The following is a 72,089-nucleotide window of genomic DNA, read 5'->3' as shown; positions in this document are numbered from 1 at the left end:
TTTGGTAAATTTTACAAAGAACCTACTTAGCTTGCTTAATGAGGAGATAGATTAGTATGCTTTTCTTTAATCCCAAAAAGTGAATGCTCAAAGTAACTATTACATTCTTCTTCAATGCTTAAGAAGTTTCAAAGCTAGATCATAGGAGTAGACAAAAATCGAAGGTACTTATAATTACACCATTGTAAGAATTGGGCAAACAGTCATGATTAGGCTACCAAATATGATTGAAGAGAATTAAATTAATCCATTAGAATGCTAGAGTTCTAGCACATTGGAGGACACAAGGCCACATGCATCAGTAGGGCATCTATAGGGCTACAAACTATTAGGTGTTCAACCATCCATTGCCCCATCCCATGAGGCAAGGTATTGAATTCTGTGTAGCATGAAGCTATACTATATTATATGGTCAATGAGTTTATGGCTATGCTAGATGAAATTTAGTAGGTGAGGTATAATCCAAAAGGGGCTTAAAATTTGAGATCCACGTTTAAAATTGATGGACATTTTGGTAAACTTTGTTGTTTGCCACCCTTTTGTCTGCAAATTGCCATCTTTTGGCATCTTAATTGTCCATATTTCAATGCAAGTGCCTTGTGCCCAGATGCCCACATTGTCATAGCATGCCTCAAAAATAATGTTATGATTGGCTTACTTTGGTCATGCAATGATACTTCAAGCATGAAGAAGGTGGAGGCTATGATATGAAAGGTCTCTCTCCCTAGTTTAAATATGTATCTTAGATGCACGTTTCTTGTCTAAGGAAAAGCACTGGGTGTGATTTTAGAAGCAAGGTAATGTCTACCTCAAGGTAACACATGCAAATTATGATGATGTCATTGCCTTCATATCACGATATGGAAAGGAATGAAATAAATTGGATATGTATGTAACCCATTGGATGCTGCCTTTGCCTAAGATTGCCTTCTTTTGTTTTGCACAATTGTAAGAATTGGGCCTTACCTTGAACAGTGATATCCCTGTTGCTAGCATTAACCTTTGCCTACTCATCCTCTGATTCCTCATCAGTCAACCCATCTCCTTCCATTGCATCTTCTCTGTTGACATCTTCCTCAAATTCCTTAGACCATATTGCTTCAACCACAACATCATCTTTAGTTCCTTGATTCTCTTCATCAATCTCCCTATCCATTAAAGCCTCAAAAGAGTTTTTGGAAGCAAAAGATGTAGCTACATGCTAATTTGGCTTTTTTGTAATGGCATTGCTGTCAAAGGGAGGGCTCCTATCTTGGTTTCTCAGCATTTGTTGAAACCTCGGGCACACACTTCTCTGTAGGAGTGGGCTGCTTGGGTGTGGGGGAAGTTGCATCCATGGGCTTGCTCCTCTTAAGCAGGAAACTTTTTACCATTGAGGAGATACCACAAAGAAAGTAGGAATTTGGAAGAATATCCCCTTGCCCTTTGGAGGCACATAATTGTATCAGATGCCCACAGGGCAAACTCTTTTAGTAAAAAGTACTTTGCTTTTCTTCAATAGCACATTGTTGAGTTCCTTTTCTATGTTTATGATGCATTTGGCTTTTTCATTTTCAATGTCTATATGTTTTGAAAGAATAAATTATGTAATTTCAAAATGGGACTTTCATTTCTATAAAATCCAAGAGGAATTTCACTTTGCCTACAGAAGGCAAATTTGTCTGAGACATCGCAAGGAGCCGAGAAAACCTAAAACTTGCCATGACTCCAATTTGGAGTTTGGAGGCTACTCGAATGCCCACATTTGTGCCATGGTGGGTTTTGGGATTTTTTTCCCCCTTATCGCATCTCAAACAACTTTGCCTTCTGCAGTGTGGTGAAATTTCTCCTAGATTTAACAAAAATGATGACTACAGTGCCCAAAACTAGCCAAGAGCCATAAAATTGGTTTTAATTTCACTTTAAAAAGTGATGAACAAAGATATGGCCATAGGAGAGAATCTTATAACAAAAAATACTTTATTTTTCTCCAACCATTTTTCGTACATTTTCCACAACTTTCTTTTTTGAATAATACATTCTGAAAGGGTGAATGATGTCATTTCATGATGGAAACATCATTTTTATTAAATCCATGAGGAATTTTATCATGGCACAAAAGGCAAAGTTGTATGGGACATTGCAAGGAGCCCAAAAACCATGAAACCTACCATTTTTTGATGATCGCAATGAGATGAAATTTCAAAAGAAGGAAATCTAGTAGGGTGGAGGACAAAACAAAGCAAGAAGGCGGTTGGCAGGCAAAAGAAGTAAAGGTAGAATAAGCTTGAAGGGATGGAGAAGACAAGAAGACCGATGCCAAGAAGATGATGGGAAGCACCGTTTGATTTAGAGGAAGTTTCTTGAATCAATATAAAATGAAAATGAAAATTTAAACCTAAACCTGACACGTGGCTTCACGAGAGGTTTTATGTCACAATGCTACCTGCCTAAACATATTGAAATCTATTATATTTTACATTTTTGAATATAACAATGCTATCCTAGGAGCTAGGAAGAAAATAGACACTAAAAAATGTAATGAGGAACCGCGAAGATAGCCAAAGAAAGAAGAGCACCAAATATTAGATGAACAAATAAAAACTTGTAAAAATGAAAAAAGAGAGTAGGTATATAGAAAACATCAAGAAGTGAAAAGCCATCACAAATTAAGAAATAATTTCTTTGATCATTAAACAACAAGAAGATCAAGAAGAACCTAGTAGCTTTCAGCAAGTAGAAGGTGGCTAGCATTTGTACTTATAAGAGGAGTTTCCACCTTGTGATTGAATAAATAAAAATCAATTACCAATAATCAAAGAATCAAACCATACCCTTGACTACAAAATGTATCAGTTATTTATGAGTAATCTATAGTCTGTAGTAGGAGGCAAGAATACGTTGCTAAGGTTATAATCCTTTTAAATTAAGAAGAACATGATATCAAATTTTCAAAAATTGTTAATGTTGTACTTGCCAAGAAGCACATGAACTCTTTTCATGTGCTTCTTAGCAAGAGAGTTACCACTATCCCTAAGCCCAATCTATGTTATTATATGCAAATGGTGCAAGGTAAGATAGGTGTCATAGGTGCTTGTTGAACTATCTTCCTTGAATAGAGTATGACACCTTCATGTGCCCTTCTCCATTTACAACAAGAGAGTAGACAAACATAGAATAAATTACCAACAACAAACAAGGGCAAGTATCCCATATCATAAATATCACACATAATTTTTTTTAAGATCATAGGGTTTTAACTATAATTATTACATTGTAATATTTATAATGAAAGTATATGAAACTATTTACGTGTTGGCTCTAAATTGTTCTTCATACAATTATTCCTTTCACAAAATCATACTATATGTTAGAGGACCCAAACATTCTAAGAGTAACAAAAGGGCCCAACATTCTAAGATGAGCAAGAGAATTATTCAAAAGGAGGTATATGTATGTGCTCATGTGTAGCAATCACATAGAAAACAATCAACGTTTAATTGTGTTTTAAACTTCTAGGAGATGAGTTGTATTAGGAGAGAAAACGTACAACAATAGATATCCTATAAGACTGACTTATAGGTATAACCACAGAGAGTAGTTACTTAATGCCTACAAGCTTATCTTCTCACTCATTACCATGCAAGGTAGTACTGCCTTCTTGAATTAATCAAAATTCGAGCCAACCACCACGGTAAAACTTGGACTTTTCTTGATAGTACATCAAACAAAAAAGGAGGAATGTGGTGGCAAAACCTTATGGGCGGGTTAACATGTAAAGGAGGAAAGTGTGGTGCAAGTGTACATGAAAAATGGCATATTTTAAGTGAATGGAGGTTTGTTATTTGGGTGTCCAAACAAGCCTTTCAATTTATAAGAGAGAGAGAGAGAGAGAGAGAGAGTTAATTTGTCTAGCAAAATTTCATCTAGCATCAATGATAGCCCATAGAATATTATTAGTACCCTTCTTCCTTTTTGACCACTCGTGTTTCGCATTGTCATCTCTGGATAATAGCAACCTATGAAAGCCTTTGATGCGTTTGTTTCTCACCATTATCTCTGCATAATAGTGGTCTATGAAATCCTAAGATGCCTTGGTTCAAATCCTTAATACCTCAATAAATTTGGTCTTTGGAGCTTCCTTTTTATCTTTCAAAACTTCTAGCAATCCAACATGATAAACTACTAGGATCATCAACAGCTAACATAGCCATACCATGTTGGGGTAAGTATGATCAAGGGCTTGCTCTATGGTGCATGTGTTCATCTAGGGGAGTCACATGTGTGTTTGTGTGTGTTGTAAAGGCACATCAAGTGCTATGATGTGTCTAGTGTGTGACCTAAGTGATGATGTAAGACAAAGGCAATCCCACTGATGTAGGGATTGATTCCCACTGATGTGGGGGCTGATTGCCACTATGTAGGGAAGGTATTACCTTCTCCCCCTTTCTATAAGAGAGAGTCCTCTCTCTCACAATCATAATAGAGATCTACCATCTTTCTTTCAGTGTGCTCTCACACCTCTTGCAAGATGCATCTATTCTATCCTACGAGATCCTACAATTGGTATTAGAGCTCTAGGTTCTAAATCTAGCCTAGCCTAGCATTAGATGCTTTCTCTAGCCTAAGCCCTAGTTAGGTGCCACATCATCATCTTCTTCCTCACCTCCATCTTCCACCTTCCCTTCCAAAGTCGATTTTGGAAGTGAGAGTTCTCTTCAAGCTCGCATTCTCAGCTTCTCATCTTTCAGGAGAGTCTTCCCAAGGTCCAGGGCGAATCTATAGAACAAGACATATGCACTATCTCCCCATTTTTGGGGTGGCATTCTCTCAGGAAGCTACGTCGACCTTCTTCCTGGTTCTCACTGTGGAGAGCAACATTGTCAAAATCCTTCCAGAGGGAGCTGGGCCACATCACGACCTTGCTGCTCATCAAGTCTGAGCTCATTTAGAGCAAGATTCGGGTCGATTTTATCAAAAAAATAGTCCACAGTTCTTCTACAATGCTGGCCAACGTGCTTATCTTTTGTGCGATTCGTCTCTGAGGGTGAAGCTCTACATGTTTTCCTTCCTCTCCACTACAAAACCCCTCTGAGCTTTGGCCTCTACATGATGAATTGGAGCAGATTTTCGAGCTGCCTCTTTGGCCATGAAAGCTTGACTATGCAAGTCTAGGTTTGACTTTGGCTAGTCTAAGTTTGACTGGTAGTTTGACCAAGATTTATTTTCAGTCTGCTATGCTCATTTTCTAGCATCTTCTTGGTCATCTTTTGCTTAGACATCTTGCATAAATGTTGTTCTGACTAATTGCCTCATGCTTTGACATTCACTTAAGTCACATAGAGAAATCCAAGTCAAAGTATTCAAGTTGTTACTCTTTGAAGGATTATTTTTATTGCTCATATTTCACTTGTAAGGCACTAGACACTGCCCTCGGGTAAGACCTTGCCATGGAAGCTAAGACCTTTGTTGAGAAGTTGGATGGAACTAGTTTCCATACTTGGCAAACAAAAGCCAAGTTTATGCTTATGAAAAAGAAGATATGGAATGTTGTGAATGGAAAGAAGTCTACAAAAGAAAAAGCTAAAGACAAGAAGGACTACTTCAACAACAAAGCAATTATGCCTGAAGGAAGAACTCCATCAGCAAATGAAGAAAATGAAGACTATGCTTTTTAGGCACTTTGTCTTTTTTGTTTATCATCACTTGGTCAAATTTTGAGGTTCTCTGCCTGGAGTAGTACTCCAAAAAGAATATGTTATGTAAATCACCTCTGGTCACCATATGATGTAGACCATGTGATATGTGTTTTGACTATCCCATTTCTGTGAACCTCACACCCTTGGGAACCCTTGCTAGCATGAGATCCTAGCCATAGATTAATCCTTGACCACCATGAGATGGCATGAGAAACTATGAGACTAGATATATCCTTGACACTGCAATAGGCAATCCCTTAAGGGGGGTTTGTTGGGGTAAGTATGATCAAGGCCTTGCTGTATGGTGTATGTGTGCATCTAGGGGAGTCACATATGTGTTTGTGTGTGTTGTAAAGGCACATCAAGTGCTATGATGTGTCTAGTGTGTGACCTAAGTGATGATGTAAGACAAAGGCAATCCCACTGATGTAGGGATTGATTCCCATTGATGTAGGGGCTAATTGCCACTATGTAGGGAAGGTATTACCTTCTCCCCCTTTCTATAAGAGAGAATCCTCTCTCACAATCATAAGAAAGATCTACTGTCTTTCTTTCATTGTGCTCTCACACCTCTTGCAAGATGCATCTATTCAATCCTACGGGATCCTACGTACCATACCAACAATCAAGGCCTCAAGTATCCCAAGATCTCAACTGTCCTACTCCACTTGTTTGTGATCCCCTCCCTTTTCAAAAGGAACTAGTCTAGTAGATGAGGATTTTGGTCACTAAGAGAAGGACAATGAAGATGAGAGAGTCATAAAGTCTTCTATTGGAGAACCCTACTAAGATGAGGATGTGCAATCATTCATTCAATGAAGATGTGCCTATGATTGTGAGATTGCATGAATGCGAATTATGATTCACTATTACTCTAATTTGTGGTATAGTTCTATAAAATTTCCATGAATATTCAAAGTCCTTTTCCGATGTGGAGTGATATGTCTCAAATGTATATGCAGTCGATATCTATGATGCCAACTCAACCTATATGATGTAAGATAGTTCCAAGGCTTCATAAGTCTATCAAGAGGGAGATTCCATGTGTTCCAATTTAAGTTCAAATGATGAGTTTTCTAAGTGTTATAAATCAAAAGGTGACATGAAGGAATTAGAATAAGCTTATAGAAGATGCAAGCTTGTATGAAAGATGACTTGATGGAGGAATCGATAGCTTATCTAAGGGGATACATCAACTAATCTCTTTTGATCATGTATGTTTGTTAGGGAGTTAGTGATAGTAGTCGTGAATTTAATCATGCTAAACAAGGATGGGTGATCTTGGAAGTGATGAATGCATATGGGAAGGCAGTGCTAGTGTATCCAACTTTTTCAACTATGGATAATGTGATATCTGCATGCAATTATGATGGAGAAGACAAATCACATGTTGAGAAAGGGATTATTGATTGAGTTGCCTAATTTGAGGAATTTAATAGAGAGATAAAAGATTAGAGATCATATCCTACCGATGAGTTTAAGAGAATTCACAATGAAAGGAAGGTTTATGAAGAAGCACATAGGAGAGCTAAGCAAACATGGTGGTTGCTTCACTCGTGTCAATGAAGAGGTCTGCCTATCAAATTTCCACCTAGCCTCGGGTCCTCAAAAGCTCCCTGTTTGAGTTCTTCTCCCTTGAACTCTCTATGAGTTCTCTCTTTTCTTTTGTTCTACTCAGTTCGAGCTTTCTCTAGAACCCTCCCCTATGCCCAATGCCTACCAAGTGGCTTAGCCTTATAGTGCCATGTGTCCCCTAGACTTCTCTTTGCACCTCTCACTAACGTCTGAGTCAAAGGATAACCCTAGACCCAAACCCTTTAGGCTCCACCTATACAAAACATTATACAACCCTCTTGGTCTCCCGCCTCACCATAATCAAGGCATGGGCTTCAGCTATGGCTGACATATTATTCCCTTCTCCTTAAGAATGGTTTACATCTTGAGATCAAAATTGGAAAACCTCCTCTGGAGATTGCTTATTGTTTCCCATGTTGAAATGTAGGACTATCTGTTTGTTATGCAAATCGACTTGTGAAAGATGTGTATTGGATATTTGAATATGCAAATCGACTTGTGAAAGATGTGTATTGGATATTTGAATATGCAAGACGTTTTCAAAGATAAATAAGTAGTTTTTGCCTCCATTTAACAATAATAACTACATCATTGCCCGAACCCTAGGGCCAAAAAGGGGCACAAAAAGAATGCCAAGTTTATAAAACTTTGTCTTTCTTGACTCTTAATGCTAGGGGTCTAACTGATCCTGGTAGGGGAGATGAAATAAATAGACTTAAAGTTATAGATAGGAGGAATTGGTATTTTACCTTTTCTTGATAAAGGGAAGGGGGGCATTGCCAGAGGGGTTCTCTCACACTACAATGCAGGTATACTTCAGTCTGTATCTGATGCCCATCATAGGTGGAATATGCTAAAATGTTCAATGAAGTGTCATGATTTTTTAGTCATTTCAATATAGGCCCTAAACTATGCTGCAGACAGAAAGTTAATGTGGGGTTCTCTTAATGTTGCGGAAGGCAAATGTATTGCCCTTGGTGAACCAAGATGAGCACCTTTGGACAAAACCAAAATCACAAAAGAGACATACAAGCTTATGGTCTGACATAGTAAAAGATGAGTGGGCTTGAGTTTTCATAAAGCTCATGTTGCTTAAGAGCCCCTGGGAGACATAGAATCTATCAAGTCTAGCCTCCCTTCTGAATTCGCCAACTTGACTATTGCACCAGGTAAAGTCTCCATCCAAATCAATGTCTACGAGCTGAAGTAATGTTTAAATTCTTCCCAAGACTCTAGTTGAGAACCAACTTGACTATTGCACTAGGTAAAGTCTCCATCCAAGTCAATGTCTACCAGCTGAAGTAATCTTTAAGTTCTTTCCAAGACTCTAGTTTAGAACCTCTGATCACTGTCCCCTTTACAAGCCATCTGTCCCTTTTCCTTTTTCTACCATATTGAAGAGTTATTTTCTTTAAAGATTGTGTTCATTGCAAGGTAAAAACGACTTGGAGTGAGGCCTTCTTTGAAACAAACCTGTCTCATAATCATGGACAAAGGCTATAGCAAATACTAAGAGTATGCTTTAAAAATCCAAGAAAAACAAGGCAAAAATCAAGGCTCAGAGGATGGATAAAGTCCAAGACAATATAAAGGCATTAGAGGTAGACAAGAAGAGTCCCTTGCACAGGCATCAATTATAAAGGCAAAAAAGGACCTTATAAGACAAGAATGAATAGTACTAAATGACACTAAGGTGTTCATAGATTGGTGGGCAGGCAAGCTGGATAGACCAACCAAGGAAACCTTCAAACTCATAAGAAGAAAGAGGGCTAGTGAGGAAGTCCCTCTACTTGAGAGGGCTAGCAACACATTATCTGACAACAAAGAAGAGGACATCAAGCTCATACCGGGTCACTTTCAATCTCTACTTTCATCTACTATTACACCTGATGAGACCTCTCTCCCTTGAAGAGCTTAAACAGGTTGTTTCTATCGTGGCTGATGGGAAAACACTCGTGAGGATGGATTGCCATTTTACAAGACATTCCTGTGAGGTGATTGGGCCTTAACTTCTTCTCCTTTGGCAAGAAAGTATTAGGGAAGGAGCCTTGCCTAGCAATGTTAATGGAGGAATTATCAAGCTCATCCCCAAAGAAGTGCGTAAGGATGAACTTAGGAATTGGAGACCCCTCACTATGCTGAACTGTAGTTACAAAATCTTTGCCAAAGCTATAGCTTTGGAATTCAAAAGAAGATGGATGACTAGATCTTATAGGAGCAGAAAGGATTTGTTAAGGGTAGACACTCCTAGAGGCCATTATCAATATATGGGAGGGTTGTGAACATGCCAAAGAGACTAGACAAGACATATGCTTTCTCAAGGTAGATTTTGATAAGGCATATGATAGGCTTGAATGGGACTTCCTCATTTAAATTTTGGAAGATATGGGGTTGGGGCCTCTCTTTGTCTCTTACGTGAAGCTCCTACTAACTAATGCATCAACTAAAATCTATGTAAATGGTGAAATGAGCCAGCCCTTCCCCTTAAAGAGGTCAATCAAACAAGATTGCCCTTTGGATCCCCTGCTTTTTGCAATTGCAATAGATGCTCTATGGTGGCTGCTTCGATACCAGGTCAACGAAGGTGGACTTAGAGGTATACAATTGGCCTCGGGCAACAAGCAACTAGTATGCCAGTAGTTTGATGATGATACTGCCCTTACAGCTAAAAATACATTACAAGACATCGAATGCACTATATGGAATTTCTTAGCATTTTTTGCAAGGCCTCTGCATCTAGGATTAACCATACAAAGACTGGCTATATTACTCTCAATGGGGGTGAACAAGAAATCCTTAAGGGTCTTGGATGCCACAATAGCAGAAAGGGAACTGTTTTCAGATTATTTGGAATCCCCATGGGCTCTTATATCTCTATGATGCAAAGGTGTGACTCGTTTATGGATAGATTCTAGAAGAAGGTAGATAAATAGAGGGGCTTCCAAGCTAACCTTGCAAGTAGAAGGATGGATCTCAACCATTGCATATATCTTTTATCAATATTCTACCTATCCTATTGGCCAAAAGCCGACACGAAATTAAAGCAAAATTGTGACGGAATCTTTCACTAGTCAACTCACCTTCTCCTTCCCATGGATTGGAATGTGTCCAATCCCCCCTCTAAAATAGAACTAGACAAATTTATTAGGATTTGCAGGTCCTTCCTGTGGGGGAGGGAACACTAGAATTTCCAAGGTGAGATGGTCCTTCTGTTACAAACGTAAGTAAGAAGGGGGGCTAAGAATGCTTGATATATCCCTTGCTGCTAGAAAACTATCTACAACTTGGCTAATCAAGGCCATAATGAACCCTGAATGTGATTGGGCACAACTTCTCCTCAGTAATATGAGGTTGGTTAGACCCTTAAGGGCACCTAAGTGGAAGGCTTATTCCACCCTCTTTGCCCTGTGTAATCCTAAATCTTGTAGGACTAAAGGAAGTCTCCTTTGGCAATCCATATCAAAGGCCTTTGAAGAAATCAAGGCCTATGTTATGTTCTCTAGAAAGGAATATTTCATGGCCATTGGCTGTATTTGGGAGTCTACTATTTTTTGAATTCCTCACCTCAGTGTGCTGAGAATTTCCTTCTAGACAGCACCGTATTTAAGAAAGGAGTTCAAACTTGACAATCATGAAATAGGGAGTAGGGAAGATGGAAAACTTGCCCAGAAATTAGAAGGGAGTTTGCCTTAAACAATCAAAGCCAGGCTCTAGTGCTAAGTAGGTTGGGGCTTTGGCAAGGGGACACTCAATGGAAGGGATGAACTTTCTGATGTATTGCAGGAAATTTAGCTGGGTGGGAAGTTCAGCCTTTTTCCCAATTCCGACTCCTTCTTTTGACATTTAGGATGTCTTTAGGACTCTCAATGTAAGGTGGAAACTATAGGATAGTAGGGATAAATGGAAAGAAAGGTTTAGAAAACTATGGAATATTAAGATACTTGAGAAAATGTCCTATTTCACTTGGCTCATTCAGCACAAAGCCATGTGGACAAATTTAAGAGGATTTAACATAGGGAGAGGAGATGGAAGATGCAGGAAATGTATTGGATGAACTGAAGACATCTTCCACCTCTTCGTTGCTTTCCCTCATGCAAGAAAAGTCTAGAAATGAATTCAGATGGCAACAGGTTAACCAATCAATTGGAAATCTATTCTACTAGGGGTTGCTTTCAAGATTAAACATGAAAATTGGATGCAGATCAGAGCACATGCACTTTGGTCATCTGGATTTCATCGTTCTTGATCATGAAAATGGGATCCGAATGCTATGATACTTTGAATGGGTCTCAATATAGGTGAGTTTGAGTCCCTTTCAAAGTATCATGGACATCGAGTCCCATTTGCATGACTAGAATGCCAACGAGGCATTATTTTGAACTAGAAGAGGGGATGCATGGGCAAAAACATGGAAATGTTTGTTCTTGATCATGCAAATGGGATTCAATGGCCATGATACTTTGCACGGGCCTCAATCTAGGTGATTTTGAGTCCTTTGCAAAGTATCGTGGCCATCAAGTCCCATTTGCATGACTAGAACACCACAGGGGCATTATTTCAAAATAGAAGAGCGGATGCATGCAAGATGTCACGGACGTACACCTGTTGAATGAAGAATATGGGTATCTACTGGTTGTTAGGGATGCTCCCTTCCACCTCTCTGAATCACTGGAGAAGGATGTGGGCAAGGGTTTTATGCCACAGGTTTGACAACTTGGGCTGTGCATATTTGTTTCTAGCATTTCTGGATCGATAATTTTCAATTCAATGTTGTTGTTATGAATATTGATGTTATTTTCATGTCTTAGTGGGACAGGAAAAAGAAGACTTGATTTCTAGATAGATGCTTGCAACAAGGAACAAACCAAGCTCAGTCTCACAGGACCTGGCTAAACACATTAGCAGGTGCAACTTGGATGCCACCTATGACAAGCCACCCAAGTATTACCACAGAGATGCTTTTGCTACTCAAGTTTTTGCCTGGTGTTGCTAGACAATCTGCTCCTAAGACTGATCAAGATGGGGACCCCTCTTCTTCTCACAAGAATCGATAAAGATGTCAACTTGTTTCCCCCTCTTAGAGGGATGTTACTAAAGCGTAGGCTTTATTTGTGGTTTCTTTTTTTGTTGTCAAATTGGTCATAGTACTTTGGATATTCTGTCATCAACACGAGTTATTATGTTCTTTTTTCCTCCTATGAACGGGAGGTTGATGTATAAAGCTTTTATGATAGTAAATGAATCCTTTTTTTTGCTCAAAAAATATTATGTTTCTTTGCATAGAACTATTGTGTCGGTAAGTTTGGATACTTTTATATATAAAAAATTTGGGGCCTTTTAGCTCTATAGCAACAACATTAACTTGCAATCATGACACGTTTTACTTGAACTTGAAGAGATAAAAAAGGTTGAATTTGTTGGAAATACTAGTGAACACATAAAGAGTTGAACTCTATTCCAAAAGTGTGTGTTACACAGAGTAAGACCAAAATGAGGATATATATCATCTACATCAATATTCTAACCTCAATATTAACCTTGATGGGAAAGACCTCATAATTGGAGAGGAAAGGTGCCCCGAGGTTAGTTTCAGACCATATTACTCATAATCTAGCAAATCCCCTTCTAGTGGTAGTGTGAACATGTGCAGAGAAATGGATCAATTATCAAAAGAAGTATGCTTAAAGCTTTGCAAAATGATTTAATTTTTCTTTAGGTAGTAAGATTTACCATGTTCTAGTGTATAGGACAATAGTGCATGCAATCTCTCTCTAACACAATGATCATGTAAGTTGACATATTCTATGCATGAAACACAAAATTCCATGCTACTACAATAGCATTATGACTATAAGTCAGAATAGGAGTCAATCTGCTAAGATTGTGTTGTGGCATTTATTTATTATTGTAGTTTAATCTTTATTTTCATAATTGAAATTTAAGTAATTAAATATTGAATAACGTTGTTGCAAAACGTTAAATGTAATTGAAGCATTTTAAATGAAAGAGGTGTTACAAAGGATTCTTCTAAATTTAGTATCCAATAGAGCTTACGATCCCAAAAACACAACTAAACAAGGCAAAATTTTACACACATAAAATATAAAAATAGATAGAATTTATAAAAGAGTAGAACCATGCTGACCAAGCTACTCTAGGTTCAACATAATATAAGAGACCAATGTTGAGCTAACAAATTTGTGTCTAGCCTAATCTAATGGAGTTGCTATTAAGTCAAGGCCTTTTCGCTACCCTATGAGTCCCTAAACTACCTTTTGAGGGAGCTCAAGCAATTGAGAGACATCCCATATGCTGCAAACTTGATATAGTAGTATACACTTACCCATGCCTTAAACTCTATACAAGTCACATGCTCAACATCCATGATGTGTAGCTCTTGCTACAATGCATGTGTGCTTGGTATAGTATCCCAACTTGCTCTGAGGCCTCTCTTGATAGCTCTTCATTAAAAGTTAAACCAACACCTCATCCTCCAAGTACCATTCCATATCAATTGGCTCCTCGATGCCTTTAAGAAGGTTCACATAACCCTCCTCATGTGTAATCCTTTAAAGATACTCCCACATCACATGAGATACCAATGCTAGATGCCTCTTATCAAGTCCAAGGTATAGAACATCAATACCTAAGACCCGATAATTGTTGGTAGGGTGGACCGTGTAGTTATATAGAGGACACCTCAATCTAGGTCATCAATACCTAATACCCAATAAATGGTAGGGTAGACCATGTCGTTATAAAGAGGAAAACTCAATCTGTGGATCATTTATTGAGTAATGCAATCCAAATGGAAGAGATGACCACACCCAAATACATAATGTCACATTGCAGCAATTGCCAGCATCTTCTTTATCTTGAATCCTCCCAAGCACCGTTGGGGGAGTTCGGTCTGCTATTGGTGGTAGTACTGGATGGATATCTTGGTCCTGGTTGTCTGGGAAGGAAGCATCCTCCTCTAATTGATGCGGCTGTTCTGAAAAGACCACATCGCGACTTACTATTATCTTCTTTGTAACAGTGTTATAGAGACTGTGGTGCATCGCACCACATGACCAGTCGGAAGGATTGCTATACCTCTCTATAGCCGGTAGGGAATGACATCCTAGTAGCAGTCGGCAATGATGCAAAATGTCCAGCAAAAGGAAAAGGTACGATTGCTCTCAAGTCAGTGGTCTCCTTGTCTATGTGACCTTATGTCTTTATCAACTCAGCCACCATTAATCTCTAAACTATTATTGTGAGCTCATGAATATTTAGGATTATGATAGTTGCCTACACAGACATATGCATGGGCTATATCCATAATATTGATTTCGAGATGCATTCCAGGTATTTCAGAAATGGCTGGTTTTGGTTGAAAACTAGTCAGGTAGAATGCTTAAATGCCTACGGATTGACAATGGTGGAGAGTATCTCTCTCATGACTTTAGATGAACCACACCATTCAGGAAAGGTTGCAGTTTGGATGGTGGTATTCCTGAAGAGGCATGAAGTGGCAAGAAGCCCTCTTACTCTCCTTTGCGTATATTTAGGTGTGAGGCATATGCACATGTGCCAAAAGAGCTTAGGTCTAAGAGTGGCGGATGGCTACCAGGTGTGGTGGTTCACACCAGCTGATTGTCGTCGTCAGGAGATCCTAAGTTTAGGAAATGCATATTTCTAGGTTATGGTGAAAGTGGAGAGATGGGCTCTCATCTCTGGGATCCTGAAGCAAAGAAGATCATACGAAGCCATGATGTGATCTTCAATTAGAGGAAGATGCATAAGACACCCATGAGGGATGTGGAAATGAGGAGAATCACTTTCTAGGATGTGTATCCACCCGCATATTTCGATAGACAGCAAGCTATCCATACACCAAACGTGCAGGAAATGGTGCCACCAGGTACTCCCACAAGTACACAATCAAGGGTAAATGATGGATCATCTATTAGTGAAAATGATGAGCCAAATGTGGCTAAATACAGGCAAGACAACAAGCTAAAATGCCCTTGAGAAGATCTAGAGAGTCGAGACCACCTGATAGATTTGTTCTAGGGCAGACTATGTGATGCTTACTAATTGCGGGGAGTCTTCTTGATACAAAGAGACTATGATGCGTAAGGATTAGTGTAAGTGGGAGTATGCTATGCGCTGAATGTAATTATCATTCTATAGAGAAAGAAATACTTGCCGTTAAACGTGGCATTTAGAAGTTAGAATTCTTCATCATCAATAAAGAGTTCATTGTAAGAACAGATAATCATAATTTCAAGACTTTCTATACACGCTGCATCGACAAGCAGATTGGTCGTGGCCGCCTGGCAAGATGGCAAGAGTTTTTTACCATGTATGATTTTTCTGTGGAATGGAAAAAGGGAAGCACTAATGTCCTTCTGATATGCTATCATGCGAAGGCGCCCCTTTTTGGCAAGCACTACACGCATGTGCACGTAAGCACAAAGGGTACACATGCACATGTGTAAACAACACACATAGGTAAAGGGCGTACACGCACACACAAAAAAAAGCAATCATACATAGCAAAAACACACATTGTCACACATGCAGATCGATGCACACACATAAACACATATGGACGCGTGCACACACACACACACACACATGGACATGCACATACACATGAGGGCGCACATACTCATACATACGGACTTACATTATTTGGTCAAACAATCCGTCCATCACTAACTTTACCTAGCCTTGAACCATATCAAAAGCCGTGCTGGACTAAAACTTAAACTCGGGTCAAACTCCTTGGATGACGGTAACCACCGCAACACAGACAGAAACACTTTCTGTGAGGAAGCTGCGGAAAGTAGGTTTACTTTGTTACATCTCCATCCTCGTTGCTCTCCTTTGAAATATTTTACCGTTGAGCAGACCTGCGGTGATCTCGCGAGCCATCGATCTTCTCTCCGTAGACAGTTGATGAGATCATAAGGATGAGGAGATTCTTGAGGCTTGTGAGCAGCCATGCTAGCAACGTAGCCGCGCAGGAGCTGAAAATCGGGGCGAAAGCTGGAAAAGTCAACTATTTTGGCACCTCCTCCGCACCTCCTCCTGTCTTTGTGGACAAGAACACTCGGGTTATTTGTCAAGGAATCACCGGCAAAAATGGCACGTTTCACACTGAGCAGGCCATAGAATACGGTACCAAAATGGTTCGTTCTTGCTCGTTTCTATTTGTCAAGATTTGACTGTAAACAGCTCCTTATTGGTGATCGAACGTGTACCTCATTGTCGATCGAAGTAATGATACTTTCTTTTTTTCTATTTTTGGGCCCCAAACGATATGTTGACTAGGAAGGAAGATCAGAATGCTCCATTACAGCAGTTCCAAATGCGATCCTCTTATTTTTGGGTCCTTTATTTGGATTCTCTGTGGACACCGTTGAACAATCGTTATTTCAGTTTGCCTTTTAGCTTAGGTGGAACTATGATATTCGATCTGCTCTTTCTCTTCCTGCCGGATTTCATGAGGATCTGGCAATGGTAAACGTGCCGGATTTCATGAGGATCTGGCAATGGTACGACGTCTGCTTGATCAATGTTAAGCTAGCATTAACATGTTTTTCAGCTATTGCTGCATGAAGGAACATTGTATGTGAGATCGAGCCTGTAAGCGTGTTCTATAAATATCACAAAAGTTGCCAGGGCTAGTTATGGTAGGCCCTCGTTAAGCCATGTGTCGTGATTATAGGCGTTGATCTTTATGAAGATCCAAGGGTTTGAAACGTGCTTTCTTGAAAAGCAAAACTTTTGTGAGCTCTCCTAAGCCACGTGTACAATTTTAGGCCCTTGATTTTAGATTGATCTAAAGGACTAAAACATTCCTTCCAAATTTGACCCAAAAGCATACTTTTTTATTCATTCTTCCCACAAATCTATTATATAAGGAGGGAGATAATTGCATATTTTCTTTCTTGCCATCACTTGATTGCGTAATTGTTGGACAAAGCTCACGACCTTGCTATCCAAACTCCAATTGGATAATAGTGAGGATTCAGGTCCAATTTGGAGTTAGAGCCATGACGAAAAGGTTGCCTACCGCAACCTAGTTCATATCCAAGTGATTGATACTAATCAGGGCTAAGTAATTGAAAATACAGGATACAACCTATACTAGTCAACATGGGAAAAGGGTGTCATCAAGTTTAAAAAAATGTTAGTTTTGACGCTAATCGTAAAAGAGCATAACATATATACGTAGTGAGAAGAGAGTCCATGTTTTAGTTTCGAGAAATTGGCATCAGGATAGTGGATGGCAACGTAACATGCACTTCAGCCCCATGTTGGATGATTTGAAACTTTTGCAAGATGACTGATTCTGTAGGTCTGCTGATTATTAAACATGCAATATAGTAACCCCGTGAGAAGTAATTGAAGACAAAGGTCACGATGAGGTTTCCATGGATAGTGATCAAGCTGTGTGTGATACTCAAGTGCATAAAGTTTTTGCATTATGCGTTTGAGTAGTCCCAATTATGGAATTCTGATGAAGTCTTTAGTGGGGTGTAGAATGAGATACGTTTCACTAGACATGTTATTTTGGGTGAATTTGTTATTAAGATTTTTGAAAGATATATGAAAGTTCATCATCCAAAAGAAGTATGAGATGCGGATGGTCCAAAGATGCGACCAGAAATGAGAAATGACCTCCTTGGAAACCTCTTGTCCTATGCCCTCGAAGGAGTCCATGCTGCCTCCAACTGAAGACGGTGGCCAATGCGGGTGGTGTATGAAAAGAAGGCTACCTCCTTCGCCTTGTTCGAGTGCCATGCTCGGGCTGGCCAAACCCTCGGGTCTCATTGAACCTCCCGAAGAGGTTGGCCCTCCCATAACCAATCACCACCATGCGTCCTCTTGTCGCCTTAAGACTCTATCCGGATCAATAGTCCAACCGGTCCACAACCCTGGCTCTCTGCTAGTTAATCAAGCCACCTCCCCATCTATAAGTCCCCAAATGAGGAGAGCATCGAGGGGGTGTGTCATGATCTGTGACGTATTCCTTTCTCTATATTTAGACTTATGGATGGTTTGATGAATGGACACTTGTGGAAGGGTATGCCCTTTCGATGGGACATTTCCTATGAGGCACAACCCTTCACAAGAGACATTCTATGGAAGAGACACTCCTATTGTAATGTACCCTCTCATCAAGGGTCACACCCTTCACAAGGGGTACACACCTCTTCATGCACATACTCTTTGGAGTACACACCTTTTCATGTGTGACTCCACTCTCTATATAAGAGAGGCCCAATTGTATGGATGACACATTACAGACAGACACTCAAGCAATACAAATATTCCTTGTTCTCTGCTATTTCAATCTCCTTTCTATTCCTTAGTACATTTCTAAATATAGTAAATCTAGGATTTCTTACAGTGGTATCAGAGCAAATTTCGCTCCGGCCTGTATTCTCCACCTTCTAGCGCCTATCTGATACATCTCTTTCCGCTAGAAGGATTCCGTGCACATTGTGCATGGAAGAGATGGAGAGAATGAGCGTAAAAATCTTTAGCGCCAACCCCACCTAAAGTCATCAATGGCCTCTCCATCTCCCCCACATCACGAGTTGATGTGAATGGACACGACAAAAATCGTGTCTTTTGATTTGCTTTGGCTATCCCAAAACCAAGGGACGCACCTTTTCCACCATCGGACACACCTTTTGATGAAGAGTTTTGACTCCTCACCCAAGGGACACACCCCATCGTGGAAAAAAGGACACATCTTTTCGTGTGGGGACACCCCTTTTTAAAACAGGGTCACACCCCTTCATGAAATGGTACACCTATTCCAAGGGTCACACCCCTTAGAATAGGCACACCTTTTGGCACCAAGCACCCTACAAAAGGGTACCTAGAGGGCCTAAAATGGGGAACCAGTCCTATACCCAAGACCTAACCCTAGACTACCCAAGGGTTCATTAAACCCATGTTTTAATTTTTTTGGTAACCACCACCCAGCAATAGGCGCACAAATCAAAACGCGAATTCCTGCAATATGTTTCCCCTTTTCTGCAGTACGTGTTTGCACCATATCCTTGCAGCAAGCTGTGCCCCACGTCAGGCCTCCATCTTGCGTCGTTCTCGATGGCCTGCATCAGCCGGCTCTTTTGCATACCGGCCTGCAAGACCTGGTGATCGAACAGACCCCCTTTGCAGCCCCTATGGTCATCTTGCTGCCCCGATTTCTGCAAACAGCGTAGGTGCCAGAAATTCGCCAAGGTCCTAGAAATTCGCCATCTTCTTCTACTGCAAATCAGCCCTGGAAGCAAGCAACAAGCAGCGCCAGATGCAAGCAGGTTGCGCCCTTTGTCAGGCTTCCATCCTACAATCTACTGGATCGTTTTTGGCAGCCGGCCCTTGCTAGAGCATCGCCACCATACCTACCTGTGACCAGCAGCCTTGCTGCCCCTGTATCGCGATTCAGACCAGGCTGGATCTTGCTGGCTCATCTCGCCACCTTAGCCTGTGAACAGCGACCTTTTGCTGCCTTCCAATTCCGACCAGCCAGGCCCAGTCCTGCTTCTCGCACCCCACAAGTACTTGCCACTTAATTCAACGCAGGAAAAGCGTGTCTGGTTCCACGCAATCTGCCCTTTTCTGGACCACGCCTCTGCCAACGCCCCTATCTGCCTCGAAAGTCTCGCCAAGCACTTTTTCTTGTTCACATATCCACGTGGACTTGCAAGGACAGCAACATGGACCTCCGGACAGTGATCTACAGGCCTTTTCTACGCAACTAATTGGCAGATCTAATCTATGCCAAGTGGATTCTTTCCATTCTATTTCTAAGGATTCTCTTTCATATTGTTATTTGACGCTCATTATCAAATTACAACAAATGAAAACCTCCTCCTTAAAGCATGGAAACCCCTGATAATTCCCCAGTCCCTTCAAGGACACCTCAGGCATCATCTACCACACAATATCGTGTTCAGATTGCACAACCAGCCCATTTCGGAGCTTTTGCATTGTGGGTCTTCTGTGTCACGTGCCCTTCCAGTGACTTGGACCACATCCTATACCTTCTGCGTGAGGCATCTCAGTTACATTACTTCCTCAACACAGTCCAGGTTGTGTTCCACGAGACACGTAGATACGCAGAACCCGATATTCCTCACGAGTTTGCTGTCCATCTTTGGAGAGACTTTTACCCCTTAGCATCAGCATCTCCAGGGTACTCTCCACCTCCTTCAGCTCCCAGATATCCTCCTGTACAGGTTGTACCTTCCCCAAGACAGTATTTACACTCTGAAGGCACTCCTCCTGGATATCCTCCACTTCCGACAGCAGCTCCTTATCCCTTCTCAGATCCGTGGACTCTGCAACCTGCCCCTGTACTCTCACGAGCAGTAACACCCATTTCGGCATCACCAGTGTTACCTCAGACAGGACCTCCTTTACTAGATTTCAAGGGGTGGTTCCATCCTACCTCGCCTACCCCCTCCAACATGAGCAATCTCAGGGAGCAGCCCGAATCTTCTTCCAGGATTGGTATAAACTAGAGCGCAAGTTCGTGCTTTTCTCATAGGGATCTCAGATATGTCGCAACGCTTGCGTGCAGCCTCTCCGGAGATAAGCGACTCAAGTCCAAAAAAGACCCCTGAAGTCAGCTTACAAGGCGAAGCACTACCTCAACTGCAAGGAGAATCTTGGATTGTTGGACTTTCTGGACCACACATACAGAGGATGACGTGACGCAACCAGACAACTATGTGGACTCATTCTCACCAGAGGTAGAAAACACTGAACTCCGTGTCCTCTACCGTTTACTCCAAGCTTCCTGTCACGATCTGTGACGTATTCCTTTCTCTTTCTAGACTTATGGATGGTTTAATGAATGGACACTTGTGGAAGGGTATGACCTTTCGACGGGACACTTGCCCTTTCGACGGGACACTTCCTAATGAGGCACAACCCTTCACAAGAGACATTCTAATGAAGAGACATTCCTATTGTAATGTACCCTCTCATCAAGGGTCACACCCTTCACAAGGGGTACACACCTCTTCATGCACATACCCTTTGGAGTACACACCTTTTCATGTGTGACTCTTCACTCTCTATATAAGAGAGGCCAAATTGTATGGATGACAATCACATCCACCCTACCGACATTCAAGCAATACAGTTATTCCTTTGCTCTCTGCTATCTCAGTCTCTTTTCTGTTCCTTAGCACAGTTCTAAATATAGTAAATCTAGGATTTCTTACAGTGGTATCAGAGCAAAATTCGCTCCTGCCTGTAGGAAATGCCCCCCCACCTTCTAGCGCTGATCTGATACATTTTTGCCGCTAGAAGGATATCCGTGCACATAGTGCATGGAAGAGATGGAGAGGATGAGCGTAAAATTTTTAAACGCCTAAAGTCATCCTGGCCTCTCCATCTCCCTCACATCACAAGTTGATGTGAATGGACACGACCAAAATCGTGTCCTTTAAGGTGCTTGGGCTGTCCCAAAATCAAGGGACGCGCCTTTTCCACCATGGGACACACCTTTTGGTGACGAGTCTCGACTCCTCACTCATGGGACATACCCCATCGTGGACAAAGGGACATACCTATTCATGCAGGGTCGCACCCCTTTTAACAATAGGGACATATCCCCTCATGAACAGGTGCACCTATTCCAAGGGTCACACCCCTTCGAATAGGCACACCTCCTAGGCCCAAGTACCTACAAAAGGGAACCTAGAGGGGTAAAAAGGGAAAAAAAAAATTAAACCCATCCCCTAACCCTAGGTTACCCTAACTACCCTAGGGTTAACTTAACCCCCAAATTAATTTGGGGCAAATAACCCTTAGGCAGCCCAACGAAAGGGCGTCCCTTTCCAGCCATTACAAACACCAAACAACGGCCGTACGAACTTTCTCGCAGCCTGCGCAAGCATTCGCAGCCCTTCCGTACAATTCGTACGGATTTCGAGTAAATCGCTGCGCATTCTTTTCCGTACCCAGCCGTACAGCCTGCGCCATTTTTCCGTACCCCCCCGCGCAGTCCATCCGTACCTTGCTGCGCATCCATTGGTACCCTGCTGCGCATCCAGCCGTACGGCCAACCAGCAGCCTGCGCCGTTTTCACGCCAGCTGCCTGCGCCATCTACCGTACGAACCGTACGGTACTTCTGTACGGACAGCCAGCCTGCATCCGTACAGGCCGTACCGTCCTTTCTGCATCAGCCTGCGCTGCCAACCCTTACTTCGCCATTCTTGCTGACAGCCGGCCCCTCGCTATTTGCAGCCCTGGCCTTGCCATTGCAGCACTGGATACCTGTTTTTCCTGACAGTCTGCTCCCCTCTCCTTGTTTCGCCATGTTTACCCTGCCAATTCAGCACCAGTTGCCTTTTCTCGCAATGAAGAAAGCCCGTTGACAGCCCGGACCAGACCAGCCTTGAGCACTCCTTACAAAACACTGCAACATGGACCTCCGGACAACGATTTGCAGCCTTCTTCTACGCAATCATTTGGCAGATTAAAGTATTGCCAGGTGGAGTCTTTCCAATCTGCTTTTAAGGATTCTTTTTAACAAATTACAGCAAATGAAAGAATCCACATTAAAGCATGGAAACCCCTGGTAATTCACCCGGCCATTCAAGGACATCAGCTACTACACAATATCGTGTTCAAATTGCACAGCCAGCCCATTTTGGAGCCTTTGCATCTTGGGTCTTCTGTGTCACGTGCCCTCCGAGTGACTTGGATCACATCCTCTACCTTCTGCGTGAGGCACCTCAATTACATTATTTCCTCAGCACAGTACAGGTTGTGTTCCACGAGACACGAAGATATCCGGAACACGATATTCCTCAGGAGTTTGCTGTTCATTTTTGGAGAGAGTTCTACCCTTCACCTTCGGCATCCCCAGGGTACTCTCCACCTCCTTCAGCTCCCCGATATCCTCCTCTACAGGGTGTACCTTCTCCCAGTCAGTATTTACATCCTGAAGGCACTCCCTCTCCTGGATATCCTCCTTTTCCGACAGCAGCTCCTTATCCTTTTTCAGATCCGTGGACTCTGCTACCTACCCCTGTCTTATCCCGAGCAGTAACACCTTTTTCAGAATCTCCAGTGTTACCTCCGACACTTAGGTTCGTGTGGAATAAAAGTCAAATCTGTAACTTCTATTATCTTGTGAGGAGAAACAAGTTGATCATCCGCACCCAAGACTTCTTTTAGTCTACTGACATGAAAGACTGGATGTACTTTAACATCAGGAGGCAATTCTAGTCGATATGCAACTGATCCAATTCTTTTAATGACCTTGAATGGGCCACAGTATCTGGGGGATAATTTCGGAACCAAACCAGTACTTAGGCTCTTGGATTCCTTGGGAATTCGCAAATATACCATCGTTCCTTCAGAGAACTGTCAGAAATCATCTCCTGGATTTCTCTATTGTTCCTGACTAATGCTGAACCGATGCACTGACCCAACAGACTCACGGGCGATGGCAGTAATACAATCCTCCCAGCCACTCTCAAGGGCATGATACGTATTCTTGTTTTTTTCTTCAATAAAATCACTACGTATTTCTTTCATGTTTATCCTTGAGACCCACATCTCCCTAGATAGTTCTTGGCCACATGTTCACATTTTAGGCCCTTACTTAGATGCATTCTTTTTCACCCCTCTCTTGGAGTCCCTTTAAAACCAATTGCCCCTTGGCAATTTTACATTTAGATGCACCTAGGCCCAAGCCCTATTAGAACTATCTAGTCAATGCCATTACGCCCTCACCTAGGACCTTGGCAGTTACTTCTCTTGACCATTTAATTACGCACATTAATTATTACAAAAGTTGGTCATCTTAGAGAAAATGCCCACCGATCTATCCGAGGTCATGCTATCTCGGCTAGAGCATAACATTCCTTCCCTCTTCAAGCATCAGCGTCCTCGATGATGAAATCTGGGAATGCTCTCCGTAACTGGTACACGGATTCCCAGGTAGCTTCTGATAGAGGCTGACCATGCCATGCAACCAACACCGTGGGTATCTTCCGATTTCGTATTTGCATTGTTCCTCGGTCCAGGATTCTTGTTGGTTTGCGCCTTGCAATGTCCTCTATTTCCTGAAACAAAACCACACCTTCGATTAGTGAGTCACCAGCATGTAAAAATTTCTTTAAGCGCGAAACATGAAAAACCGGGTGCACCTTACACCCCTGTGGCAATTCTAATTTATAGGCTACACTGCCTATTCTCTTCAGAATTAACCACGGCCCACAGTATCGAGGTGATAACTTAGCACACTCTCCTGAAGTCAACGACTTCGAGTGCGAAGGAATTCTGAGAAAAACTTTTTCTCCTTCTTCAAATACTCTTACAGACCGATTTTCATCATCCGCATACACCTTGGCTCTATCCATAGCCTGGCGGATATTAGCTCTCGCAAGTGTTAGCATCTCCCGCATCTGAACTACAAAGTTCGCGGCACTAGGCACTTTCTGAGGTACTCCAACTATAGTCGGATTGGCTGGTCTATAACCATAGTTCAGTTCAAACGGACTGAACCCAGTAGATGAATGTTTCCTATCATTGTAGGCAAACTCCAACAATGGCAACCACTTGTTCCATGTATGTTGCCTCAATGACACATATGCTCTCAGCATATCCTCTAAAGTCTGGTTGACTCTCTCCGTCTGACCATCCGTCTCAGGATGATCCCCACTACTCATTCCCAACTCAGTCCTTAGTGTCTCAAATACCGCTGTCCAAAAGTGACCGGTAAACCTGACATCTCTGTCTGACACTATGGATCTAGGCAATCCATGCAGACGAAATATATGTCTAATAAATAACTCCGCTACTTGCGGGGCACTAATAGACTCTCTAGTCGGAATGAAGTGAGCCATCTTGGTTAGACGATCAACCACCACAAGGATAGAATTATACCCTCCTTGTGTTGCAGGTAGCCCTACAATAAAATCCATGGAAATGCTCTCCCACTTACTTAGTGATATTTCCAAGGGCTGTAAAAGTCCGAGTGGCTTCACCCGCTCGGCCTTACTTACCTGACACGAGAAACACCGTGTCACATATTCATGAATATGTTTTTTCATCTTTGGCCAAAAGAAATCTCGTTTCACGAGATCATGTCTTCTCGACACCTGGATGTCTCGCACATGGGCTATCATGGCATTGTCGAATGACTCTCTGCTTGAGATCATTCTGACCAGGTACTACAACCTTGCCATTTCTAACTAGCATACCATCCCTTATGGTATATCTTGCATAAGTTTGGCCTTTTCTGGATGCCAGGTCATCCTTTTCACTTTCCCCGGGTTTTAACACATGAGCCTTAGGCCATAAGCTCTGGACAAACTCGTCCACCTTCTGAGTTTCTCTGATCTCGGTCATTAGAGCACTCTCTAATACCGTGAAACTCAGATTGTGCATAATGCGAGACAACGCATCAGCTACCTTATTGTCTTTTCCTCTTCGGTACCGAGTCGTTAGATTAAACTCTTGCATGAGCTCTGCCCACCTAGCTTGGCGGCCCCTCAAGTCAGGTTGTTTACAAAAATGTTTCAGAGTATCATGATCTACATCCACATAAAACTCTGAACCATACAGATAATGCCTCCATGTTTTCAAAGCATGGATAACAGCATACAACTCTAATTCATGAGTTGGCCAATTCCTTTGAGAGGGAGAAAGCTTCTTGCTTTCGAAGGCTACTGACCTTCCCTCTTGAAGGAGAACTGCTCCTACCGCAATGCCACTTGCATCGGTTTCTAGGAACAACGGTTTCTGGGGATCAACTATTTTTAACACCGGTCCTGAGACCACAGCTTGTTTTATGGTGTTAAAACTTTCTTGTTGATTCTGTCCCCAAATAAAAGGTACTTTATCTGAGGTTAGATCAGTCAATGGCGATACTATTTCGGAATATCCTTTGATATGCCTTCTATAAAACTGGACAAATCCCAAGAATGATCGCAACGCGGTCAGACTCTGAGGGATTGGCCAAGTTAGTATCGCAGCCACTTTCTTCGGATCCATTTCTACCCCCTGTGGAGTAATTATGAACCCTAAATACTCAAGCCTAACCATACACAGTATAGTTTTCTTTTTATTCACGTAAAGACTGGCTTTCCTCAAAGTACTGAACACTATCCTTAAGTGTTCACAATGCTCAGTAACACTCTTACTGAATATCAAGATATCGTCAATAAAATGTATTACGAACTTTCCAATATACGGACGTAGTAAATCGTTCATAAGCATGACGAAGGTCGCTGGAGCATTGGTAAGTCCGAAGGGCATTACCAAAAACTCATAATGACCAAACCTGCTTCTAAAAGCGGTTTTATGCACATCCTCGGCTCTAATCCGGATCTGATGATAGCCGCACTTAAGATCTATCTTGCTGAAAATCACGGCTCCATGTAATGCATCTAGCAAATCATCAATCCGAGCCATCGGATACCTGTGCTTAACTGTGATATTATTCAATGCTCTGTAATCTATACAGAGGCGAAACGTATCATCCTTTTTCCTCTTTAATATCACTGGCGAAGCAAAAGGTGAGAAACTTGGTTGAATCTGCCCCAACTTGAGGTATTCTTCCAGTTGCCTACGCACCTCTGCTTCTTCAGTAAAACTCATTCTATAGGGAGGTCTATTTACAGGTTCTGCCCCCGGGATCAGTTCAATCTTATGCTGAACATTCCGCTCTGGAGGTAACCCATAAGGTAGTTCATCCCTAAAACATTCAGAGAACTCCTCTGTTATAAGATTAGCCAGCTTGGCCATCTCACCACTTTGCGTAACATCAGTGCTAGTCGAAGAATCATCCACCGACTCTACCGATGCTGTGCAAAGGTATAAAAACTCTACTTGAGCCTTCCTGATTTCCATCACGGAAACCAACGGTCCCTGAGGTATATCTTTTTCCCCTCGCAAGACATAAAGCACATCATTCATCTTGAATTGATATACGTGCTTTTTCCAATCAATGGCTGGATTCTTACTAGAATGCCACGCCATTCCCAGGGCTATATCCGCATGAGCAAGCTTGGTCATTTCAAAATCAAGCTTCTCAGTATAGTCCTGAATCCGAAGCTCCAACTGGGTAACCCTTTGGTCCCATACTTCAGTTGAACTTCCGTCTGCCATCCTGACTGTATACGCATAGTCAGATGGACTTGTCTTTAATTTCAGCCTCTTCACGAGCTTGGAGTTAATCACATTGTGAGTTGACGCTGAGTCAAACAACACAATGACATCATGACTGGCCACTTGCCCTTTCATTTTGATTAGCTCCGTATCATTGAAGGCTGTATACCCCGTTGCTGCGGGCTTAGATAGGATGTTATCAGGTGCACTCGTCACTAACTTAGCAACAGATACACATAACAAACAAGGTACTAACCTCTAAGAAGGTCCCGCCAGTTGCATCTGCATATGTTCCGCACTGGGACTCTCCTGCATTTCTACGTCGCATTCAGATATTATCATATTAGCCGTGCGACGATCTTTATTCAGTGGACAATCCTTCCACTGATGTCGCTGAAGGCAGCCGAAGCACAATCCTTCTTTCCTAGCTTTCTCTTTTTGTTCAGGGGTCAATGAGGACTTTGACCAAGCCCGGGCTGCCATTGGAGTTATTTTCCTTTTCACCCCAACGGTGGTACTTGGTTTTGCTGGTCCCTCAACCGGCTTCACCTGCTTGGTTTGGCCACTTGGCTGCGAGACACTTGTCTTTGAAACCCATTTCCTCTGAAATCCCCCTTTCCTCGGGTGCTCATACTGAGTCCCTGCCTGCACAAATCCACCAGATCTGCCTCTGGCATCCTCATAGTTCAGGGCTACTGCTATAGATTCATCTAGTGTAGTCACATATTTAGCCCGAACTTCCATTTTTATTTTGTCGTTCAGTCCATAGATATAGTCTTTTAACTGAACTGACATAGGGAGAGGATCTGTTATTTTCATAACACATTCTCTGAATTTGTCAGTGTACTCTGCCACTGACAAGCTCCTCTGACGAAGATTTCTATAAGCGTCCCAAGCTCGGGATTCTTCATCAGGTGGGAGAAAGTGTTTCTTGAATTCAGTTTTGAACCCTTCCCAGGTGGTTGGAGCAACTTGATCCTTCTGTTGCTTTATCCACCATCTATCCGCTGCCTCAATAAACAGGTGTGTGGCCTCGCGGATCTTCTTTAGATCGGATCTAATCTCACAAATGGCGAAGGCTTCTTCCCACTTGTGCAACCAAACCTCGATCACATCAGAGCTGCGCTCGGTCATCCGACCAGCGTACTTCTCCGGTCTATAATTAGCGATATTAGGCACTTTGACCCTTGCGCGCTCTAAGGAATGTACACTGGGCTCAAGCTCTGCTGGAGCTTTGCCCTTGTCAATCCTAGACGGTCTAGCCGACAAGGCTTGCACCATCTCCCTAATCTCATTTTGACCAGCATTCACTTGAAGCTGCTGGTTCATAATCTGTTGTAAAGCATCCTCTAATATTGAAATCCTACCAATCAAAGTAGGTGCTGCCTGATGTGACATCTGTTGTGTAGATTGAGCTCTAGACTCACTAGGATTCACCCTTGAACTTTGCCCTTCTGCTTCCATTTTGTTGAAAGGGAATTTTTTTTTTTTTTCTTTCTTTCGCGGAAATCCCAAATCCCTTTCTGTACCAGATGACTACTGCAGACTGAAAACTGGAAATATATGTAATAAAAGGAAAGAGACGCCCCCTGGATATATATATATATATATATATATTTTTCAGGTTTCTGCCACTTTTTTTTTTTCTTCTCGGATGGATTTCCCCCTTTTCTTATACACAGGAATGAATAGACGACAGCCTCTGCTGTACAGACCACTCGACTGAAAACTCAGATTTCGATTTAAAAAAAAAAAGAAAGGACTGCTCCCTGGAAGCTCCACGCAGGCTGAATAGGCAATACACGAATTGACGTGACAGCGCCTGTGTTCTGGTTTCGTCAACGACGCCACACTATCACCGTTCATGCGTTCCGCTCGTCGAAGGTCTATATCTCCAATTGCGCTTTATTCTGGCCCTTCGCGCTGATTGAGTTAGGTGAGGGAAGGTCTTCGTAAGCGTGCGTCTACACTCCGCCACACCATCGCAGTAGAACCAACCTGCTCCGTTCGTAACTTTCGTCACTTGCGTGGAGATGACGACGAGCAGGGTTACGCAATTGTTCCCTCAATCGTTCCTAAACAGCTCCTTCACGTCGATCTCTATCGTACTGCGCTGGACTCTCCCTTGCTGCCCGTCGACTCTCCCTTACTGCGCTCTGATACCAAGTGTCAGAAATCATCTCCTGGATTTCTCTATTGTTCCTGACTAATGCTGAACCGATGCACTGACCCAACAGACTCACGGGCGATGGCAGTAATACAATCCTCCCAGCCACTCTCAAGGGCATGATACGTATTCTTGTTTTTTTCTTCAATAAAATCACTACGTATTTCTTTCATGTTTATCCTTGAGACCCACATCTCCCTAGATAGTTCTTGGCCACATGTTCACATTTTAGGCCCTTACTTAGATGCATTCTTTTTCACCCCTCTCTTGGAGTCCCTTTAAAACCAATTGCCCCTTGGCAATTTTACATTTAGATGCACCTAGGCCCAAGCCCTATTAGAACTATCTAGTCAATGCCATTACGCCCTCACCTAGGACCTTGGCAGTTACTTCTCTTGACCATTTAATTACGCACATTAATTATTACAAAAGTTGGTCATCTTAGAGAAAATGCCCACCGATCTATCCGAGGTCATGCTATCTCGGCTAGAGCATAACAAGAACTCTCTAGGTGAACGATGTCTATTAGCATAAAATCTGTCCCGATCTTGAGCACTTCTAATAGACTCCTTGGCAAACTGCAACATTTCTTGCATGTCTTGCAAGAAGTTCTTAGCAGCATCATTTTGAATCCCTTTTAACCCAACCATAACTGGTGACTTAGGTTGAAACCCGTACATAAGCATAAAAGGACTGTAACCAGTACTAGAATGCTTTGCATTGTTGTAAGCAAATTCTATCATAGGTAGATAATCTTCCCATGAAGACTGTCTCTTAGATACATATGCCCGGAGCATGTCTTCAACCAACTGGTTGACCTTCTCTGTACTGCCATCAGATTGTGCTTGATCTGAGGAACTCATACTTAGAGTAGTTTCTAACTTCTCAAAAACAAGTGTCCAAAAGTTACTTGTAAACTTTGAGTCCTTGTCATTGACTATGTCAGATGGCAAACCATACAGCTTAAACAAGTGGTCCACAAACTCGTGAGCTAGCTGAACAGCTGAAATAGTTGTTCTAGTAGGTAAGAACCTAGCCATTTTTGTCAAACGGTCGACTATGACCCAAATGGAGTCATGACCCTTGCGCGTACGAGGCAAACCAGTAATAAAATCCATGGAAATACTTTCCCATTTATTACCTGGAATCTGTAATGGCTGTAATAACCCCGCGCTTCTAAGGCGTTCAGCCTTAGTAACCTGACAAACCCGGCAACCTACTACATAGTTTTCAATAAATACACGCATCTTAGGCCAATAAAAGGTATGCTTCACAAGAGACAGAGTCCGATGTATACCCGGATGTCCAGCACTAGGAGCATCATGACACTCCAAGAGAATCTTGGATTTAAGGTCCAGAACATCAGGCACACAAATCTTTTCATTCCGGAACAGCAAGCCGTTCCTAATCATCCATTTCCTAATCATCCACTGACCTCCCGCCGCCTGTACCGTAGGTGGCACAATCCCTGAGTCCTGGTCAACCATGGAGCTCCCATCTTGGACTCTCTGCTAGTAAGAACTGAAATGACTATCAGTTGCGTATAGCCCCCTCAAGGATTGAAATAGGTCTGAGGATATTTCCGTAAATGACAAAGCATTTACAAACTTAACTCGACTTAAGGCATCCGCCACACTATTCAACGAATCCTTACGATAACGTATTTCAAAATCAAAATCTTGCATTAATTCTGCCCATCTAGCTTTTTGTCCCCTCAATTCAGATCCATCACACACATACTTAATTGACTGATGATCAGTCAATACAAGAAACTTTGAACCATACAAGTAGTGTCTCCAAACCTTAAGAGCACACACTACAACATAAAGTTCCTTCTCGAGTGTGGGCCAACGATATTGAGTGTCGTCTAGCTTCTTATTCTCGAAAGCTACAGGTCTGCCCTCTTGGAATAGAGCTGCCCCAATCGCATAATCACTGGCATCGGCCTCTAAAACATAAGGCCGGGTAGGATCGGGTAATGCAAGAACGGGTGCTTCCTTGATAGAAAACTTCAAGGTTTCAAAAGCCTTGTTCATTGCATCATTCCAAGAGATCGGCTGGGTAGACCTGCGTCCACGACCTTTCAATATGTTTGTCAAGGGTGCCGTGATATGTGAATAATCACGCACAGACTTCCGTAGAAATACCGTAAATCCTAGGAAAGAACGAAGTTGTTTCACAGTCTGAGGGATAGGCCATTCTAAAACCTTCTGGATACGATCCAGATCAATGCTAATACCTTCAGAAGAAATCTTGTGTCCTAAGTAAATGATCTCCTTCATAAAGAAGTCACATTTACTTATCTTGGCATAGAGCTTATGCTGTCTTAGAATAGCTAAGACAAGCCGGAGGTGTCCTATGTGATCCTCAAGCGTTCGACTATATACCAAGATGTCATCTAAGAACACTACAAGAAATTTGCCCAGAAAATCCCTGAACAAATCGTTCATCATCTGTTGAAAAGTAGCAGGAGCATTGGTCAAACCAAAAGGTAATACAAGAAACTCGTAATGACCATACCTAGTTCGAAATGCGGTTCTATCTATGTGTTTAGCATAGATACGGATTTGGTGATAACCCGTACGCAAATCAATCTTAGTGAAATACTTCGCTTCAGCCAAACGGTCTATCAAATCATCGGAACGAGGTAGAGGGTATCGATTCTTAATTGTCACTTTATTTAATCGTTTATAATCTATACACATTCTCCAGGTAGAATCTTTCTTCTTTCTTAAGAGGACATGTGCACCCCAAGGTGATTTACTTGGGCGAATATAGCCCATATTCAGGTAATCCTGTAGCTGGGTAGCTAACTCATCCTCCTCTAGCTGGCTCATCCTATAAGGTGGTACACTAATAGGTTGAGCCCCTGGGACTAAGTCTATGCGATGATCTACTGCCCGTTCTGGAGGTAAACCTTCCGGCAGTTGAGCAGGGAATACATCCTTAAAACTATCTAACAACATTCTCAATTCACGGTGTTCAAACACACTTAAATCATTCTTGTTAATTACAGAAACAACAAATGAAGAAAGCGGAATCAAAAAACAGTGATAGACATCATAATGAGAAGTGTTTAATATATTCCGAAGCTGTATCGCAGATACAATAGGTCCCTGAGAAGAGGGAATTTTATCACACTGAATACAAAATTGGGTGTCCTTATCTACAAAAGAAAGTGTATGCTCCCTCCGTCCAATCCGAATATTGTGGGTTTTAAACCACTCTATTCCGATTAACAAGTCTACATGCTCTAGGTGCATAACATAACACGTAAGAACCCCTGTGTAGGCTTGAATCCGGATAGAAAGCGCTTCAACCTTGCGATCCCAAAACTGCTTCCCAGCTGGAAGCTGCACCTCATAGGTGTGATCGCTAGGCACTGTGGACAGCCCCATCTTCTGCACAAATTTATAATTAACAAAGTTGTGAGAGCTGCCTGGATCAAAGAGAATGTGAACCGGTTGGTCCCTAACTTCTCCATAAACTCGAAAAAGATCATGGGAACCAAACAACGAAGTATTGAAAGTGCAATTACAAGAAAGAGGGCAGGTAATGACATTCACAGAAATACCTGTCATCGAAACTTGGTTCGCTCCCTTGGGTTTGGTACCTAGACCCGCCTGGAGCTTCGGTCCGAGCGCTAACTTTTGATACTTGCGCTTTGGACACTCATTCTTGGTGTGGCACCGCTCCTCGCAGTAGAAGCAACGTCCTTCTTTCTTAAGCTTCAATGTGCGAAGGAAATGGGCTCGACCATTCTTTGCCTGAGTCAAGTGTTTCTTGGAGGCGCTGTCCGTAGACTTCGTCTCCCCGGTACCAGTCGTAGGCTGAAAGAACTTGCGTTTGTTCTTTCCACTCGTGTCGGAAACTGTAGTTGCTTTTGCACCGGCCATGGTATCATCATAAATACGCGCGTAGTTTATGGCCTCTTGCAACATTGTGCATTTGCTGTTCTTTATTTGCAACTTGTACGAATCTGGCAAACCATCCACAAAGAAACCTAACAAGGTCACTGGATCCATCTTTGTGGCCTTGGTCTGCAGATCCCGAAACCTTTGAAGATAGACTTCAAATGATAAGTTCAGCTTTGACATATCGAGGGCTTTAAGCTTGCCAACGATATCATAATCGTCCTCCTTCTTCAGGAACTCCTTCCTGAAGACCCCTTCGAAATCTATCCATGTATCCGGCTTAAGCTGGAGTTCCTTCCACCATAGCAGAGCCTTACCTGACATGAAACCGGCTGCAAGCTGAATTTTCTTCTCATCTGGGTACGGGTGGAACTGGAAGTGTACCTGCCACTTGTGTAACCAAGTGTCAACTACCTCCTTCGTTCGAGACTTTTGATCTCCCGGAAAAGGGTCTGGAGTTATGTTCGGACCTAGCACCGAAGCCATGGCATCCACATGCGTGAGTGCCTGTACAGTGCTAGCCAGAAGAGTGAAAGTCGCCTGAATCCCTTGGAGTTTCTGTGTCAACCTCGTTTGATTCGCATTAACCTGCTCGAATTTTCCATCCAGAGCAGTGGTGAATTCACTGAAGGCCTTCTTCGTAATCAAATCGTCATAAAGACCCTGGTCTTCCTCTCCCATAGGAGTGTAATCCAAATCCTGTTCTCCCATGGTGAACTCGGGATTTGCAGAATCAAACATATCTGAAATCTGATTTGAAACGAATATAAACTGAGAGAAATAACTGAGTGAATCGAAGCTGAAAGGAGAGTGGAGCAGAGAAAAAATGTCCCAAGATATGCTGACGGAAGAAGATGCTGAAAACTGGCGAACAGCGGGCGCGAATAATCCCGGAGTCTTCCTCTTGCTGAATTCGCTGCAGGCTGCAGTGTACGGAGATCTGCAGCAATCCATACTGTACGGAATCCTCCTGCTGTCCGTACAGTTGACGCAATCCGTACGGTTGCTGACGTAATCTGTACGGATGCTGACGCAATCCGTACAGTTGCTGATGCAGGTGTACGGTAGCTGACACAGGTGTACGGCAGCTAGTGCGGGTTGTATGGTAGCCTGACGCAGGCTGTACGGAATCCTGATGGCGCAATCGAGACGATAAGCAAGGAGAGCTTCTCGCACAAGGCTATGGCTGAGCTTGGGACCTTGCCAAGCTTTATAGGGAATAGGGCAGCCAAATTAGGAAGCCCTGCTTCCCAGAAAGGCTCACCCTCCCAACTTTGGAGGGTGGTGCTTTTTCGGAAAAAGCAGCACCTCCCACAGGGTGGCCGCACCCTGTTCCAGCCCCTTGCGCATCACCCTGCCCTGGCCGAAACTCTTTCCAGCCCTAGCGCACCACACAGCCTCACGTTTCTGCGTTCTCTACCCCCACGCAGCCCCGACCAGCCACGATCTGCACGCCTGCCACTCAGCTCCTCTATCGCCTCTCCTACCTGCACCTCCGCTCTCTCCCAGCTACGCTCATCCCTCTCTCACCTAGACCCTTCAGCAAATTCGAATCACACTCTCTCTTTCTCCTACCTTTTCCCTACATCCTGACCACCCCTGATAACCCATGAACCAACCATAATTTGCAGCAGCAAATTTCGAACTTTAGGGCATACCTGGAGGAAGAAATCGTCCAAAGTATTCGCATCAGAAATTCCTACCTCAGGAGCTGTTTCTGATACCAACTGACACATCCCAGCACTCCTGAAACCTCTGATCTGCAAACAAACACACACAACGTGAGAAACTGAGCAGGCTGCTCACCACCCAACCATGACATCTACGGGATGTGAACCCGAATCAGGAGATGTCCCCTCTGAGCCACGAGCTGAGCTACTAGCACGAACTCCCAATCAGATCCAAACCAGCCTAGTGTCCCATACCACCAGGTGGCGCTGTGAAGCCTGGGATCTGCAACCGGGCCTTGGGCTACGCTAAGATGCAGGGGCGCGTCCGCGACTCAATCCAGGATCAGACATAGCACATGGGAATGAAACTTGCTCCCATCGGCTCTCTGAGAACTGAACCCCCTGGGCCCCTTTTATAGACTCGGGCCCCAAGCGCCAAAAATAGCGAAGACCTATAAATAGTTGGTACCCTTGCCACTCAACCCGAGAATCAAGCCTGCCTAGCTCAAAGCCTCCCGAGGTTACCTGAGCTAGTCTTGTGTACCCAGTACACGTCAGATACTAATCCGTGCACATGACACGCCTGCTGTTCGCGCCCCCTGGACTTGAACATTCGAGCAGCTCCCAGTCTTCACGGTAGCCTCTTCTCTCCTTGCGACTATAAAGCGCGCTCTCTACAATGTGACCTGGCTGTTCCGGCTTCCCAGCCAGGTTTTGTGAGCAGTGAGGCTAGCCCTTTGCCACGACTAGCCAGCCTGCTTCTTGGAGAAAGATTTCCCTTGGGTGTTCTGCACTTGGCCTCTCCTAGCTCCCATCTGAGCTAGGATGCAATCTCTGGTTTCATGACCGGCAGTTTTCAGTCCCCCTTCTTCGCTCTTCTCAGCTTGGTCTTCCCCAAGAAGATCAAAGTTTCCATTTGGTGTGGGAGGCTTCTAGGCTGCGAGGTCACTTCAAACGGTTAAAGGCCTTGTTTGGTGGTTCCTGCAAGCTTCTCCTCAGCTTCTAGCCCTTTCTTCTTGCCTCTTTCTGCTGTCCCTTTCTTAGGGAACAACCTTGCCACCTAGAGTTCTTCACGGCCTGTGTGGTTCCTATTTTCTCAGCTTAAGATTGAGTTGAGAGCCTTCTTTCTTTTTCCCTCTCCCTCCTTTTTCCATCCCTCCTTTCTTGGCGCAGCTCTTTGGTTGATTTATGGAGGATCTTGGTGGCGACCCTTGGTCCAGCAAGAGGGCTCAAAGATAGTCAAACTCACGTCCACAAGGAGCCAGGTACGTGATTGGATGCAAGTGAGCTTAGCATTAGAGGGTGCCATGGGTTTATGGATGATGACATGGATTTGACTCATGTCCCTGATTTCCGATGAGTCTTCGCTTCCAAGGTCTCTTGGCCCATTCTTGGCTTTCGGCACAGTCCTCAATACACCACCTTCGTCGAGAGCATCGTAGTAGCACATGATGATTGTTGAGTGCACGGAGACCCTACTTGAGGAGATACTCTCGAAACACTCACCGATGGGGAGTTCAGGCAGCGTGTAGAGATCTCGGGGCTGCCTGGTCAATGCTTGCGGTGCACACAAATGGACATTGGGCTTGTGATTGTCGGAGGGGTTCGGATAGGATCCCTCTGAGCCTTGCTAGGAGTAGAGGGCAGTTTGTCCAAAGAGAGCACAGCGCGAGCCTAGGCAGCGGATGGAGCTCTAGACATCCTGGGGTCGAGTCTTCAAGGAGAGACCTGGACTAGGGTGGAGCATAAGAAACCTAGTAGACATGCTTTGAAGAAACATAGACCATGCGCCAGGCTCTTTAAGCGAGTGAGGGCAAAGCCAGAGTTAGCTTCCGAGTCACAGGGAAGTAGTTGGAGGATGCCCCAACAAAAGTCCCCGTACTCCGGAGGATGAGACTTTCTTTGACATTTTGGCAGACCACCAGGCGATATGAATTCAGAGCACGCAAGTACATGAGTAGGACTTCGGAGCTCCCCCGGGGACAGGGGTTTAATCCAGTCAAGTTCCTGCTTAGTAGCAGAACTCCGGAGGCCCCTCCACTCCGATGGCCTTTGCTCTAGCTTTCCACCCTCCTGCCTAGCCTCCCTTCCGCCTCCTTCACCTTCTTCCTTGCCCAACCCGCTATCCCTGCTGTAGTCACTCTCACTACGTGTCCTCTCCCATTCCCTCTCTACCCGTCTCCTCTCCTCATCCCTCTGCAATAGTCTTAGCCTCTTTCTCCTCCTCCCGCCCCTCTTCTAAACCCGGCCAAGACTCCAAACCTCGGGCAAGGGCATGTTTGAATCTCCCCCCTCCCTCACCTCCCTCATGCTGCGGCTTCTTCTTCCCAATTGGCCTTTCCCCTCTCGTTCACAGGATTCCGCCTCCTCGAAGTTGCTTGAGTCAAGCGGCTTGTTTTCTTAGCTTTTAGGTCCAAGGCCTTGCCTTGGAACCCTTGTTGAGGAAGATTGGAACATTAAACTATCTCGAGATTCCTAACGTGTATCCTCTTGCTCTAGAGATGACAATGATAGGCAGATTTTGAGGACCCTAATTTTGAGATGCTAGTGATAGGAACTAGGTGTAATATGGTGTTTCTTAGGTCATGCTTTGCTTGCTCGAACTAGCAATTTATTTGCGTGAAGATAGGAACTAGTTGTTTATTGGGAGTCCGGACTAGTTGAAGATAGGCCCGTGGGTGTGTGGAGAAGAAGCATGCAAACATGAAAAAGCAGGTCGCATCTCCCCAAAAAATTGTATTTATTATTTTAGCCATAACTTTTGATCCTTATAGCTGCTTATGCTTGGGCACTGATGACGACATAAGTGTTGCTTTGCTTGGTAAGTATATCCTCCTGTTGTTAAAAAAAAAAAATTGTTACCTGTTTTTTTTGTGTGTTTTGCTTTGTCTTTTGTTTTCTATGTAGATTTTTGGACTTTAGAACAACAAAACTTCTAAATTTGTACTATTGGATATATTCTAGTTGTACAAAGGTATACATAACTTTTGATCCGTAACTCAGATTTAGAAGCTCTTTTTTTTGTTAGAAGCTAAGACTGCGCTCTACAACTTTCTAGAAGAAGTATCCGCGGGATAACAGGACGAAAATTAGGATTACGGAGCGCAACCTAGTTTGTGCTGGAATGCTGCTCCTACTTGGCAGCTAAGATTTTTGGTAGTCATAGCTAAGATCCCCAAATTGAAATTCCGAATCTCTCAACCCTTGAATTTTACAAAATCAAAATTCTGAATCTCTCAAATCAGCAAAATCGAAATCTTGAATCTATGTCGACCTTCAAATTCTGAGGTCCTAAGGTAAGGGCTTTCTTAGAAAATTTTGCTCTTTGGATGGGGAACGAGGTGTGAATCCCCCCCCCCCCCTCTTTTGCTCGTGTGAATGTACCCTTAAATCGCGAAGGAAAGGGGTTCCCCCATTCTCCCTAATGGGAAGTCGGATTGGAACGAGGTTTTAAGGGGGCGATGCACGGTCCACCCACCAAGTACCCCCTATAACGGAATCTAGAGCTCTGATCCACTCAAATTAAGCAGGCCAAACTGAATGTATCAGTTTACAGCGAAAAGACAAGGAAGAATGGCTCAAAAGAGAAGGAAAAAGAGCTCATTTCAGCCTTTTTTTCGACACAAACGAAGTGGGAGCCGGAGAAGTACACTGGTCTAAGTTTGTGGAGCAGTTGAAAGCCACTTTCATGCATCCGAGGTATGAGGAGGAATTGACCTTCCATTGGGAAAGGTTTAGCCAATTTGACAATGAGAGTAATGTTCAATTTACAGCCAGGTTTTGGAAACTCTCTTTAGAGTTACCTGAAAAGAGCGAAGAAGATAGAAGAAAGAAACATTTAGCAGCCTTAAGCCCAAAATATAGGGATAAGGTTGAAATTTTCAAACCAACTTATCTGAGGCCTCACTAAATTGGCTGAAATACCCTTCAATAAGGGAAAGGAGGTAGCTATTGTACAAAATGTTAACAGCCAATCATGTCTTGAATGGGTGCCATCCCCTTCCATGGCTGAGGAAGAAAAGAAGAGGCTCATTAAGGAAGGTAAATGTTTCGGATGTAAGAAACATAAGCCAGGGCATCCATGGCATAAATGTCCTATACTATTAGCTAAGATTGCCAAGTCCAAGTCTGTGAAAGCTAAAGCATCTAAGCAGGAGGGTGAGGCTTCTACCTGCTCATCCCACAAACCTATGGTGACTATTGAATCAAGAGTGAATGCTATCCATTCAGCCAACACGTTTGGTAGGTGTATGGATTTGTGAAATGGATAGATAATAGATATATTCCTTATTGAGAACATGTATATATTCATTGTAGAGAATGGATAGAGAAAGAAGGATTTTGTCCTCCATGTAGAGCTATTATACAATGAATAGAATATAGATAGAAGAGTTAGGAGAGGAGACTCATTCAACTAAGCAATTCTCCAATCGAAAATCATTTATGCCAATGTTTACCTACATTAATAACGCATTTGGGTGAGAGAATCTTGTTACTACTAACCAGTTTGTTGAGGATATCTTATAGGTTATTGAGCATGTTATCAAAAAGAGATTTTGCAGCATGGTATTGAGAAGAGGATACTGAGCATAAGAGTTCAGATTACCAGTTAACTGGCACATGAAGAATATCTTTCATACGAGCATGAACTTTGAAGAGATAATGCAGAGGTACTTTTACATTTTTGTACATTCAACATCAAGAGGAATCAGAACTTGAAGATGAGATTGGAGTTTTGATTCAGAAAAGATTGAGCAGTGTCAAGAGAAGAATACTTGCATGTGAGAAAGAGGCGATGCAAATGCGAAAGTAAAAGAGAAAGCGTATGCAATAGAAAGAGATGAGATAATCTAGAAGAGGACTTCTGCTCATTCGAGCAGGGGGGAGTATCATGACAAGAGAAATCACTATTTTGTGATTAATAGACATTATAACATTATTATGTGTCAATTTGCTGGTATGAAATGTGTTTGCGTTTATGATGGACACCGACATCGATATTGTAATGGTGGTGGATCATCTGAGTAGATAGGGCCTGTTGGAGCCACTGCTTCAGACGGCATCAAATTTGGACATGTAACACTTACTTTATCAATAAAGATGTGCACCCACGTGTGTAGGTCCTAGGGGCAATAAGAAAGGTAAGGGTGCATTAGAGTGCATTGAATGGTAGATGCATGGGTCATAGCTAGGGGTAGGTCTAAATGGGAAGATGGAACTTGAGTGATCTCAAGGGACATTGATGAAGGGGTATCCCTTTTCATTGTGAATCTCACGTAGCATTCTCTCTACCACCTTGAATTCATCTGCGATGTCTCTCCCACCTTCCATATAGGTCGAAAACAGAACTGCATGCATTGCACACATTTGGAACTGTGTGTGTGTGTGAGAGAGAGAGAGAGAGAGAGAGATATAAATTGTGTCTTGCTTGGATTGAACAGGTTGGAGGTGTGACGCCTAGAAAGGGGGGCACTGAGCACTTGGGCCTTCCTGTGTTTGACACGGTTGCAGAGGCAAAGGCAGAGACCAAAGCTAATGCTTCAGTCATCTATGTTCCCCCAAAATTTGCAGCTGCTGCAATTATAGAAGCAATGGAAGCTGAATTGGATCTTATTGTCTGCATAACTGAAGGAATCCCTCAACAGGACATGGTGAGTTAATTTTTCAAGGCCTTATTGACATGCCGCACTATTTTAGAATAATTGAACCTTTAAATGTATTGGATATGCTGCATCGTGGTCAGCTAGTGCCTGCTCATTGTCCAACTGAACTGAGAGGGTACATTGTCAGCTTCTGCTAATGTGGGTGATAGGTCAGTCGTGCTGTAATTTGTTTGAAGTGTATGCATTATGAAGTTCTTTTCGGGGTAACTTGTAAACTGCAGGTTCGTGTGAAAGCTGCTCTCAACAAACAATCAAAGACACGCTTGATAGGCCCTAATTGCCCTGGGATTATCAAACCAGGGGAGTGTAAAATCGGCATCATGCCAGGTTATATTCACAAGCCAGGAAGGATTGGAATTGTTTCTCGATCAGGAACCCTTACTTATGAAGCCGTACGTATAAATGTTTTAATGTCCTTGCATGCACAGTAACTGATATTCCACTGCAGCGGTTTCTGGATTTTTGTGAAATGTTGTATTGTGGCTTGATATTGCAGGTTTTTCAGACCACTGCAGTTGGATTGGGGCAGTCAACTTGTGTAGGCATAGGGGGTGACCCTTTCAATGGTACCAATTTTGTGGATTGCCTTGAGCGTTTTGTTAGTGATCCTCAAACTGAAGGTACTCATCTCGATTCATTCTCAATCTTAATGATGCTAATGAACGTGCGACACTAATGTGCACACAGTCTTCACAGCAAATAGGTAGGTGCAATTGTCAGTCTTTACCCTGTATAAAGCTTGTGTTTTGCAGTACTTTCATGCTGCAAAGATTTTGATGGGCAGAGAAACTCTGCATGTTTTGTTCAATAGAAAATTTCTCATGACAGAAAACTGGAAGTGAGGCCTACCTCCTTCCCAGGTATGCAGACCCTGGGATATTTCTGCCTTGTAGAAAAGAAGCTACAGAATGAGGTTACCCACATGACAAAAATTTGATATCCCCAAATGTCTTCTATGAGGAAAGAATATGGTCTTGTAAATAAGCATCTTCTGGATCCAAGAAATAACCAGAGAATGTGTCATCGCCATAAACATCAATAGAGGCATAATAATTCTCTGATCCATGAGGTAACTATGCTCAGAACTTTATGTAATAACCACTATCACCTGTACCAAATCAGCCATAGAATGTGTTGGACTCTGCCTGTGAACATGAGGACGACATGGGGTAGGAGGATGGGATAAAGGGACGTATAAGATAGGATGGGATGAAGGGCATGGATTAGGGATGCCATGTGGGCAGCAGAAAGACATTGCTCTTAGATTAGTTTTATGGCAGCCACATGGGACACCCTGGTCAGCACAGGGCTTATTGGTTTAGGGCTTACACGAGGGCTGGAACAGGCCTAGTCATGTGCCCATATGTAGGGGCTTTGGGGCTGGTGCAGGGCTAGCATACATGCAGCAGGTAATAGTGGGACTGGGGCTGTTTCGAGGCATTGCCCAGGTTGGCTCTAGCAGAGCAAGTCAGGGCAGTGCATTGGCCCCAGACCAGATCAGGTGAGGGCCAGATCAGGTCGGCAGTAGGACAGACTAAGTTGGCTGGTCTGTAGGGCCAGGTTGGCCAGATGAGGGGTTCCGTCCCCTATAAAAGGTCCTTGTTTGGGGGCAGTCTGAGCAGTCATTCTGCCAGAGTTTCCAAAGAGGCAGATCTACACACAGGTGGAAGAGCCATATTGTGGTACACAGGATGGTGACCAGGACAACTCAAGTTGTAGCTACTGAAGCCTACAGGAAGGTGCGTGGTGAATAGCAAGAGTCTACTACCTCAGTAGGTACAGTGTTTGGAGTACCCTACCTCAGTGACAGTATACTGTAGGTGATGCTACATGTATTGGCTTGTACTTAGTTCTTGAATCAATACATATTCTTTTGGTTGTATATCTGAGCATTCTCTCTCTGTACCTCCTGTTCCAGCAGACTCAAGAAGCTGTGCGAAACAGCTCCAGACCTCCATGAATCTCTGCGCCAGCTTCAGACACTTGTCATCACGACTGCCTACCAGCATTTCTTCGCTGTTGGACCTGCACCAAAAGTCTTTACTGCCCCTAGCTGATGTTCCACTGATGTGCTGCTGAGAGTTCCATTCCTATCAAGGCATTCTTATATCAGGGCATTGTGGGCCCCTTTCAAAAAGGGGAGGTGTGGGGGGACATACACTCTTCTCACCTCCATAAAGTCCAACCTACAAAGCAGGAAGCAAAGTGAAAGAGATACTGAGCAAACGAAAAATGGTGAAAGGGGGCATAGGTGATAAGAAAGATGACAAAGAAAAGAAGAAAGACAAGCAGCAAAGACAGGCCAAGCTAACATTGAAAGGAGAGACTGAGGCCTTTAATAACCGTCGCAACCGCAGTGGGCTTCAGACAGATAGCACTGCTTTCAGAAGGGAGCTAGCACAGCCTCGGATTCAGCCACACACACAGCCTTAGCCTCAGCAGCCTCAGACTCAGACTCAGCCTCAGCCTCAGCCTCAGCCTCAGCTTCAGCTCCGGTTTCAGTCTCAGCCCCAGCCCCATTACTATCATCTTCCCCCTCCGCCCCCCCCCCCCCCCCCTTCGATGGTGACGACAGTACCACCAGGGTCGGCCTTGATACCGATGTTGACATCAGTGACAACACTTAACATGCCCTCTTAGCCCGTTGACGATCATACCACTCTATGCCTCACCTCAGTACGCCTCATTACTGTCATCCTTACCCCTCAGCCAGCCACCTCAGTTGGACTCACCACATCCACACTCCAGATGTCCCCTCTCCACTCAGTCCCTTGTCCCCATGAGCCTCTATCACTCAGCCCAAGTTCAGGTCTTATCTGTACCCATCGCTTCATGGACACATGATCCCATCTAACACCTTGAGCACCTCCTCATGGAGGTACACCGCCTTCGCACGCGAGAGGTAGAGCAAGACTGCCTCATCCACAGCCTGGTTCGGGAGATATCACAGCTTATGGGCATGCACTATTAGATATGGGAAGGATACATTATCTTATCATCTATAATGGCCTAGATCCTCAAGTGGTCTCACTTGTTTCCCGATCGGGGGAGCTTTAGTGTAGCTGACTATCTCATGGGATCCCCGCCTCCACTTCATGGAATTTTCTGTCTCACCACCATTTCAAGGACCTGATCATACCGATTTGTTTTTAATATGTCCATCTTATGGCTTACGACACAGACCACGACACCACTCACACATACTACTTATCACGACATACATTTTGACCTGAGTACTCTACAGGCCTCTCCACTCTACTTACATACGTTGACTCTAAATTCTGCTCCTAGAGGGTCAAGCTGCCCTGATCACACGCTCTCCATGAAGCTGCCCCACACATTTTTCCACACTCCACCCGTCCCACTCGCATATTGCCTCTTGGCTCAGTACCCTGTAACAACTTGTATGATGATGAGTGTAAGGATTTTTACGCCGGCAACTCAGATTCGAGGCTAAGCATCACCTTCCGAGCAAGGCAGAGACGATACACGATTACCATCGTCTGACATGTTGGAAGAAGCAGGATTTTGTTCGCTAGAGTGAGGAACGAATATATAGTTTGTTTAGCATCCTATACATACTTGGGGGTTATTTTCTGTGGCTTGATCTTCATACTATGACCAATGTTTTAGGTCCAATTGAGTACGGGATATGCCGCACTTGCTAGATTCGAGCGGTAGTGCTTTCACTCTCATTTCTAGGATCCATGGACTAAGTCTCTTCTCTTTGACTCCTTGTTCCGCCCGTCAAGTATGTATGGCAGCCCTTGTTCGGAGCATCCCCACTACAACTTGATGTAGCGATCCAAGTTATCACGTACCTCTATGGCTTCAGGGAATATGGCTCTTGTACTATATGGCGACGCAGACTACCATGGTCGGCCCTCTCTTGATCCATGGCTTTGGCAGCCAAGGGTGACGAGACGTGTTGGTATGCATGTACATGGAGATGATTTGAGAGCCTAGGGCTCCGCATAGACAGATTACTGCCCTTCCGCTCACATATCACGAGGTGAACTAGGTGATCTGAGAGGATCTCTTATATCTGTACACATTCAAGACTTGGTTTGCATTTTTCTAGCTAGACAGCACGGATTGGCAGGGCTTAGGGAGACAACGGATCCGAGGATTAGAGTTGGAGACATGATAGAGTCGCCAGGGGGTTGAGGCATTGATTAGATGAGGAGACCTTCCCTTCATGCTCACCAAATCAGAGGCACGGCCAACCGGAGTGAAACTAGCCTCAAGGCTAACAAGAGGGTGGTAGAACACTAACCAAACAAAAGCCTTCACAATAAAATACTCAGCAAACACTCCATAGACAGAAAGGGGGAGCTAGAGCGCTCCTGCTCAAACACAAAGACACAGATTGGCCCCAAAGCGTTGGTGCCCCTTTTCGGTATTTCTTTATTAATTGAAGAGTGCCACAAAGAGATTACACAGTGAGTACCAACTCACACGCATTCAATGCTCTTCCCTCACTCCGAGGCATCAATATCACAACACATTAGTCCTGCGGGGCTCTGCTATCACAACCATGTGACCATAGGCATCCATACTCAATGCAAACACCTGCATTTAACCTGAGAGCGCCTACTAGCAGCCCAAACAAGGCCACACGCTCCCCAGACAATCAAAAGTGTCCACTGACTCATTGGAATACCCAAACAATGGGAGAAAGCATCACTTAACTGCCCACGGAGATCAGAAACCCAAACATCTTCTGAAAGCATTCATTGTAACCGTCCTGCCAAGCAAGTCTCTTCAAAAACACAGCCCCAATGCTCACGAGCAAATGCAAGAAAGGCATAGGTGCACCCTTTTACCAACCAGGAGCTCAATCAAGCTCATTCATGAGCTATTTGCACACCTTCGTGGACTCAATACCTTCCTGTCAAGCTGAAAGGCACTCCCACTCTGCCACTTTGGCAACAGCCCATATTCAAAGGCAAATGGGAGGCTGTTGTACAGCCCATTCCAACTGCAGCCCACAAACAGGCCAAGGTACCTTGCGTGCGCACTTGCTCTTTAGAGAGACTCATAGTCAACTTCTTGTGAGTAGACCAGCTCCCAGCGCACCCACGTGGACAAGCCTTTGTGATCAATGGACATGCATATACAGCCCTTGCTCCATCCGTACGTCAAATCAATCTCAGCCTGCACGCAATCTGTTCAATAGCCGTACACAGCCCATAACTAGACCGTACCATGACTGTACACAGTCAATGAGCAGACCGTATGCAGTCCTCAGCATCCGTACAGGATCTTTGCAACATGCCATAGGCAGTCCACAAGTGATCCGTACCTAGCAACCATGCCCTCCATACACGATCCCGTGCATCAGCCTGTACAAAGTGCATTTGCAGCCTGTACAAAGCTTGTACGGCTCTTTCCAGCCCACAGCCCATGCACGTCTTTTCGATGCAAGGCCTTATGCATCTTCCGTACGACCATTCGCAGCCGCCCCTACGTACAGTCTTTCTCCACGCCTAAGTGCTCTCGTACCACCGGTCTCCCTTCTTCCTTTTGCTCTCGAGCCTTACGTGCGCCCGTTGCCGTTTCTCTCCCTGAGGCCTTCTCAAACCTTCCTTTCCAAAGAGGGCCTACATGGCCTTGCCACGTGGCAGCCCATCCCTTGGGTTGCCCCCAAGGGATTCATTTGCCCCTAAGGCCCCCCTCTAGTGGGGCCTCTTTAAAAGCCTACCAATGACCAACTTGAAAGGCCTAAGGTTTTTGGGCCCTTCTTTGGCCCTAAACCTTTCAGTTGCCCTCAAGGCACAATTGCCTAGAAGAAACTTGCGCACCCACATCCTGCGACCTCGCCATTTGATTACTGGGGTCGAGGCCACATGTGAGAATCAAAACTCACACCCTCGCGACATGAGTGACAGTGACACTTGTCGGTTGTGCAGGGCCATAGCTAGGAGACCACAACAGACCACACATACTGACATCCATCAACGCTCTATCACGGGCTTTAGGCCACTGCAGCCTAATACCTCTTAGGCTTGGTGTCTCTGCTAGATTCGAGATGATCATAGCAGTGCCGTATGAGTGGATGGCACACGATTTGAAATTCTGAAGATTTTGGATAAGGGATAGCTTGGAGGATGCTAAGTCTGCACAAACGGGGAGAAGCATATAGGTAGGGACAAGTGGGCAAGTTGTGAGCAAGGTGCCAAAAATGAGAGGTAGTTGGATATGAGGAACTTAGCAAAGGATGAAGAGGAGTGAGGTGGAAATTTTTGTACCTATGAGGTTAGCCAATCAAAGCTTAAAAGCGAAAGCAGCTTGCTTTTCCAAATAGGAGCCTCTTGTGGGTAAGAGTGTACTTATCTAATGAAGCACTAATTAAATATGTAATGGGGATGTTTTAAACTGCGCTTTGCAAAATTGAGCTCCTTTATCCTTATTCTATGCATGCCATTTAGATCAAACTTCCAAGGCTCACATCTAAGGCTAAAAAAACTTTGAATAGCTTTGAAATTCTCCCAACCATGTATTACTATGTGCTATTGCCTATGACAAGTGTGATTGTGGTGTTAATGTGACTGTGCATGATGATTATCAAGCCTTGTTGGCTAAAGGCAAAAATAAGCCCAACTTTGGCGGCTCTTATTCCAGCACTGATTCAGCTCAGCCAATCAAATAAAAATTCAGAAAACGCAGGTCAGACCAAGAAAAAGGGTAAATACCATTATTTAGACACCACATAAATGAATGCAAGAAAAGGTTGGAGTGCCTCCAACTTGGCTACCAGCTGTGCTTTGGTAGTGGCCCTTCAGCCATTCAAAGTGCCTATATTGACTACAGATAGTCCTTTTCTCTATCCTTGACAATGCACTTATCATCTTCAAAATTGAGAGCCAAGCCTCTTTTCCCCAAATAGGACACAAAGTAAATTCTTCTTTATTCCATCTGGAAGGCATAAATGAGTCCCATCAATTGATGCAGTAAAATCCTCCCAACTCTTTTCACGGGATGCGAAGAATTGTTGGTGACGTTCGTGTTCTTTAAATTGCATAGCTTGAAGACTGCTAATGTTGTTCAAGGGTGTGGAAACAAGAGGCATGCTAATGGATACTATGCAAATGCTGAAAGGTGGTGGAATACATTGCATGGGATCCTTTGAATGAGATATGCTGCTCCTAATTTCTTTTTTTTTGGTTGACAATCAACATCTTTATGGGAAGTATTTTGGGTTGCTTGGTGGTGTAAAGATTGATGCTGGCTTTAAAATTTGTTAAAGACATCCTTTGTGCATGAAGCTATCAATATCCCTCCAATATTGTCTATGTGCACAATCTTAAGAGCACTAGGTAGGAATAAAATTTGATCATTAAGTTCGTATGGATAAAGAGACATCAATTTTTTTATAACAGCTTCTCTGTACTTGCAGGCATTGTTTTGATAGGGGAAATTGGTGGCTCTGCAGAAGAGGACGCTGCAGCTTTTATCAAGGTGAGAGAGTTAGCTGCACATGTACACACATCATTTCTAGGTTCTAGCTGTTAAAAATGGATATTTGTTTTCCAATTGAGGCATCTTAGTTTGCCTTAAAGCTAACATTAAATCTCTATAAAAATTGCTAGGTTCAAAGGGTGGAGTTGGGATTGACATCCATTGCATATGTACATGCGTCCACCGGGGTGTGTGTGTGTGCGTCTGCAAGAGATAGAGAGAAAAGATGTGCTAACGTCCGCAGAAGGCCTTGTGGGCCTATGGGACAAGGTACAAAGTACACAAAAAAGGATGATCTCATACAAGCCTCAGTGGGCTGGAGCAAAGGGCGCACTAAGGCCCTTGCAAAGTGCTAAGACTACTAAACTGAAAAACTGAAAAACTGAAAAACTCTACAGAGCTTAATAGCTTGCGCAAAATCATATATAACCCAGAGACTAGCAACTATCTGAGAGCTGTGGCATGCTGAGAGCTGAGACTCACCAGGCTCAGAAGCCAAATCCTTGCACTGTGGTGGCTCACCTGTGAGCGGCGAAAATGTCTCGAAATCTGCGTCTGTCGGGCTGTATCATGCTGTGGTGGCGGAGAGGGACGTGGTCTCCTCGATCTCTCAACCCGTTGGGCTATGTTCAGAGTGACCCCTCGCCTCGAGTGGTCTCCCCTAAGGAAAGCTGTGATAGGATGGACCTCAATAGAGTGTGCTTTGGTCACTCTCCGTGCTACAGGTGGTCTTTGCGTCCCTCTCTCAGTAATCCAGGCTGCCTGCATGTCAGCTATCTCTTCCACCTCCATCCCACTGTGTCCTGGAGCTGACATAAATGCATAGAAGTCTGTGACGTGTCGCTGTGCTCTATCAGCCTCTTTGTCCTGTGCCTCCTGCTACTCTCTAATATGTCATAGTAGGGTTTCCCTGTGTCAGTGCATCTCAAGTAGATATAGGCCAATGCAGACTTGAACCTGGAAGTGGATCAATCGTGAGAGTGGACCGAAGCCGCTCCCCTCCTAGTAGAGGCAATGGTATCGTTTAATAGGCTGGGCAAGCACATAGGAAATGCTGCTCTGTCTCAGTCGCTCCTAGTGTGCAAAGTATACATATTCGTTGCTCCCTGGGTAGGCCTGCTGCTCTTCCCGTCTTGATCCTCAAGTGATGAGATGAAACGCCCATGTGTCCAGTGGCAATCCTCAGTGCATGCGAGACTCCTCTTTTCTCGAGATACTAGGGTCTGATGATGAATCCCTCCTCCGATACTCTCAGTGGAGGTATATATATATATATATATATATATACCTCCTCGAGATACTGGGGGTTTGATGATGAATCCCTCCTCCGATACTCTCAGGGAGGTATGCTGCTGCTCTCCCCGTCTCAATCCTCAACTGATGAGATGAAACGCGCATGTGTCCAGTGGCAATCCTCAGTGCATGCGAGACTCCTCTTTTCGAGATATTGGGGTCTGACGATGAATCCCTCCTCCGATACTCTAAGGGGAGGCACACACACACACACGCACGCACGCACAAAGAGAGAGAGAGAGAGAGAGAGAGAGAGAGAGAGAGAGAGAGGCATTGCACTTTATTGCAAAATTAGGATTCAATAGCCATGTCCAAGCTGTCCAATTCTCTATTTCTTATCTATATTGTCCTTTTGTATTTGGTGTTGCATGGGCACAAAGAAACCCATTAGATTGAAAATGAAATTCCAAAACATTTGTGAATGTTTCGTAAGTTTGAAGTTTGAACTTTTTATCTCAAGTTTCAAAATTGTGTGAGTTTCAGACTCTTTAGGGCCATATTTTTTATTTTCTAGGGCCTATGGAGATAGGTGTGAAATTTCACAGGTTTTTCTAAAAGAAATTTCACATTCTCAAAACTTGAGCTCTATATTTTAATTACTTTGAAACTTCAAAAGGTTTCAAGTTTTGAAGTGTTTCTGGTGATTATTTTTTGTTGTCTTTTACAAGCAAAGATTGTCTAGGTCTATTCATTAGGTACATAAATTTGTCACAATACAAGAGATTGTATTGCTCATCTTTTATTTGCCCGTGGTTGCACAACTAGCAAATTTTTTCATGCATCTATAGTCAGTCTTGCCAACCTTATACAGATTGTACAGAATTGTAGAATCATCCAAGATTGTAGAATCTTGTGATTGGAACCATCTAGATACTCGTGCATACCAACATTGCTCATTTCTCTTAGCTACAAGCTTGAATGGGCCCTCCATGGAAATCTTTGTTGACCCACATTTGTTTAGCCAAATTATGTGACTCGATCCATGTAAGTAATGATTTGGGATGAGACATTTGTATGGAGGCGTGGGGGTACATCACTTCCCTTAAACTCGTATGGGTTGTGGTAACGAGCATAGAGGTGGTGGTGTGAGGGATGTCCTCTTGGGCAAACAAGATGGACTCATCATCAGACCCCGGTACCTTGAGGACAGAGGAGTTTCACACGTATTGAGGATCACCATTGGTGAGGCGGGTCTTGTCCCACCAACTGAGGATTGAGGCAGGGAGAGGAGCATGGATACCGAGAGAGCAGCGGACCTGTAGGCTATGCACGTTGGGCGAGGTCAAGACAGAGGAGTACTTTCTATGCACCTGCCCAGCCTACTATCTGATATGGGGACAATACCACTGCCTCTTCAGGAGGGGCATGGCTTTGGTCCACTTTTGTGATTGATCCACTCCCATGACCGGGTTTGCATTGGACTACTACGACAGATCAGAGAGCGTAGGAGGTGTCAGTGCCATAGGCCATTGAGGTAGATTGAGCATAGAGGCATGTTACAAATTTCTATGCATTTTTGTCAGCTCTAGGACATAGTGGGGTGGAGGAGGATAGTATGGATCAGTAGAGAGAGCCGACTTGATACTATCGAGTGAGGGAACACGACACGGAGAGTAGCCAGAGCACATACAATCGAGGTCAGGCCTATCTCAACTTTCCTTAGAGGAGACTGCCAGAGACGAGGCATCACTCTTGATATTACCCATCGGATCCAAAGATCGAGGGAACCACGTCCCCCGCCACCCCACAGTGCGAGACATCTCGACAGACGCAGATCCGAGATATCCTTGTGAGAAAATGCACAGACAAGCAGATGGAAAGCAAGAGAGCTGAAGTTCAAATGTAGTGTGCAATAGAAGAGATAAGAAACATACAAGAGTGGAGGTGGTTTTGTCCAAGTGACAAACCACACTAACCCACTAACTATGGTTAGGGGGAAAAACCTCTAGTGAGGGAAAAGTGCCCCTAACTCACTTATGATTACATTGGTCACTGCCTAGAATATGGCAATAATTCTAACATTCCCCTGTAGTGCCAATGTGATGATGTACAAGGAAGTGATTAGTGATAGAATATGGCAATAATTCTAACACCCCCCTGCAGTGCCAATGTGATGATGTACAAGGATATGATCAATTACTAAAAGGAGATAAGTTCAGGGCACTTCGAAATGCCTTAAACTTCTCACGTGGAAGTGATTTGGTGAAGATGCGTGCAACATTGTCGTGTGTTGACACAATGATAATGAACCTCAATGTGCTTCGTGCGAGCATGCAACTTCTCTTTGACATAATGATAATGAACCTCAATGTGCTTCGTGCGAGCATGAAACACAAGATTCTTTGCCATTGCTATAGCACTTTGACTATCAGTGAGAATCGGAGGAGGACCCTCCAATGAGAGATGAAGATCAGCAAACAAACGACGTAGGCAAAGACTTTCAATGTCGCTGTGAAAGCTGCCCTGTACTCAGCTTCGCATGAGGAAGTAGCCACAGTAGATTGTTTCTTGCTCAGCCAAGAAATGCAAGCTTTGACAATTGACTGCCTAGTGTCATAGTCTCCAGCCCAATCTGAGTCACTGTAAGCATGCTTTTGCTAGTCACCCCCCCTGGGAAACATCAAGCCATAAGATTTTGTGCCTTACAAGTAATGAAAGATGCGTTTTACAGCCTACCAATGTGTTGTCTTTGGGCTATGCATATACCTGCTCATCGGAGATACTGCATACTGAATATCGGGCCGTGTATTGCACAAATAAATGAAGTCTACTATCCCTGAGAGTTTGTAGCAGCCAGTTTTAACTGTTTTTACTGCATGTATTTTTTGAATCTCTTGCCTGACAACTTCATCCACTGCCTGTGGAGGAACAAAATCACCATGTGGCTGAATCGGGGCATGTGGAACAAGAGGACACCGCTGTAAATGCTGATTTTCAGCATGAGTATCAGCTGGGGAACCCAAGGCAATGGGAAGTAACCCCTCAAAAACATCATATGAAGAAGCTGGAATAGTGAATTCAGCATGTGTATGGGCTGAATTCTTTGAAAAGATTACGTCTCTACTCACAAAAATCTTGTGTATGGCAAGATTGTAGAGACAATAGCCTTTGCTCTTTGCACTATACCCTACAAAAATACTCTTCAGTGCCTTATCTGACAACTTATGTCAAAACTCCACAGGCACGTGGGCATATGCAATGCATCCAAAGACACCACCGAAGGCTTTCTTCCATGCCAAGCCTCTTAGGGAGTGATTGTCTTTAAAGCCTTTGTGGAAGCCCGATTCAAAACATAATTGGCACACATGAGCCCTTCGAGCCAGAATCTATGAGGCAACGTCTTGCTAGTGACCATGCATCTATCCATCTCCATGAGAGTTTTATTTTTTCGCTCAGCTTTGCCATTTTGCTGAGGGGTAAGCCTCACTGTAAGCTGATGTGTGATGCCTTTCTCCTTCAAAAATGCCTCAAATTCATGAGACATATACTCCCACCCTTTGTCAGTGCGTAGTGTCTGCACCTTGAGTCTTGTCTCATTTTCAACCTTGGCCACAAAGTGTTTGAAATCCATAAACACATCTGATTTTTTCTTCAAGCCATAAACCCAAGTGTAATTTGTGTAGCCATCTATAAATGTGACATAATACAAATAACCATCGAAAGCAAGCGTCCTCATGGGACCATAGACATCACTATGTGTGAGCTGTAATTTTGTACTGCACCATCCTTTTTGAAGGGAAATCTATGCATATTACCAAGGATGCACCCTTCACAGGCATGAGGAGGAGGTGACTCCAAAGGAGGCAAAGCATCAACGATAGCATGCTTCTGAAGTGTCATCAAGTTGCCATAGCTCATGTGTCCATATGTGGCATGCCATAACTTCACATTCTGCATGGCAGCAGTGGGAGTGGTTAAAAAGAGCAGGTTTGCACATGTGGGCGGTTGTCAGTTGTATGGTTGTACGGCAAGTATGGTACCATAGTTACAAGAAACGGCCGTTTCTTGCCAGGAAACAAAAATGGCGAAACAGAAATGACGTTTCTTGAAGAAACGTCGTTTCGTAATACCTTTAATTTTTTTAAAAAAATTAGCGTTGGGGGTACCCGGTTAATGTTGAAGTTTTGTTGGGGGTGGTTGGCTCTCTTTTGATTTTATTTTATTTTTGCCCTCTTTTGATTAAAACGTTTTTCGTCGATTGTCGCCTCCTGTCGTCGTTGCCACTGCTCTCCAGCCTCTCCATCTTTGATATCTGGGCCCTGGCACCCGCAGCGTGCTCTCCTCTCCATCCCTCCATTCTGCAGGTTGCTCTCCACTCTACAGGCTGCAGCCTGCTCTCCATCCTCTCCATCCTGCAGGCTGGCTGTTGCTCTCCATCCTCGACCTGCTCTTCATCCCTCCACTACCTCTCCTCTCTTACCTCTCCATCCTCCTTCTACCTCTCATCCTCCTCCTCCTCCAACTCCTTCTACCTCTCCATCCTCTTTCACCTCCCCATCCTCCTTCTACCTCTCCATCCTCCCTCTCAAACTTCGGATTGTGATAACTTCAAACTTGTTAGAACTTGGAACTTAGAACTTGACACATGTTGATTGTTGAAGCATCATTCATGGATAATAGATGATACGAGATAGATCAATCATCATAGGAATTTAGAATCATAGAAGCATGCATGATGCTTCAAGTATAGATAATTGTATTATGTATAATTTACACTCTATTGGTAATTGTATTATGTATAAAATATAAATTTTTATACATTAATTGTACCATATTGCCATTTATTCCGTTTTCGTTTCAGCGGGGGCTCGAAACTCCGTTTTCTCGATTTTTCCTGTTTTCGTTTCTTCCATTTTCGTTTCGGCTGGCAACTATGTATGGTATGGTTGGTACGGACTGGAGTTGTATGGGAACCTAGCAGTTGTATGGCTGGTACTGACAACAGTTGTACGGGCTGGTACGGATCGCGCATGTACGGAGGTGCTGTATGGCAAGCTGGTCTGGGGATGTGAGGCAAGCTGTACGAGCAAGCAACAGATGGATGTACGGCGCTATCAACGTACGGACTGCACGACAGCTTTAATGGAGTTGTACGACGAAGCAGATACGGAATAGTATGGATGGGCAGCACCGCACATGTGCTGTGCGGGCGAGAAGCGTACGGACTGTCAGCACTGGTACGGGAATCCGTACGTTGTACGGACGGTTGGCGCAATGGTACGAATTCGTTTTATGGACGAACAATAGCAGCAGGAGCAGGAGCAGCAGGCACGAATGACAGGACCTTGGGATGGAGGCAGGAGCTTAACAAGGCTCTGATACCAAATGTGAGAAAATGCACAGACAAGTAGATGGAAAGCAAGCAAGCTGAAGTGCAAACGTAGTGTGTGCAATAGAAGAGATAAGAAACATACAAGAGTGGAGGTGGTTTGGTCTAAGTGACAAACCACACTAACCCTCTAACTGTGGTTAGGGGGAAAAACCTCTAGTGAGGGAAAAGTGGCCCGAACTCACTTATGGATTACATTGGTCACTGCCTAGAATATGGCAATAATTCTAACAGTCCTTGCAGCCCACCGGAGAGCCAGTACGGTGCCAAGTTTCGGCTCTAAGTTTCAACTTTCAGTTTCAGCTTGTATTTGAGTTTTGTTCAAGTTCTTGAGCCCTCCCGAGGACGTTAATATATCTTTCTTTCTTTCTTTCTTTTTCTCTCTCCCTTTCGCTCTTCTATCCTCCTTGCTTTAATCTGTCCCTACCCTTTTCTACATTTTTCTCTGATGTATGCATGTGCTGGACATTTTAGTAGCACCTATTGCTCATTTTCTACCTCCCTTGTGGGGCAGATTTTGCAGATTCTTGCGTCTCTGGGGATCTTGTGTCTTGCCCACCTGCCCCTCTCCATCTCTAGGTCATGTGAGCTGGTCCTTATTTGCAAATTAAATGCCTTTTGAACATTCATATACCCTCCCCGACGTATTTTTGCATTTCCTATCTGTCCATTAGATTAGTTTCCAGTTGTAAGATTGATAATCCTCGATGACATATTTCCACATTTCCTATCTGTCCATTAGTTTCCTTTTGTAAAATTGCATTTTCGTTCTGTAGCATTTTCTGCGTTGCTAAATTCCAGATCTCACTTATATCTTCTGGTATATCCACTTCAGTCATTCTCTATGCTATCCATGGGTCTTTGTAGCATCCATTGCTTTGTGCGATATTTTGCTTGCATTCATCTTCTCAAGCTTGTTAAGGTAGACCATGTGTTGGCATAATGCTTCAGTCTCAGCTAGCAGGATGGGATCGGGTGTCTATACCTTGACCCCTAGTTCTCCTATGAGAAAGCATTAATGCAATGGTTCTATTCTTTTCCAATTTAGTTCTAGAAAGCCTTTGGTGCCCAGGCTGGAATCCATAGAGGTTCATTGTTTGCACAAGCATGGTATATAGAAACTTTCTCATTTCCACTCTATGTTAGCCGTTGAGGAACCCCAGGTTGATACTAACCCCGGTCTGGTATAGGGGTTTCAGCACAACCCGGAGTGGGGGTTAGAGAGATAAAGCTGCTACTAAGCGGCTTGCAAGCTGGAACCGTGTGAACTGAATGAACTTAGGGCAGGCGAGCTGAAGTGCCAAATTGACAAGCTGAATAGAACTGGCGAATTGCGAGCAAGTGGTATTTAGAGAGAGAGAGAGAGAGAGAGATTAATGTCCGCGGGAGGTCTCGTGGGCCTATGGAACAAAGTGCAATGTACACCAAAAGGGAAAAAAACTCATACAAGCCACAAAGGGCTGGAGCAAAGGGCATGCTAAGACCCTTGCTGAGTACAATGCTGAAATGAAGAGCTCAATAGCTCAAGCAAAATCAAGTAAAAAACATATCATGTTCTATCTGAAGTAGGCTGAGAGTTGGAGCTCGAACTCAAAATCCGAAACCTAGCAATGTGGTGACTCATCTATGAGCAGTGAAAATGTCTCGGATCTGTGTCTGTCGGGCTGTCTCTTGCTATGGTGGCGGAGGGGGACGTGGTCTCCTCGATCTATGCACCCATTGAGCTATGTCCAGAGTGACCCCTCGTCTTGGGCAGTCTCCTTTGAGGAAAGCTGTGATAGGTCAGGCCTCAAATAGAGTGTGCTCTGGTCGCTCTCCGTGTTGTAGGTGGCCTCTGCAACCCTCTCTCGATAATCGCATATCAGCTAGCTCCTCCTCCTCCACCCCACTGTGTCCTCGAGCTGACTCAAATGCATAGAAACCCGTGACTCGCCGATGTGTCTAATGAGCCTCTGTATCCCGTCGTTTAGTTGCCTCTTACTGCTCTTTGATTTGTCATAGTAGATCCTTGTGTTGGCACATCTCAAGCAGATAGAGACCCAATGCAGACCTGGTCATGGAAGTGGATCAATCGTGATAGTGGGCCAAAGCCATTCCTACCTTGATAGAGACAGTGGTATCGCCCCCGGATCTCGTAGTAGGTTGGGCAGGCGCAGAGAAAGTGCTCCTCTGTCTCAATCACTCCTAATGTGCATAGCATGCAGATCTGCTGCTCTCTGGGTATACGTGCTGCTCTCCAGGTATACGTGCTGCTCTCCCTGTCTCAATCCTCAGTTGATATGAAGCCCACATCTGTCCAATAGCGACCCTCAATGCATGTGAGAGACTCCTCTGTCCTCGAGATACTGGCGTCTGATCCTTTGAGACGCTCAGGAAGTGGTTGTAGCGGTAGGATTGGGTTTGGGTGGGGAGCTCCTGATCTCGCCTAAGTCCGAAACGTGTGGAGCTGGAGGAGATCTAATTGTATGGTACGGTTAATCTCATCTTGTGGGATCGACTTAGGGGGTGCATCCATACTGTACTGAAAGGGAGGGAGCCTCTCCATCTGAATCCCATGTCTAGCAAACCATGTGGATATACGTGCATAACATGTGTCCGCCCCGCTCTCAGCTAGTCGTCTGGATGACTCTAGGGCTAGCCTCGGCAGTGGGGTAAAGTCGCAGACTCTATGAATGAATGTCACTGTCTGGAAGATGGAATTAGTTTGTAGTGGTGTCATGGCAAACTCTGTCTGTACTATCTCATGCAGGACTGAGGGCTTGCTGCGAATCATCCTATATCCCGTAGTCACCTGTAGCCACTCAAATCTCCTCCACTCTACTATTGGTAGATCACAACCCCATAAGGGTGGTGCATACATGGCAATCGGTCATACTAGTGTGTCGAAGAGCCAGCACTTCGTCGGTGGATCCTGAAAGTGTGCTTGGAAGCACCGTCTCTCTGATCGTGCCAGAGCACCCTGTCCCTGTGTGAGTCGTGCATGGGCTGCATCTGTCATAGTGAAACGGAATCCTGTGAAGATTGCTCCAAAATATGTGTATGACTGCACTATCTTCACTGGCTTGTCTCGATAAGTAAAGCTAAGTTGATGAAGCACTGCATGTGAGGTGTTGAAGACCATAACCTTGGTCTTCCCAAGGTTGAGTATTAGGTCTCTCTCTCCGCCAAACACCTCTAGGGCCTCCAAATGTCTCTGCAGCCCCTTTGCATAAGATGAGATAAGGACTATGTCATCAACGTATAGCAATATCTGTATCGTGAGAGAGAGAGAGAGAGAGAGAGAGAGAGAGAGAGAGAGAGAGGTCACTCATCATTTTGAAACTTTTGTTCGGCGTTTTTGTATAGGAGAGTGGAACAAAAAAGCCTGTTGTTTCTTTTATAGCTGGTCTTACTGCACCACCTGGACGGCGAATGGGACATGCTGGAGGTTTGTCTGAAGTTGCTCATCATATATATAAGTTTATGATTTGATTTCTAACTTTCACCACTTATAGCGACCTAAAATTACATTTGATAATTGACTTTATGAGCTCTTCAAGCTTGTATTCACTGTCATTGCCCTTTCTTGAAAAAATGGAAGTAAGCACTTTTTCTTGTGGCTGGCATGATTGTAGTGTTTTTGGTTCATTGCATCAACATTATTACCTATCTTATGTTTAGAAAGAGAGTATCATTTTATCTGAAATGAAAAGAGGGTGGCATTGGTTTAGAAGTAGATGTTCATGCACATTAATACTCAGCTCTTAAACTATAAGTGCTTCTCGTTAAAATAGAGAGTCAATTTATTGAAGCTTGACTCAATGTGGAGATCTCTATTAGAATGACAGATTTCTAAAAATAGGATGGGGCTAGAGTCCAGATGGACTTTTACGAGAGGTTTAGAACAAGTCTTTGCAATGGAAGGCTTGATAAAGGAGATTCGAATGAGATTGTTCTATAACGAGTTGCCTAGTTTTGTTGTTACTCTTGGGAGAGAGGGGTCACCCTTGTTCTAGATTATGGTGCCTATCTCACTGTCTATTGAATACATAGTTCTCATGTCTTCCCTTGTAGAAGCGTTAGCAAGTTTTTGAGGATTAGGGAGATTCACATATCAATCTGGGGAAACCAAGGTGGTAATGTTTAAGACTTTGAGAACGGCCATGCAGAGAGACCTTATATGGCTCTACTTCTGAGTTGCCTTACACCTATGACCTACATGCTTGCCTTGCCTTACACCGTCCCCCTTAGCCTCTGTTTGAGCTGCCTCTTCCTTTGCTTGCTCCTCTCTCTTCTTCTACTTGGTCATAGAGCCTCCGTCCCTGCTTCTATCCGATTTAAAATTAGTTTGACCAATCAGCCGTGCAAATAGACTTGTGAATTCTTGATGTGGGTGAAGATAGTTCAATCACTTAATAAGAAATTGTATGGATATGATTTTGGGATAGGAAAGTCTCCAGATATGTACAAAACCATCAAGTCGAATTCCATTCATGTTTAGAATGAATGGAAGAATGCTTATGTCGTAACGGTCGTCACTTGTCGTTGGAAATTTAGATATGTATAAAAATTCAGTTCTTTTATTAAGATTTGTCTTTTAAACAACTCTCATGATGTGAGAATACTGGTTAGGAGATCAAACACTATATACGTAGGAAATTTCCTAGAAGGAGAAGTGTTCAACTCTCTATAGGGAGGCGTAACATTCAAGACTTGTGTATATTCCTAGGATGGCACTGAGATAAGAAAGGGCTATTCTTGTAAGGAAAATAAGTTGATTTCCTTATTGATTCTAGATTTACTTGTGTGAACTGAAACAAAACGAGTAGGATTCTTTCATGATCATCTATGTAGATCCGAGGCTATAAGGTGACATTTTGTTTCATTGAATTTGCATAGAATGATTTGGCGGAAATAAGTCTTATGACAAATTGAGTATTTCTGAGGTAAGTTTTATCATTGATTGTGATATGGATTTTAGGAATCCATTTGTTGAAAACCCAAATAGTTATAGATTATTTGAAAGTATAATGATTGATGCAAAATTCATTTGTTGTGCTGTATTGATATTTTTATTTTTTTGAAATCTTGGAGGAAGCCTTATAAAAGGCTTTCTTGAAATCATATCTTCCAAAGAAACTTTTCTTTCGGTAGTTCACACCCTATGGGTTGATTTTCACATGGGTGAAATGTTAGAAAATGAAATCCCACCAAAGGGTATCCCGCAGCGGAAGACTAATAGACTAGCCCAAGAATCACATGCGGAAGTGCTCCCACCGATAGGCTAGCCCAAGAATCACATGCAGAAGTGTTTCAATATGGAATCAAGCTTCATAACCATGTGTGTCCTTCACAACCATTCATTTGTGTGCAAGCCTGCAAATAGATTGTGCTCAAAGACAAATATAGAAGCAACTCTTATATATTTCCATTCGTCCACAAACTGGACACAATAAAATACCAAAGGTTCTCCGACTATATGCTTGGCAACTCTAGATCTCTGAGCCCGCGTGCTCCATTGAGCTTATGTAGACTCTCCATCCAAAAGATCCTTTCCTCCTTGCTATCTGGAAAGCCAGCTTAGGTGCGCAACATCTTTATCCTACTGAAGAGAGTCAACGAAACTCTCGAGGATTTATTGAGAGCATGTTTCGTTAAGGTAAAGTACATGGAACGATTGGTCAGTGGTCACCATTGTTAGAATTTGCCTATAATGATAGAAAAAATTTGTCCACAGGCATGAGTCCTTTCGAGATGAACTATGGTTTTCGATTAGCAACTACAGTTGGAATTCCACATAAACTACCTAGTGCCACAGATTATGCCATCCAAATGTGGGAGATGCTAGCATTAGCTAAGTCGAGAACATCTGTCAAGCCATGGATGGGTTAAGTCCCTAGCTATGGGACAATGGGTTAAGCTATCACCTCGATATTGTGGGTTGTGGTTAAGTCCTGAGAGAATAGGCAAGGTAGCCTACTTTAAAGAAACTCGCATCTCAGCAGCCCATCACCCTGATGTTTTTGTACCATCAACTTGAGTGAGAGTCGAACGGTAATCCAACATGAAATTTTCATCCACTGAAGGAAAGTGAAAGGGAACGTACCGTGACTACTGTTGCGAAAGGAAATGAACTGCACTATAGTGCATGAGAAAGTCCTACAGTATGTGAAATTGTCAACACAAGATTATTTGCTGTAATGTTTCATAGATTAGAATAAGCATAGGGTCGCAAGGTGCATCCAATACTTCACATATCTTTTTCAGCGAATTTTCAGCCAACTGATTCACTAATTGATGGAACTTTTATGTTGCCGGAACTAGAGGAAAATGCAAGTTGCGAACTAGCAAGAAACCTAGACTGGGTTTGGAACCAGGGTACTGATTTCTTGGCATGGACTTCCCTCTATCTGAGGTTATTTTGGCGTCCACACGCCCGTGGCCATGCTAGCTAGTGCCAACGTAGGCAGCCAAGTCAACGGCCATGCGGGTGTCTGTACAACCATTCAAGCAGCCCTGCACCATCAGCAATCAGGACACGTCAATGGATAGTCAACACCACATCATCGCACGTCAAAAAATGCAGAGTTGACTTTTTGGTCAAAAGTCGGCCAGGTTGACCTATCAGCCTATAAAAGGGCAGCCTTTGGCCCTCATTCTTCATCCACCCCTCAGGCCTTCAAGCCTTCAGAGCAGTCGAGTCAGGCCTCCACGCAGCAGACCAGCAGGGTAGCCTCAGCGTGTTCAGGGATCTAGTGAGGATTCACCTCCTCTAGGTAGTCTAGTCTTCCTGTTTTGCAGTGAGGGTTTCAGCCCCTTCATACAGTTGTATTCAGCCCTTTGGGCATTCATTATTCAGTTATATCTATTTCCTCTTCGGAGGTCCACTACATTCTGGAGAGAGAGTGAGGATAGTCTATCTCCGGCTACAGCTACCTCAGAATCCGTTTACTAGATACAGAGAGTATTACCAGACGTATCATCGAGGATGCTGAATCTCGAAGAGGGAAGGGATGTTACATTCCAGCTGAATGTGGCATGACCTTGGATGGATCGGATCATAGAAGTCTTTAGAGAGGTATTTTGATGTAACCGGATGTGTATGGTGTTGATAGAGTCTTTTGAGAGACCATATAGTAATGTTATGAAACGGGATCTGTGTGGGTTGTAGATCGTGGTTCTTTGTACATAAAGGCATAGTTGGGTCCATACGCGTGGCTGAACCATACACGTATGAAATAAATTTTCCGTACGTGTATGGTATGGCCAAATCATACTTGCGGGGATGGGGTTCCCAGATTTTTATGAAACGTTTTTTAAATCAATTTCATGACTTTAAGATTAATACAAGTTTGAAGTTGAAAGTTTTGCAACTCCCTTTCATTAAATGTGTACAATGTATATTATCCTCTTAAGAGTTATTGGTTGTAAAATTAGGTCACGTAGGATTCAGCCCCAGGGACTGAACATACTCCAATCATGCTTCCGTACCCATATGCCGTATGCGTATGGTAACGTATGGAAAAAACTATGCATATAGGATTGTCACATGATTGATTGTGGTTTGCGGATTACGAGATCAAAATGGTAACGTATGGAAAAAACTATGCATATAGGATTGTCACATGATTGATTGTGGTTTGCGGATTACGGGATCAAACTCAATGGTCGTGGACTGCATCTGTTGAGTTCCTGGTGAGGGTAGAGACTCCATAGTTTCTTCATACTTGGATAATGAATGGCTATAGGGTGTGGAGTTGCAATTGCCTAGGGGAGATCCACATACGTGGCAAATATGGAGAGGTGTGTTAGAGTATCCCAAGGGGGAAAACCACTATTTACGAATAATGTGTATAAAAGTTGTGTTTTTCTGTGTACACAAGCAGTGTATGAAGGAGATTGTAGTTCATATGGTGGGTGGAGATCAATCCTTGCATACCTGTGAATTTGTAACGGGGAAACAAAATTGGTGGGTCTGACTTGAGAATTCAGTTTTGAGCTTTACAGCTGGTCTGATTAGGGAAGGTTCTTGTTTGGGCAAACAATGCTTGGTTCATCCTGTGAGATCCCCTCCCTGTAGAGGTGGCGATTCCCATTTTCTTTCTGTGCAAAACCAGCTCCAATGCCTCTGAAACCCAGTGATTGTACATCAGAGGCTAAGTCCAAATGCAATCTATGAACATATTTGACTGTTCTCGTATGAGCACCACATCTCATGCACGAAATTCCCCGATTGACTATTACCACTAATATGTGAAAGGCTAATGCTCTGTGTCCTTTTAGTTTCATAAAGCTCTACAATGAGCCAAAATTATGTACATGATGGCATTACAGCCCCTCAATAGTTGTGTTTGGATGTTTGAGGCTAGGCAGCACCAATTTGGCATCCCCTCTTGCTGTGCACTTGCAATTTTATGCCATGCATGTATTTTGGTCAGAACAGAGGTGTATTGTTTCACCTTTTCTCTTCTCCATCTTTGCAGCCATCATATCAGGAGGAAAGGGAACAGCACAGGATAAAATCTTGATTCTTAAGGAGGCAGGAGTGACTGTAGTGGAATCGCCAGCAAAGATTGGGACGACTATGTATGATGTTTTTAAAGATCGTGGCCTTGTATGAAAGCTCAATTTCATTGTTCCCAGTCAACATCTTTGCAATAAACAGCATGAAATCTTTTTTCAGCTGCCTGCAATGCCTATTGCTCAGCTTCTCCTGTTTTGGCCCATAACTCAGCAAGTGGGAAGGAAATGAGCTTGACAGTGATTCCCAACAGATGCTGCAGTTAACAATTTTGCATACATAGGTTATTTGTGATGGCCAATTGCCAACCTCAGCAAGGTCCCATTCTTGAGTATTTTCTGGTACTCCATTTTGCATAATGTTTGGTTGGCAACAAACACTGAAGGCTGATAGAGGCACAGCATATATTTCTGTAATTTTAATACGTGGCCATAAAATGCTGGGAATTTCAAAACAATTAAGCTAGGGTTTCAATGGCTATGGCTGCACATAGTGGACAAGTTTGGAACTGCTTAGAATTGATTTCAGATATGCATTGATGTATGCTTTAATTTAAAGTTAGCAGTTCCAGTTTGGTGAAGGTGTTCTACGTCTCTTTGATTTGTTTTGTGGACATATGTCCTTCATTCCCGTCCTGAAGCGCCTTGGATAGACTCTCTCTCTCTCTCTCTCTCTCTCTCTCTCTCTCTCTCTTTTAAAGAGACATGTCTTCGTGCAACGAGTCGTGCCTCCTATTGCAGTGTATATTTGATTTTCTTTGCAGGCTTTTTCTTTCTCATGTTCTTTGACCTTCTTACAAAGGTGAAATAGAAATTGGCTGCAGATGAGAGAGATCATTTTATAAACCGTGAAACATGTGTGCATGAGAAGGGTTTTCAGAATCTTGTTCATGTCTTTGGTATGGTAATGCAAGACTTTGATCAGTCAGTAATGATGTTATTTTTTGAGTATCCACAGTGTGGATCTTGTAACATGTGTCTTAGTAAGGTCCATCTTCTACTAGAGGTTCTCAACTTTATGGTTCGCAGAGTGTCATTGAAGACTACATAAGCTATTCAAAATTTTTGTTTGCATGATAATGCTAATTATGTTGTCATAGTTGGGAGTCCTTCCTATGCATGGTAGAGTTGATTTTTTTCTTGCGGATGACTATCATGAGATTAAATGTGCATTGTTAATTTTATTTTTACATAATGATAATCTAGATATGCTTGTAGTGATTATAATTAGGTAGGACAAAAAAAATCCCTTTGATATTTTGGTTATATAGCTCTAATAATGCTCATCTTGTGTTGTTAGTGTAGGGCTTAGTTCACCACTTGAATTCTGAACGGGAAATTGATGTAGTGAAAGGAGTTTGGTTGTCGTTTGGGGACTTTCGACTCTAAAAAATTCTCACAGACTATCTATCTTTGTGGAGTCTCAATTTTGGTGGACACACTAAATGCAATCTAAGTCCCATTCTCTTCATCACTTGAAGCTTCCTAGATAGTTCCTGAGCATTTAAAGTGGTTAGCATCTTTGTGGTTGGCTCCACCGCAACTACACAGAATAGAAGTTCTACACAGAATAGAAGTTCTTTGATGTAGCTTCTTGTATCAGCGTTTGTGTTCTGCCTCTCTTCTTGGACAGCTTCTTGGGCTTCTTTTGGAGGAGGCTTCAACTAGACCCATAGTGTTTCCTTGTCTCTCTTGCAAGGTTGTATTACAGCTCTTTGATGTAGCTGCTTGTATCAGCTCGAGTCTTCTGCCTTTTCCTTGGACAGCTTCTTGGGCTTCTTTTGGAAGAGGCCTGTACAAGGTTGCAAGTCAATACCAAGGGACAAGGCAATGCGATCTTTCTTGTCTCTTGTTCTTTGAGGCGGAGGTGTGGTTGTTGGCTGGAGGGTTTTGATTCTCCAATTAGGTGTGGTTGTTGGCTGGAGGGTTTTGATTCTCCAATTATATATTGGCTATGAGAAGATTGTGTTTTTAGCTTTGGCAGGTTAGTTTTGGTTGAGTCTCCTCTTGTAGGGGCTTTTAAAGGAGGCCATAGGTTGTTTTTCCTCATTGTCTTATTGAGCAATCCTTTTGATTGAAAGTAGCTTCCTAGGCTAGTAAAATTATATTTGAATGTTGATGGAGGCTTTTAGAGACTTTTTCTCTAGCAAGTTCTTGCAATTAGCGCATTTTGATATAGGATTGAGCTAGGCTCCCTTGGTTGGGTTTTATCGTCCTTTCACAAGCACACCACACCATGATTGAATGGCCTTTGCCAAGAAGCAAGTCTCATATTGGTAGAATAGGCCCGCAGCCCTTGGCTTTCCAACAGCAGGGATGCCTTATTTTAGTACATGTTGAAGTGCTCAAGTGGTAGTGATGCTGTTCCAATTAAATTATTGGAGGATAATATTCAAACTCAAGCTAAGCGAAAAGGATCAATTCTTGTGAATACGGATGTGGCAAGAAAACTTTATCCACGATACTTTTTGACTGTATAACTTTTTAAATAATAGTGTATTAAGTGGTCAAAGGGTTTGAGAAGGGGGTACACAATGAAGTGCAATGGAGACCATTGCTTGGTAAAAGACAAAAGTAACAAATAAACAAGGTATGCAAAGTTATAGTATCGACGTTGGTAGCTTTTCATTAGGCAATACCTTTGTCATTATTTTTGACATAAAAAGTAGGCTCAACAACTTTTCAAAATTTTGGTCTACTTCAGGCATGAATCAATGGTACAACGCTTGCTAAATTCGACATTTTTTGTCAAGCAATCAAGGTGAAGATCAAATCTTGCAACTGCCAATAAGTTTATGATGTTTAAAGCAATGGTGGAAGTCATTTCAATAAAAGAATTGAAGAGTGACAATACACAACAATTGTTTACCACTTAATGATTCTTTCGATGCACAAAGGAAATGTTCAATACATGTTCATATAAATTACAAAAAGTTGGATTTGGAACAAGGGAGGATATTACACTTTGTGGAATAATGGACAAGGAGTGCATTGCAAATCTAAGTGCCATTGTAGATGCATTACTCAAAATTGATGGTAGGATGTTGAAAGGCCACGTATTAATCAATAGTGATGTAGTTAGGATGCTGAGAGGCTATAGACTATGCTTGTATATGGCTAAAGAAGGGAAATTCTTGTTGACCAAGACGAGGATCTGGAAGTGTACATGAGCCACATGCCCAGTTGCCTAGGATGTACAAATCTCATTGTCCTCAAGTAAATACAATTGCGATTAAGGTTTACACTAAAGAAGGTTAATCCACTAACTAACCTATTGTTCACAAAATTGATACACCTTGACATGATGTAGATGGCGCTCAAAACTCACATGCATTGTGGCCTTGAATTTTCATATTTGTAACATGGCACAACTTTTGTGAAGAAGTTTGTCCACTACTATTCAAAAAAATAGGAGAGGAGTCCAGTACATTTAGTTTCCACTTGTCAAATGTAGTGACATTCGGTGGGTCCTCTTTATGTTGAGAGACAAGATTCTTGAGGAGACTTCTTAACTAAATTGCATCACATGGTTGTAACTTCGTTACTGATAATGCACCGAATGCCTTGTTTATATTGTAGCCATTCGAAACAAAAGTGTATTCAATTATTGCATTTATAATTTCTTCCTTATCCAATGGTACATTCCAAAATCTTTAAATATAATTTCTTATAGGCTACATATATGATGACTTATATTTTAGACTATCTTTAACTTCTATTCATTGATGTTGATATGGATTGCCCAGCTAACAAGTTAGCATAAAGAAGTCAAGCCTAGTTAGTGCATATGGATCCATTTTACAACTTCAATTTTTAAAATCCATATCTTTAAATACTTGTTGGGTTCAATATGTCATGTGTCATTGCAAATGACATGGATACAATCTTTCATATCAAAATACCTTGAGCATTGAATCAACGTTCCTTTTGGCAGTTAGTAGAGGTTGACTCAAAAAGTGTTCGTGTAAGGAGTGAATTTCCTTTTTTATTATTATCCTTCCTTGCACTCTAGGTAGGAATGAAGAGAAACTTGAGGTGTACAAGTATGGTCCAAGCTTTTGAAAACTTATCTTATTGCAAGGACAAAGTGGATATATTCCATTAACCAAAGTAAAAGCGTTGAGCTTTTTGCTTATGCACCACCAAAAGAGAGTTAAAAAAAGTACTTTCATATTTTGTACTATTCCTAACTTGCTTAGATTGTTTAAACACTTTCAAGCTCCTTAGTGATAATGGATAGGTTCTTGGAATTTGCTGATATTTAAAAAAATGATCCTACTCACGTCATTGCTACATTCTGAGAATAATTCTTGGTGGTTGGTGCCTTTTTTATTCCCAAAGAAGACCACAATGTCATAGGTTGGGCATTTAAAAAATGTAGCATATCTAATATTATCAAAGATTACATCCTCAGACAAGAACTGTTGTTGTTGACATGAGGGAAGTTTAATGCGGATGGCATTTTGAATACCCCAATGTCCTTAACAACAGCAAATATGGGCAAACACATAGTATCATTGTAATTTTTGCTTAATTGAGGAGGAGATTACAATATATCAAGCTTCGAATACCCGCCATCGTTTTGATAAAAATACAAGAACCAATAATCATGTTTTTAAGAACTTGCAACTTTTAAATAGTGAAAACTCTCGTTCCGACAAGATAGTCTATTTGCCAATATAGACAAGAGCATCCGATAGGTTGCTTGAGAGAGTTCAAACCACTTGAGTTATTGTATAAGTTCGGAATAGAATAACCATAATACCGTGGTTACTGTATGGCTACCTTTCTTCCATATAATCGATGATGGATTGGCCATGTTTAGTTCAATGGATCATTTCATAGGGATACTCAAATTGAAAAACTTAGTTAACTATAAAGGGAGACTAACACTGTGCAGTTCATCTATGAAATAAAGGAACTAGTAATGATAAAATAAATTGCAAGGAATGAGTGAAGATTCAAATGTTTCCCTTACATTTGAAGATTAGTTAGTAGCTATTGAAGACTTCTTGGTAAAGGGAATAACAACCATGGGCTAGCATTGAAGCCTATCTTTTCAAACAAATATAAGAAACAAATTTCTTGGAATGGTGGTAGGTGAGTTGGTGCACTACAACAATATTTTGATAGAGGGTCATATTATTACATTTACAGGCTCAGCACCTTGTGAATCAAAGAATAATTGCATGATGATGGAACGTTAAAAAATTTTCGCATGCAATGAGCAATTATAAGTACGCAAACAAGTATCTTTCTTGTTCTCTACTCCACAATTGTAAACTTGGAAAGGCAAAATGTGTGGAATTTCTCTAGAGCATCTACTTAGATCTTGCACTAATCTTCTTTCTTAGATGTTGCCATTGAGGAATCACAAAAGAAATTGTATCATTATTTTTTGTAATCCCTTTTACATGCATGTGACTATCCAATGCATCTCTATCCAACAATGTTGAGAATATTACCTACAATTTCAAATCCTTGCTAGAGAGCTTTTCGTATGTGTAGGCCTTTCTCTCAAGTTTGATGATTGTAAAATTGCTATGACTCCTCTGAAATGGCAATGCAAAGTTCTCATACAGTGGCTATCCATGCCCATGAGTCAACATCCCTAATAATGATAAGCAATTGCATAATAAAGTTCAAATATTATGGTATGGGTTGTAATATTGGAATGTGGGTCTTCACTTGTCCATCTTTTGTATGATACACAAAGTAAAGGTGAAGCCTGGATCTGAAGATAAGCACCATCCTTAATACAAACTTGTACAAGACATTAGTTGTAAACTATGTGCCCTTTGTCTTAGTAGTAGATACTCCCTCTCACTCTATACTTTGTAGATTCAAGTTTGAGACAATGTTAGAGCATGAAGAATGTGTGAAGATGCCACAAGCTCCACGCACGACAACCCTCATTGCAAATTTTTAGGTATCTTGGGGGTTGAGGTGGAGGTCAGAGAGATTCAATGATGCATATGGACCATTAAATGGTTCTAAAGAAGGAAAAGAACAAGAAATATTTGACAAAGTTAGAGGAGGCTACTAGAAAAATGAAGTTTAATAGAGCACTGCAAAAAGGAATTTTTAGTTTTGCGAACTTTGAAAGAAAAGGAGTGATTTGCCAAAATCTAATCCAAATTGCAAGTTTTTTTGAAACTAAGGAAGGTGACAAGAGTGAGTGGATCAAGAATGCCTTTCAAAAAGCCAAGGAAGAAACTACTCTCTCTCTCTCTCTCTCTCTGTCTCTCTCTCTCTCTCTCTCTCTCCCCCCTCTGTGATTTGTGAGTAAAATTTTATCATTTGTACATGTGCTTTATGACACTTTGAGGTGCTTTTGCTTGCTTTGTGGCTTTGTGCTTTGGGACTACAAGTCAATCATTTAAGCTTGTGCTTTGTTAATTATTAAAAGTTAACCATTTATTCTTGTGCTTTATGAGTACAATTCAATCATTTATACTTGTGCTTTGTGATTGCTTGTGATTTGGGATTGCTTTCTAACTATTTCTTCTTTTTTACCAAAAGTTTATCATTTATACTTGTGCTGTGCTTGTGCCTTATGAATATAAGTTAGTCATCTATACTTGTGATTTGTCACTTCTATTTAATCATTCATACTTGTGACTACTTGTTCTTTGGGACTTCAACTTAATGATTTATACATGTGCTTCTAATTAATTTGCTCTATCCCTAATTTTTGTGATTGCTACAAGAGTGGCTCTGGTAGTGAAAAGCAAGGATGTATTTTAATGACCCTAAACCCTCACATGCAAATCCACAAACAATATATGTTTGCACAAAGTCTCCTATGCAAAATCACTATAGCACATATAAACTTGTGTGTCATATGCTAACAAAAAACATTGCATAAAAATTTAAATGCAAGTTAAGGACATAAATGGAGAGAAGCCTAGTTTAAACCTCAACGAAAAAACACCTGCAATTGACCTATTTCTTAGGGGACATATCACCCCCTTAAGTAGTCACAAAGTAGTCTCAATAGAGGCAACCAAATAGTAAACACCTCTCTCTCTTTAATACTTTTGTTGTCACAAAGTAGTCAACAAGCAACCAAATAGAGAACACATCTCTCTCTTACATACTTGTGTCTACCCCAACCCTCTCATACACCCTCATTCTTCTCTCATCACCTTGCCTATCTACCATTCTACTTTGCCACCCTTCTCAGTTCCCTATTGGCCACCTTGTCACTCACCCTCCCAACCTTTCTACCCTCACCATCTCATCACCCTAGCACCCCCTATCGGCTCTCTCCCCACCCTCTATGATTCCTGCACCACCTTTCCATCCATACCTCACCACCCTCCTCCGCCCTTGCCCCTAACCCACCTCCTTGCACTCCTCCTCCTTCTTCCCCTACCACACTTGACCCTCCTCTCCCCCCCCCCCCCCCCCCCCCCGTCCCCCAAATCTCTTTCCCCCCCCCTCTTCTTCTCCTACAGATCCTCCCTCATGCAATAACCTCCCCTCCATCATCCTCCCCCTATTCACTCTCTTCTCCACCACCATCTCTACTCCCTGACACAGACATGGTTTTTTTTAGAACAAATAACAAAAAGACATCAACGTTTAACAGGACTTTATTCCTCCTATTTGTTTTGGCCCGTGGAGGCTTATTAATATATATTTGTCCCGACGTTAATTTTTTGTATGCAGAGGTTAATATTTTAAGCCTATGTTTAAGAGGGGTGCACATCATATTTAAGAGGGGATTCGAACCCATAATCTTGTATTTTACACACGTGAGCTCTACCACTAAGTTGTAGAGTAGTATAACATCTCGAAAGATAACATTATAAATAGTCCCTCCTCCCCCTCCCCCTTTCTACATATCCTATCCTTGTTAATACCCCATTCCTAGGTGGTCCCTCCCCCCCTCCCCGATCTCATGTGGCTGCCTCTTTAATGCCACCTACCATCCATTATTCTATGATTGAAACTCCTCCCCTTCCCCCTTCATCCCTAGGTAATCATGGCCCTGCCCTCTTCCTTTCCCACCCTCTTCTGTTCCCCACAACTAATCAATAGAAATTCAACATCATGGTCACACACACACACACACACACATATGTTGGCAAGAGCTTTTGCAATTGAGACAATAACAACTTCGAAACACCATTGTCATATTTCAACGCAGTAGCATGTATACTACATGTTTCATATACTACCTCCTCTTGTTTTTTAGGAGGGGGGAAGAGAGAAGGAAAGAAGAAAGAAAGATGTAAAAATGTCTGCAACAGACCTCACAGGTCTATGAGACAAGGTACAAATACCAAGTGACTTATTATATATAGATAACCAGAGAACCATGGGAATAATATCCATTTGTTTCTTAGAATGTTTCCTTTACTTTGTTGAGTTCAATGATTCTTTGTAGTAGGTAGATTGAAGTGAGTTCCTCACATACTCAAACCTTTCCACTCTTCAACTTATGTCTTTGCCTAAGAATCTTCACTTTTGCTACCATTTTGGTGGCATTCACCTTGTGGAGTATCTTCTTCTTATGGCATATGCTTATGTCATCTATTTATTTCTTCTCATTATCATAAAAAGCAGCCATCTTTTAGTCTCCTTAGTGGACAATGAAATAAATGACATAATCATATGCCTTAAGAAGGTACCACAAGTTAAAGGGCACCAAAAGGATATGCAATATTAGCCACAATTACA

At 42.9% G+C, this 72,089-nt stretch overlaps 1 protein-coding gene across 1 annotated transcript; it reads left to right on the top strand.

Annotated features, from left to right (window-relative positions):
* Positions 1-15,974: 15,974 nt before the first annotated feature.
* LOC147879913 (succinate--CoA ligase [ADP-forming] subunit alpha-2, mitochondrial-like) lies at positions 15,975-63,982 on the top strand. The gene is made up of 7 exons (XM_087371889.1): positions 15,975-16,435; positions 40,598-40,807; positions 41,041-41,211; positions 41,316-41,439; positions 48,219-48,280; positions 58,248-58,329; positions 63,365-63,982. Exons 1-7 carry the CDS (start codon positions 16,217-16,219, stop codon positions 63,499-63,501), a joined length of 1,005 nt encoding a protein of 334 aa, XP_087228015.1. The 5' UTR covers positions 15,975-16,216; the 3' UTR covers positions 63,502-63,982.
* Positions 63,983-72,089: the final 8,107 nt, after the last annotated feature.

This window comes from Dipteris shenzhenensis, chromosome 33 (genome assembly GCF_047967505.1).
Source record: "Dipteris shenzhenensis isolate YYH24624 ecotype China chromosome 33, Dip_SZ_1.0, whole genome shotgun sequence".
Lineage (NCBI taxonomy): Eukaryota > Viridiplantae > Streptophyta > Polypodiopsida > Gleicheniales > Dipteridaceae > Dipteris > Dipteris shenzhenensis.
This window is presented reverse-complemented; position numbering and strand designations above follow the sequence as displayed.

What these genes read in the sequence shown, in the direction of transcription:
- LOC147879913 (XM_087371889.1), top strand. Translation starts at nt 16,217, where the DNA reads ATGAGGAGATTCTTGAGGCTTGTGAGCAGCCATGCTAGCAACGTAGCC. An exon ending in TAGAATACGGTACCAAAATG is followed by an intron (nt 16,436 to 40,597) that starts GTTCGTTCTTGC and finishes TGGATTGAACAG; the next exon opens with GTTGGAGGTGTGACGCCTAG. An exon ending in TAGTGATCCTCAAACTGAAG is followed by an intron (nt 41,440 to 48,218) that starts GTACTCATCTCG and finishes CTGTACTTGCAG; the next exon opens with GCATTGTTTTGATAGGGGAA.